The sequence below is a fragment of the Sprattus sprattus genome (genome assembly GCF_963457725.1).
Source record: "Sprattus sprattus genome assembly, chromosome: 19".
NCBI classification, from domain to species: domain Eukaryota; kingdom Metazoa; phylum Chordata; class Actinopteri; order Clupeiformes; family Clupeidae; genus Sprattus; species Sprattus sprattus.
Genome location: NC_137917.1, coordinates 16,790,504 through 16,862,592, shown reverse-complemented (window position 1 = coordinate 16,862,592; position 72,089 = coordinate 16,790,504). Strand labels below are relative to the sequence as shown.

Here is a 72,089-nt window from a genome sequence, read left to right as displayed (position 1 = left end):
AGGCGCAAAAAGGAAGGACGTCTGTTAATGATTTTATAATGACCTGTCTAAACAATTCAGGCTTGTTCTGGGTTCATGTAATTTCACGTCGGTTGTGTTTTATTGGAGTCATAAAACTTGATCAAATCCAGACTGGCATATCCAGGGTCTCTGAAATGTCCATGAACACCAGGAGAGTTCTTGTCTCCCCCTCATGTAACCCCAGGGGTGGCTGTCCAGGTAACGGCTCTCTCTGGGTCAGTCTTGGCCCGGGTCTGGCCCGGGTTTGGGGGTGGTGACTGTTATCCTCACATCACCTTTCACAACCCACAGAAAAAAGGAAGGAAGAAAGAAAGAAAGAAAGAAAGACAGAAAAAAAAGAAAACAAAAACTATTGTGATTTGTTCTTTCTTCTCTGCTGGACCTTTTCTTGTTTGGAATCCAGACCCAGACAAAAGGCTCATTTGTGAGGCCTATGAAGGCCTCCCTGTTGTGTTCCTCGCAGAGCCTGATGCTCTCAGCCGCGTCCAGCTCAACACTGTGTCTCTGTGCCTCTGTCACGACTGCAGCCGTAATCGCCTTTAACCGCCACATCACACGCTCCTGAGAGTGCCTCGTCATGTGTCAAGTGCTCTTTTTACCGTGGCAACACATCACATAACATGGCCGCTCACAGTCAGCTATTCACCTACAGAGGTGTTAACTTACAATGTAATCACTGTGGTGGTATGGGTGTATGTGATGATGTGTGTGTGTGTGTGTGTGTGTGAGAGGGAAATGGAGAGAGAGATGTGTATGTGTGTGTTGTTTTGCGCTGGAATGCAGAGAGTGGAGGCTGGTGATGGCCCAGTTCTCCCTCCGCTGTGATGTCTCCCTTAGGGAGGAGGAGTTTTTGCCTGTAGTGATGTTGTGTGGTTTGGGCTGGAGCATCACCCAGACACACAGCTGCCCTTTGTTCAGTGCAGTCAGTCTCACTCTGTGTCTGTACGTCTCTTTCCCTCTGTGTCTCTTTCTCTCTGTCTGTCTCTTTCCCTCTGTGTCTCTTTCCCTCTGTGTCTCTTTCTCTCTGTCTGTCTCTTTCCCTCTGTGTCTCTTTCCCTCTGTCTGTCTCTTTCCCTCTGTCTGTCTCTTTCCCTCTGTGTCTCTTTCCCTCCTTTTGTGTTTCTTTTTTCTGTCTGTGTCTGTCTTTAGGTCTATCTCTTTCCTTCTTTCTGTGTCTATCTCTTGCATGTTCTCCTATCTATTGGTTTAGTCTTTCCATGTATCTCTCTGTGCGGGCACATGATGGCAGCACTCCGATCCTATCCGATTCTCTCCATGGGGTCTCCATGGGGGGTTAACCGCTCTATCTCAAAGCACATGGAAGTGACAAAACTAGATCAGTTCAAATCAAATGCGGAATGTTTACATCTGCTACCGTTGATTATACAGTAAATACGTTGTGAAATGAAACAAAACCGTTGATTATACAGTAAATACGTTGTGAAATGAAACAAAAACACACCACAGTTAAAGTTGTATTAGTATTGATTGATTCACATCGATATGAATGGATTACATGACTAACAACGGGTGGAAAAGTAATATGAAAATATTTGTTCACTGAATTAGCGCGTTCTGTCCCAAACAGTTGCGTTCCAGTTTCTAAGTTTCACTTTCGCTTTCAGTATTTCAACGTGAATGAGAGGGAGCACAAGAACTGAGCGTCTAGCAGCGTTTATTATATCATATGGGCCATTCTACCGAATTCGTGTAATATGCAGTCCCTCAACAATAAAAACTATTTACAAAACAATTAGGTATTTAGGCATAGATATTTAATTAGAAAATGTTATGGTCTATATAAACCCAATGCATTACATGAGATAGTGATAAGCTAAATATATACAAAATCATCATTTATAGGGTACTTTCTATTGGGAAGTAGCTGTCCCCAACCCTGACATCTAAATTTCAATGCCTTCAAATAACACTTTTCAATTTTTTTAGATTTTTTTCAATGATTTAATTTCAAAGATCTTTATGATTGGGTTGAAACAGAACTTGGAATATTTAGATTTATTGTGGGTTTAATTTTTAAATCAATTTACTATACTCAAAAAATCATGTCCCTAGTTTTCATGTCACTACCGAAACACAAGAGTTTTAGTTCATTGGCTGAGCCTGTGTTTTAGCCACGACTCTGCATTTTTGACCATGCAGTGACACTGCATCTCTGTCCCTCATGGTTGAATAGTAAGTAGCTAAATCCCATAGTTTTTATATAAATGTGTTCCAAAGTCTGAAAATCGATGTGTAACCTTAAGAATTGTCACTACCGAAACGCATGTTTTCTTCAATTAAGTAAACCTTTTGGGGTTTCATGGAAAATCTTATGTTTGTATGTGTGTTCACCTCTTCAAAGATGTGTTTGCAAGCCGTGTGCTTGCTAGAATTCTTTATTTACGCTTAAAGTTAGCTAGAATTGTCACTACCGAAACAGTCACTACCGAAACATATGGTAGTGACCAGATGATTTCGGTAGTGACAAAATGAAATGGTAAGTAGTTCAATCCCATCATTTTTTAATAAATGTGTTGTGTGGACTAAAGGGCAGCCCAGAGCACCTTTTGGATGATTTTGGAAAGAGAAATTAACATCCATCCAACAGTGCAGTCACTACCGAAACAGTGCAGTCACTACCGAAACAGATAAATTGAACTTGAAAATTTGGTAAAAAATTCATTTCTATGGATTTCATTATGAAAACCTTCAAGAAGTATTTGTAAAAATACTCTTCAGAGAAGGGAAGGAAACACAATCTGAACAGGTCAATAATAATACTTTTTCACTATAGTAAATGTGATGTTTCGGTAGTGACAATTTTTGGAAGAGGAAAAACATTCCAACACATTCTGAAAATACAATATAAAACTTGACTGTTCTTTTACTAGATATGTGCACTTTAGATATGGTACAATATATATATGGACAAAGTTTTGGGAATAAACCATAAAAAAATTCAAAATATATCCGACATGACTTTGCATCAATTCGGTAGAATGGCCCATATACATTATATATGATGCATGTATATGTCTGTGGGCACGATCTCAAGCACGTGCAAAAGTTGTTGTTGTCCAATTTGAATCAGATACGAGAGACACATGCGCGCCCAGTCCAATTACCAGCGGAATCGAATCGTGTGTCCAGGGGTTTACATCGGAGTCCAGTCGGACTCAAGTCGGACACAATCAGTGTGGACACATGCGTCCAATTTCCGATTTCAGTCCGATTTAAATTGGATATTGGACACATGTGACTCCCCAGAACTAGATTCATTGTGTCCAGCTTGAGTCCGACTGGACTCCGATGTAAACCCCTGGACACACGATTCGATTCCGCTGGGAATTGGACTGGGCGCGCATGTGTCTCTCGAAACTAGATTGAAATTGGACAACAACAACTTTTGCACGTGCTTGAGATCGTGCCCACAGACATATACATGCATCATATATGTCTATGATATGATAATCGCTGCTAGACGCTCAGTTCTTGTGCTCCCTCTCATTCACGTTGAAATACTGAAAGCGAAACTGAAACTTATAAACTGCAACGCAACTGTTTGGGACAGAATGCGCTAATTCAGTGAACAAATATTTTCATATTACTTTTTCACCAGTTGTTAGTCATGTAATCCTTTCATATCGATGTGAATCAATCAATACTAATACAAATTTAACTGTGGTGTGTTTTTGTTTCATTTCACAACGTATTTACTGTATAATCAACGGTAGCAGATGTAAACATTCCGCATTTGATTTGAACTGACACGGCCAAGAACTAGTTGTGTCACTGCCATGTGCTTAGAGATAGAGCAGTTAACCCCCCATGGAGACCCCATGGAGAGAATTGAATGGGATCGAAGTGCTGCCATCATGTGCCCGCACTGAATGAATCTAGTTCTGGGGAGACACATGTGTCCAATATCCAATTTAAATCGGACTGAAATCGGAAATTGGACACATGTGTCCACACTGAGACTCTCTCTCTCTCTCTCTCTCTCTCTCTCTCCCTCTCTGTGTTGTGTACAGTAGCATAGACTCTTCAGGCTGAAGCATGAGTGCCCTTGCTGTTTGTAGTGATGAAGCCTAACAGTAACTCCAGCACTGTCTGCCAGATGCCCCCTCACCATTGTTATTTAATTTATCTTTTTTTTCTCCTCTTCTCTCTGTTTTCATTTTTCCTCCAGTGCACACAGTGCCACATGTCAACATTTATCTTCTTTTCATCCCTCGCTCCACCTGTTCTGTCTCTCTCATGGCACGCATTATTCCACTCTCTCAAACATTCCCTCTATTCTTAGTCTTTATGGAAACACATCGCTGAACATGTTTATCATTCTTTTCCTCACAGCCTCCTCACTATGTTCCATACAATCTCTCTTCTCTTCTTTTCTTTTCTTTTCTCTTCTTAACTTCCCCCTTCTCTAAGGCAGAGAGAAAAAGAAATAAAGAAAGGAAGGGAGAGAAAGAAACAGAGAGGGAGAGAAAGAGATAAAGATAGATAGATAGATAGACGCACATGTACGTCTAAGGGATATGAATGAGCGTTCGAGTAGATGTTAGGCCAGGAAGCATATAGATTAGATGTACATAATCAGAAACAATTAGTCTACAGCTTGGTACATGGAGTCCAGCAATATTTCTGAAAAAAGCTAGAATATGTCTACTTTTTTCCTCCCTGTCGTTAAGTCATACTGTCCATGGCCTCTCGATTTCCTCCCATTCCCTCTGTCATTCCTACCACTCCATCTCTTTCTCTCTCTCTTCATTTTAAATCAAATCAAACAATGCTTTATTGGCATGAACTCAATGCTGCCAAAGCTACAAGTTTGAAACTGTGTTGAGAGTGTACATAGTATTGATTTGATATGAACATTTTGTAAGGTGTGGCAAAAAAACCGAAAGGACCAATGACAACGTCATCAAAGAACAAACTAACAATAAATAAGCCTAACGCATCTATCTAAGTTAACCTAAGTTAAGTTAGGTAATCATCATGTTAAACGTACACATATACACCCTGTAGATCCACATACCAACACACACACACACACACACACATACTAATACAATGACTCATACGTCCATTTGAGCTATAGTAATTTTTTTCAAAGTGTTGCTTTTTTGTTATGGCAGGTTATCACATATTCTGCGGCTTAGCTTGTGTAACTGATCCTCTCCCAATAGGCATTTTTAATTGAGGTGGTTCAACTCATTGACATGTTTTTTGAACGTTGCCACAAAAGCTCCCCACGTTGAGGAGTATTATACAGTTGAGAAGAATGTACTCCCCTCTCTCTCCCTCTCTCCTGTCTCCCCTCACACACTCAGTGTGTTCAGACAGACTCTGTATGTGCGTTGTGGTTTTGGGTGCGTTCCAGACCGTCTGTCTGTGGTCAGGTTCTTTCCCCTCCTGGGACAGACGAAGTTCTCACCTTGGTCTCCCAGCAACTCCCTCTCCCATTATGACATCATCACAGCCATCACACGTTGTTCCCTTGTGAGCCACCTGTGGGGAGCCACATAGAATGACAGACTCTTTCACTGCTCGGTTTAACTGTACTTTCCATTTAAAATGTCAGGATCATAACCACCAGGCTGATCTTGCCCAGTCTGAATAGTCATGCTACAACAACAATAAACACTCAAACTACGACTCTGGAGAGGTAGGCAATTTCAAATGACCTATAATTTCAGAACATAAATACTCACTTCCTGGAAGGGTCGAAACCTGCACTTTAAGTGCAAGTGTGTCTCTAAGGGTTAATGTGTGTCTCTAAGGGTTAATGTTTATATATCATTCATACATATCAAAGGTTACAGCATCAGTAGAACAACATAATTCAACTGTGAGACAATGTTATAATACATCAGTCATAACGTCACTACCAAGGTCATGGATCTACATCCCAGTGAGGTCAAGTGATAACATGTATGTCTGTACGTAAGTTGGTTTGGGAAATCAGGTCTGCTAAATGAGTAAGATGTAAATATTGTAATATTTCATAATACACAACAACATTTAGCATATTCTTGGAGCTGTGGCACATTAGACCCTGTATGTTTTCAAGAATACCCTTGGGACAGTGAATCTCCCCACTGCGAAAGCTTCTGATGAGGGATGGGACAGTGGTGAGTGCTTCTCCCTCTCGCTGCGGCGGCTAGCTGTTCCAGTGCAGTGCCATGGGGCATGGGGGACCAAACCATGGGTTTTCTAATGCAATATTTAAATGCCATGTTTGTGTGATGCAGCAGTACCCAGCCCCCACTGAGCTGTCCCTCCACATCAGCATCTGGGTGAAGTCATGGTGTGCCCCCGCACACTCACACACACACATGCATACACACACCACTCAGTCACACACACACACACACACACACACAGACACACACACACACACACACACACACACACACACACACACACACACACACACACACACACACACACACACACACACACACACACACACACACACACACTCACACACACACACACACATGGTCAGTTCCACTCATCTGTACACACACTCACTCACTCACACAAATACACAGATAGAGAGAGCTAGATAGCGAGAGCAAGCACACGCATGAAAATGCACGCACACACACACACACACACACACACACACACACACACACACACACACAGATAAACATACGCAAATCACCTTTCGTTTTTCAGGGTCATGCGGTGGTAATAACCATCTTGCTATTTAATTAAATTAAAAGTCATTTAATCCCTTTGACAATTGAGCTTGAAAATTGAATGGGCTAACACTATAATCTCGCTTGCCTAATAGACACCGCCTTATGTCCCATGAGAGCTGGCCAGTGACTGCAATTATCACTCATCAATCCCCGTCCATTAGCTGTGCTTCTATTGTTTAGGAACAACAGACTGATACATCTGCCTCTGCAAATGCACCAGTGTGATTAAGCAGGTGATTCACACCTCCAATCCTTCTGTGTATTTAGTAGAATCTAGGAAACCTGCTAAATGCTCGAATAGAGTTTTGGAAAGTTCACAACTATACTAAACTAAAATAGAATGGGAAGAAGTAACAGCCTATGAAATGTAATAAAATATACTGGATTCCCTTAGCTGTCTGTATAACTGTAAATGAGGGATGTAAAATTCCTACAGTGCAGCTTCTTTTGCGAACAATGGCACTAAAGGGGTTGACTGTAACTTAAACTTACTTTAACAGTTGTCTCCACCATCTTTTACTTTACGGGGCCATCAAAAGAAGTATATGACACATTTAAAATCGCTCTCAAAATACCAGTGCCAGTAAATGACCCCACCTCAACATCACTGCAACCCATATCCAGAAGTTGTAGGGCCATGGGGGTTTGTCTGGTCGAGTCTCACTCTTTAAAGACTAAACACACCCGTAGAAGAGATATGATACGCCTGTAAGTGTTCCTCCTCTCCCATAAACCACACAGGGTTATCACTGGTGCCAGTATAAATCCAGTGTCAACCTCCATGAAACAAACCCCTGAGGGAATTGTAAATATCCTATCGTGACCCCAATTTAGCTTCAGTTCAGAGACTGCCCACCAGGAATAGCAACGGCATCTCTATTTTGTGAGTCTATGTTTAGGGACAGTGAACCTAGATTGGCTGTTTGGAGATAGCCCTGTGGTTGCCGTATGGTGAGTGCAGGTCTGCTTATAGCCTGCGGGCCGGAGCGCGAGCCTCATGTGGGTAAACGTGGTGGCTTAGTGACAGAGGAACCTTGGAGCCCCGTCACCGTGACGCTGCTTGTTCTCATGGGCTGGGCCTCTTAGTGGTTTGAGTCAAAACATCACTGCTCCCCGATCATGATTGGCTGGGACATCCTCTCAGTCCCACTGCTGCATTGTGGGAGGGGCTTGGGCTAAAGGAGCTCACTACAATATCTATTTTGGAAGATTGTGTTTCATTGTGATGTTTTGTTTTGTTTTCCTTTTGCTGTTTTGCCCCAGATTCGAGCTGTGTCTTCACTCGGCAGGGAGAAGAAGAGCTGAAGTCATCTATGATCTCATTACAGCCTTGTCCTTGGCATACACACTACATGCACGGCTTTTAAAACTCTGCACCATCCAAGGTGTGTGTGTGGGTGTGTGTGTGTGTGTGTGTGTGTGTGTGTGTGTGTGTGTGTGAAAGAGCAAGGAGCAAGAATACATGACCCATTTCCTGTGAGCAGTTCCCATGCATTTGTTTATCCTGTTTCTGAGCTTGCTCCCCTTTTATGAGGACACAAGCCCGCCATAAAGCTGTCACCGTTGACACCAGGCCCCTAAATGACAGGTTATGGTACTTAATAATACATATAAGAGGAATTTTTGCCCCGGTGAATTATATATGAAAGCTCTCTGTGTGACTCAGAGCACGGGCATGTTAAGGTACACGCTGGAACAGCTACTCAGCCAGACTACATGTGGCAGGGAGAGTGATTTGTGTGTCAGACAAGGCAAACAGAGAGCGTCTGCATGCTTTAGACGCAACTTAAAACTAACTTTAAGACTGCCTGTGTTGGGGTCTGGGTAATGGGAGTGGAGGTTATCACATTCATAAACATGATGTTGTTGATATGGATATGGTGTCTGGGTGACAGTAACTCAGACAGCGTCATCAATGGATATACCACTATACGTTATTATTCAGAGGGCACATTTGTGGCTGACACAGACATAGACCTACCAGGAAAAGATACAAAACTGAAATACAATGTTTGGATGGTTGTGACAATGAACAAGTTCAGTGTCCAGGTTTGGACAGTCTAGATGCACTGGTTTGTCCTGGTTTACCATCTTTTTCCTGTCTGTTGTAGTTGCTGAGGTGAGACATAATTCACATGATGTGAAAGGACAATTTCCATCTTATTCTTTTAAGTTAGTATATGTATTTAAGTACCTTGCATTCTAAGAAAATAATGCACAAAAATACTAATAAACACTTTCAAAAATTGATCTTATTGGAGATACAACAAAGGACTTTGAGCGGGAGGTATACATGTCTCATGCTCTTCACTGGCCATGAAAAATCATGGGCTGTCAATGGGAGCATGTGTGCCTACTTTTGTAGCGCAAAGAGAGCCCCCTGTGGCCATCATGGGAACTGCACCCCCCCCCCCCCCCCCCCCCAAAAAAAAGAAACGTAATGGGACTCAATGGAGCAAACATTTGCAGTCATATTTCTTGAATACCTCATGAATATAAGTACATGCATCTTATGAAATAGGAGCACACTGCTTTAGTCTGCCAAATTGTTAGGACGATAACGATGATGTATACAGTAACTCCTGGTATGTTCCTACCTCCCTCTTTGAACTTCAAAGCACTGTTGTTTTCCCTTCCCCATTACTCCCAGGGCCAGATGTGGCTGTGCAGAATAGCTGAGAGTGCACACCTTTCATCATTATGAGGCAAAAGTTATGGGTCTCACCACGGGTCTGCTGGGGCCGCAATCAAGAGAATAATTTGGAAACTCCAAGAGGAAGAGGAGTACATAGCTGTCTAAATAATTCTTCATTGTTTATGAAATACTGTGGTATTTTGTAATCTGTACATGTGATGCGTAGGGTTTAGCTATATATTATGTCAATGTGTCAAAGTTAGGTCATGTATTTTTTTTTTAAAGTAATGCCATACACATTCTTGGTGGTACCATGTAATATCCAGATAATACATAAGTAATGCATACATGCTAATAAACACAGTCAATTTATGGGGACCCTGAGAATTTCAAAACACTAATATCTAAGTGAGATTTCTTTTCATAGGTGATCAAGGCAGGAAGCTGTCCAACTCAGCATATTTCCTCCAGTTAAGTTAAATGGCTGGAGAGCACCACCTGCTGGTGCAATAGTCTATGTGCAGCCACACATACACAGTTCACTGTAACGGTTATAGTGTAACCTACCATAATAAGTGAGTCTTGAGATTTGAAGATGAACACACAAACACACATACACACACACACACACACACACACTTTCTCTCTCTCTCCCTCTTTATGGTATTTTCACTATTGTCGACATTCTGAAGATTTTGCATCTGAATGTTACTAGAGAAAAGTATTTTTTACCACCTTATCCAGTGTGCTACAATATACTGCATTTTGTTTGTATGTGACACCCACTGCATTAATTCCTGTAAATCCATTAGAATATGCCCTCCAATGGTTTGTATGCACAATCTCACATGGGCACTGTAGGTTCTCTAAGTGATGTTGATGCAGTCCCATGATTAGGTTGTGGCTCATTCATGTAACTTGGTGACAATAGTAGAGCAGGACCAGAGTACAGAGAACCACCTCTCCTGATTTAGAACATTTGTCTGTATTCCGATGAGTCATTTCAATTCTGTGCTCATTTGAAAGAATTCTAGAAGTCTGGCATACTGAGAGCAGGCATTTGCATAGTGTGGGGGGGAGCAGGAAGAAAAAAGCGCAGTGTGTAGATGCCTCTCTTAAAGGCACACTGACACACAGGCTACAGGGGACAGAACAGCAAAGAGTGACATTTCTGCAGGCGATGGGTGTCACATTCAGTCACACAGAGAAGAGTACTAGGCCTACATCATGCAGAATTCCTGGGGTGTGCCATTCCCCGCTAGCTGAGATTCAGATGTGTGTGTGTGTGTGTGTGTGTGAAGGGGGGAGTGGGGGGTGGTGGGAGTTATTACCCTGAAACCATACTTGAGTACCCCTGATAGTAAGCTTTTCAGGAAAACCCTCTTTCCCTCTGACAAATCATTTTTCAATAGGGTGAGTGCTATTAAATTGGATGCTATGGGAAGAAAATGCAGGCTCCCTTTTGCCTTAGGAAATCATTAGCAACAAAGCAGAGTTTTATTAGCTTCATTGTATGTTGTTGCAGCATGGTGCAGATACAATACTTCACTGTCCTATCCAAATAAAGGCTAAAAATACTTCACTGTCCTTTCCAAATAAAAGTGTATAATAAAGGTTCACAGATGTTGTGGTCAGGATTCCAGTGGGGGCACACAGCTATGACTCCATGAGGCTGGGCCTCTACTTCTCAGCAGACTGTCCTGCAGATCCTAGGTGACATCTTACTTGTTCATTACGTGTTGCTTACTGTACTGCAGATCCTAGGTGACATCACACTACTTGTACTTTACTTGAAGCTTACTGTCCTGCAGATCCTAGGTCACATCACGCTACTTGTACATTACGTGAAGCTAACTGTACTGGAGGACTGTTATTCAGAAAGTGACACCATCAAGTTATATTTTGGAAAGTGGCTACAGCAGGAACACAACATTCATTTTATAAGACTGTTAAGTGTTTGCTGACAACAATGTGGTGTACGTGTAAAGGTGTATCTGAGATTTATTTGCTTGGATGAATATTTAAATTCTTCAGTCCTGATAAAAAAATGCTTCGGTCAAAGTAGAATCTATAACACTGTTTTGCTATTTTTTACTGAATTGCACTCACATAATTATCCTCCAATCGCAAATGCTTATTTCACTAGTTCACCCATTGGAATGCTTGATTTAGAGGGCTAGTAATAAGCATGTTTGGGTTGGTAGCTGGCCGTGGTTCTGGGATGCCTATAGTGGAGATCATGTCCGCCTGCGGTGCGATGTCCGCTTACACCCCAGTGGATAAGGGGATAATGTGAGCTCAGAGCTTCAGTGCAATGGAGGAGAAAAGGGAGGAGCCGGACCACATAATGAAATGGACAGATAAGGCAGGTTTAAATATTCTAGAATGTGGAACTGGGGTGAGTGACTGCTTTGGGTTCCTCCCAAACTTTGGTTAGAAAATGTCATTCATATTTACATCTATTTTTATTCATAGAAAAAGTAAAATAAACCTAAAAACCAAGTAACCAAAGACCGCTGAACTGTTACAGGTTTTCTCTGAATAAATATTTTCAACCTTTACATCAACTCGCGCACCTCATAATAGAATTTCTTTTGAACATTTTGCAAACGCTATTGCTCATTCATACAGTTGTTTGCTCTTTAGTCTTACCCCAGAAATCTTATTAACTATTCATTGTGTAAGTCATGACATACAAATCCGCCTCTCCAGGTTTTGATATCTTGTATTTTCACAATTTCCATAATTGCAATTTCAAAGTCATGACACAATCAAAATGTTTGAGAATTCCTACAGCAAATTCAGTAACTTTTGGCCCCAATGATCACATCAAACCCTTGCAAGATCCTGGATAGATTGGTAAATTAATTTAACCAGTTATCATTATGTGTCAACCGTATGCATTATCAGTTTTGGTCAGTTTCAGCTAAATTACTTGTCATTCAGACTGTGCTTGATGAGAATTGATTCACAGGCAAAAAGTGAGTGTAAAACCTCATAGGTTACTAAGCCATAGTGGCTGGGCCAGGCCAGCATGGCAGAAAATCCAGTAACAGTGTGTCACTGTTTCAGATAACAACAGGTTCAGTCATCTTTTCACCGTTAGCCCTTCATACAACATCTACCCTCCTCAGGATCAACTAACCTCATTGATGAGATTGGGAAGGGTTTTCTAAGAAACAACATGCCAGATTACTGCATGTGGTCATTGTAAACATTCGCCTCACAAACATCATCAGCAAATAACCTGGTTGCCTCAGAAGATGCAGATTACGTACGTTTCATTGATTATATTCTTCATTGCCCGGCACCTATTGACTGAAATTGAGGTGACATTTCTGTGAAGTCTCCTGATTGTATAAGAGTAATTGGTTCACAAGGCATTTATGTGACTCTAAGAAGGTTTCCCATCGTTTCTCAACAGGTTGTTAAAGTTTTCAGCCCTTTTACAAGTAATTTTCTTAATCATTCTACTATGTTCTTCTTTAAGCATCAAATGGTGTATGCAATAGGAATATCATTCAACCGTCTACAACATAGTATTCAGTTAGTTGGCAATGATCTCTTATGATGAGCCCTGTAATCAGTTTGAGTGAAATTGATATTAAAATGCAAATTTGGAAATGAGAAATACACTTACTGTTTCGAACATGATAAGGATGATTTGAGAAATGTACCAAAGCGACTGAGAAAAACTGGAAAAACTGGAACTTATCGACTACATTTACATATAAAAAAAGAAAAAATAGACAACACCAGGGAATGTAATTCTTTGCTTTTTTAGAGGCACTCATGCCACTTAGTATCTTCTGAGACATGGGGGCAAATAACACAGGAGAAGACTCAGAGCAGCACTCTGACAGAGGCTAGACATTAGACACGGTGTGCAATCTTGTGGTGTGCCACTAATGAAAAAGTGCTGCCAGAAAACAGATACTAAATCAAATCTTAGTCGTTCCTCGAATGACAGTATGTTCTCACTGGATGGTTGCCTAAGATTAACAGCTGGCAGAACTGAAGCATTGGCTACTCTCTTTATTGATTTAGCACAGTTTTGCCAGATTGATTGATTGCTTGGTTGATTAAACAGTTTTGCTATTACAATTTTGTTACATTACAAGATTGTGCTCATCCCAAATAAACACACACACACACACACAGACTCAATTACTGTGATCCACAGAGGTGAAAATCATCACTCATTTAAATGTTGAATGTAGGGTACGTATGCTATGACTTTCAATTCTTCTGTGTTTGATTGCTCTAGCACTTCTTATCAGGTGTCTGAATTTCTGAACCATGCAACATATTTGTGAGGTCTAACGGCCACAGCAGACATTACATCTGCAGCTGGTGGTGAGAGTGGCCACCGTCACATCGTCAATTAAAGTATTTTTTGTTTTGCTTGTACCCTTTTCTGGGATGACTCAGATGCTAACCACTCTTTGACTTGTTGAGTTGAGGTGCTAATTTTGTCTAATTAGATTGTTTTCCTTAACACATGGTGGTGACGCGTGCATAAAAAAGCATGGAGGTTTGTTTACTAAGAAAAAGAGAGCGGGCAAAAACAGACACCTCGTTGGAGCCTTACGGCCACAATCTGGGTCAGAGAAGAAGGGTTTTTTGAGCCAAATCTTGCAAAGGTGCATTTTTCAGCTTTGCTTTGTTAAGGGAATAAAGAAAGAAAAATGTCCTCTCATGAGAGTTCTGAAACAGCATTTCTGTCTTATCTGAGAGGGTGAGAGAGAATACATTTATTTAGCTTCTGTCTCAACAACAAACCGTTTCCAGACCTCCCACACAGAGGAGACAGATGAATCAGATTTGGATCTCTTGTCTCCATATGTTTCAGTACTTTCACCACCCTAGATGTAATACATATCCCATGAGATGATGTGTCATACTGTATGTGTGAAACAGAACTTCACACATCTCACATGTGAGATAACAAGGTAATTAAAACATTCAATGCTGTTTTGACAGAACCCATAACTGTGTTCAGTCTGTGCACGCTCTGGGATTGGAACCACATCTCAAGAGGTCGTTGGGTTCATGTGAGTTTAGGGGAACACCGTATCTGAGCACGTAGCAAGTTAGAGGACTTGAGGCAGTTTTGTGCTGAACTTCAGTGAGTGGCATGGTATGGCTCGAGTGCCCTGACCACAGGCAGTCGGAGTCTTTTATTTTACCCAAATCATCTGATGCAATTTGGAGTCACACTGCAACAATTTGAGCACGCAAGAGCACACTGCTGCCATTTAAACCCTTGCCACAACAGAGGTTGGTTTGAAGGGGAGAGGAAGGCTGTCTTTACTAAAAACAGTTTGCAGGAATTCTTAGTTTCCCCCCGCATTGGCTATACATGAAAGTGTCCTGCCCTATGTGTGGTATGGCATGCCTCGGAACGGCAAACTCTGAACGCATGCACTGCAGCATGTAGCCTGTCATTCTAGCATTCCACGCCAGAAATAATTTCAAAATGCCATTTAAATGGCGACTATGGGTACCTCTTTTCTTTTCTTTTTAAAGCCCTTTTCCACTGTATCTCATGAATAATGGAACTACAGAGAGAATCTTAAGGCTTCTTTACTTTAAGATGCAGATCGATGCAGTACCACCTCGCACGGGCCCTCCTCTGTGCCAAGTGAAAATGGATCAACAGAGAAAGGTCTGGATGAGACACACATGGCCCTACCATTCTCCAGCTTTACCAGCTGTTAAGGTCAGGGTGCTTTGGGGCTTTTTTCCTGGCAGTGATTCCCATGTCATTCTGCACTGGTCTTGTTTATGTCCCTGGCCACTGCAAAGGATGAAACACAGATAGGAAGGGAAGGAGAAGGCACTGGCCCACTGAAGTGCTCTGTTTAAAGGGTTCGAAGAAATATTATGAGTGGAGTTTTGCTTCCCTGCAACACCCATACAGTCACAGATGGTAGAAAAGATAGGCTGTTACTAAGCCAGAGAGGAAACAAACACACACACTCACACAAAATAAACACACACCCACACAACATTTTGTTCCTTCCGTTAAACGTTAACAGTAACAATGAAAAGATGTAAGAATACTATCAAATGCCTAATCTTATCTTAATCTGTCAATATAGAATATCTGTCACCAAATACACACAAACAAAGCGATAACAACAACAACAACACACTCTCTCACACACAAGCAGGAGGCATACACACAATGCTACTACACTATTTCACTTCATAACAACAACAACATTGCTCATGATTTCTGATTAATGGTGTTTGAACAACTAATATGAAAACCATCAGAAATCAGGTTAGGGACCTTGTTTGCAGTAAAATTTAAACAACCAGGAACACTGGAAAAGTGATTAGACTACAGTTTAATTTTTTTTGATGATGAAACATCATAACAATACCACCAGTAAACCAGTTAAAGGATTAGTCTACTCTGAAACACCAAACTGCGTGTCTACCACCTGCAGTAAACAGCGTTTCTAACTGCATTGCAGCCAGGCAGTAGGGGATCCGTCGTATTCCAGTATCCTTGAGGAAGATTTGAAGGACGGAGAATGCTCATTCGAGTGAACACGACAGGATGGTGTCCGTGGGTATTTCCTCGTTTAATAACACGGATCTGTTTGAATGTGGTAATAGTCTATTCATCCTCGTATGGTCACCTTAATCAAGACAAACTGCAAACATTATCCCAAGACAAGGGCATCCGTTTCCCGCCTGCACAGTAGATGTCACTGTAGTGAAGCAAACAATTTAACCGCCCAGTCCTCTACCTCCTCCCATTTCCAGCCTCCCCTCCCAATAGGGTGTGTGTTCTGAAGGTTGTTGGATATTTAACCATCATCACGGATCTTGACAATACTTCGCCGGCGGGCAATAAGCTGATAGCATGACATACTTAAAACACCTTAGCCTAAGGACACCGGAGTAGGACCCGCCTGGGAAGTACACAGCAGAGGCTTTCGAGTTCTACGGAAAGCCTAAATCCCCATTCTTGAGTTCAGGGGGACGTTTCATCTTGTGGGACAGCATACATTATCATCTCGTCGAAAGAGCTCTTCACCGGCACCCTGCAAGTCTCCTTATAAATGCTCACCTACCTGCAGCTTCTAACTGGTTTCATCCTTTCCACAAGATCTTTCAAAGTTGAAAGCCCAGTAGCTTCTTATCAATGAGCTGCTACAATGGAAAGAGTCGGCGTAGTGTGCGTCGTATTGCTTGTCAGACTGACTAGCAACTGTGAGTGATGACAGCGCTGAAAAGACAGGATACTAAACCAGTCTGTAGGCTGGCGGGTCCTCAGTCATATTTTAGACTTACCATTTGAATTGCTGAAGATGTTAAACAACATATCCAAATAGCCTACTCTTTGGCCTGAGTCGTTTACACATTTCCTGCTTTGAAAACTAACCAGTCTACCTGGGAAGGGTGTGCTTCTCTCATCTCGATTTCAACAGGCTCGGAAGTAAACGAGGGGACGATGAGGATACTATAGTCTACAAGAGAGGGGAAAACCGCACACCCCATTGGATCGTTATGAGACAATTTTTAGAATTTGACACAAACGTCACACATTTCTCTGATACACAAACTAATTGTTCGCTTTAGGTAGACGAGCGATATTCCTTAGAGAAGTTTTCTCAACATGCCTCGTCGACACCTGGCACGTTCAGCCAGCTGCTGTAAAAGTTTTCTGGGAAGAAGACTGGTTACAGTAACATTGGTGGTGTTCTTGGTTGGTACAGTGTTGCCGCTCGGAGCAGCCAGCTCTCCCGAGATCACCACACGGGATGTGAACGGAGACCATAACCAAGAAACCCCCGAAAACAAGCATAACGAACATGACAGTCACAACACTTCTCAAAAGGCTTTCCCTGTTCTGTCCGTGGATTTTAAACGTATAGGGCAACCCTTTGAGATATCGCTATGGGTATTGCTGGCGTCCTTGATGAAGTTGGGTAAGTAACTTACAATTTGTGCAACAGAATATAGGGACTGGCATAACTTCTAACCGAAACCACTGGTCAGAAATGTTGTAATATGATTGTTACCTTTATTTAAGAGGAAGTAGGCTAGAGTATTTATCAACAAGAAGCACCAGTAGGTAAATGAAGCCGTCCGGGTTTTTGTTACATTTACTTTCCTGCTGGTCATCTTCTGACCAATAAAAGAGGTTAGGAACAGCCTATAGGAAGTTTGAACGATATGGGAATGGGAGTCGCTGAATAAGAGAAAGATTGACTAAAGTAAAGAATAAGCCTTAGACTGAAAGGACTAAAACGCACACACTATCTCTACCCCTGAGGTTTTCACTTGCTCCATTGTTGTGAAATATTTATGTCCTTATAAAGGTTAGTGGCCACATGTTACACAACATTGCACTTTCTGATGTGCCTCACCAGCTATGTGGTTACCTTCATCCTCCTGTCAGAATAGTGCTGATGGGTGAAAATGTGATTACAGACAGGAGTGCTGTCACATAGTAGATGTCCACCAGAATCTGCACCAGATCAAGTATATATATGCCATCTACTCTTCATCGGGGTTGATTGTGTCCTAATTGAGACACCACATGGAGATGTGACACAGACACACAGCCAGTATTATAATCATTATAATATTATAATCAGAGTTCAGATTGTCCAGAGTGAGTGAATTCAATTGATTAATTGATGATTGAACCCAAGTGATGACTCCTTTAAAGACCTCTCTGCTTTGATGACTGATACAGATTAAGTAACCGTTTCTAAAAAGAAAGTGGAACCTTTGCTCTGCCAGGATGTTGAGTAAGATCTCGGGCTGTCTGGCATTTGTGGTTTGATTCACCTATGATTCATCTGTGACTTGACAGTTATTTTTTTCAATTTAATTAGATTTGCATTTGCATTCCATCTGCATTGTGTTTCACACCTATAGGGCCCCACCCATGAAGTAGGTTGACCCAGGGATCTTTTGAGCCGTCACTGTTATGCCCTCTTTTGTACCTTTGTCAGCATGGATGCACACATACACAGATACACAGAACTTAACCATATGGCCTATATGCCTTACATCTCTATCATATTTTCCATTCTCCTCTCTACTCTACTTTCAGTCTCCACTCCCTGTCCAGCTTCGTCATCCAAAATCCTGCAGTGTCCCCTGCTGTCATTTGTTGGCTGCCAGGAAGCCCCTGGAGAGAAAGAAAGAGAGACATGGAAAGAGAGAGAGAGAGAGAGAGAGAGAGAGAGAGAGAGAGAGTGTGGGCATTGCAAGAGAGGGAAAGAAAGAGGAAGATGCATCAGCTGTAACACAGCGTTAAAAGCCTGTAAAAACGTAATCCTCAAGGGCAGTCTCTGGGATTGACCCTGGTGCTTTCTCTTCATACATTATCAGTGCGGTGCCGTTGTCGACTAACTAGGAGCATGCTCTCTCCATTATTATGTTTTGTATTATTTGTATTATTATTATGTTGGGGCATTCATAAAAAAGTATTGTATTATGGAAGTCAATGTAGTCTATTCAAACGGCCTCTCTCCTTATTGACTTCTCTTCAAGTGCTGTGTCAATTCCACTTTGTTATAAATCAAACAAAACTGAAACCAAGTAATCGCTATTTATCCAAGCTCTTAGGCGGCAGATAGAGTTATGTTGTGTAATCGAACTGACTTGTGCACATCCAGAGCATACTACACCATAATACACACATAAAACCCTGAAGATGTGCTTGTACCATCCTGTACTGTCCCGAAGGAATTCCATATGAGTTGGCCCCTTAGTCTGTTATTGTCTCAGTTCTATAAATAGGTTTGAATGGCTTGTAAACCCAGTTACAGAGCGGTCATAAACAGTTGGGTGATTTGTCCTGTGATTATCAGTTTCCACGATACAGTATCTGTTATTGTGAGCTGTAACACACAATTTGTAATATATTAACCCTGATGAAAGATGACTATGAGGCACTAGGGGGAGCATGTGTAGAATATGATTGTGTGGTAAGAGCTAGGCACCTGTTGAGTAAAGACTGAGTTCCGGTGTGTTTGGTTAGCCAGTAGTGTGTGTCAGCCGGTATCCCCAGGATACTCTGTCACGGTGTGTTTGGTTAGCCAGCAGCAGACTCCTGACTCTGCCATGTGTGACCACCTCACGTTTGAAGCACCGTACCCAACTCCCCATCTGTAGTGCAAACATTGCTTGGCTCGAAACAAAAGAGCGAGAGAGATCCTCACTGGTGCTGCCTGTGCAGTTCATCTTATTGTCATCATGTGATGTTAAATGTTAGTCACGTTGAAACCAACAGATGGACCATTCATAGGAATAAAGAATGGTTATTGGTGTAGATCAGTTAATGCCATTACATCAAATATTTCTGTCGTTGATAGCGGGTAGTGTTTATGTGTTTACTATTTAAGAACACACCGTTCCTTTTCTTTTGACAAGCCCTCAGTGTTCTTCAGTCTTTCAAGCACCTGACAGACCGGGAAACCGATGGCATCCCCTCTCTACCATGCAGAGTTATTTTATATATGCAGTCAGGATGCACTTTATAATACAAACCCAATGCTTCCAAGCAACACCTTTCAAAAAACAATGATGCCACTTTCTAACAAGTTCTTCTTAGTAATCTTCTGCTTAGAAACCATACAGGCCTCTTTGGGCAGGTTCTCCTTCCACACTTGTAATTACTGCATCCAAGGTGTTTCGCTGGTGTTTCAAAGAACTGCCACAGTGGCAGCAGCAACACATAAATGTTTCAAATTCGATTCATTATTGATAACAGCTTGTCATGTTGAGCTGCCATGCGGTCCACCAGCGGGGCCAAGGAGCCGTGTTCCCCAGAAGGGTCCCCTAGAAAGGTGGTGCCTCAATCTCTATGCCCAGTGAGGACATCCTACTGAGAAGGGAAAACAAGAACTTATCTAAGCCACCCAAAGCACCAGCATCACATACTGCACAACATTTTCAGGGTTTCAGGGACTCTGGAAACAAATATCTGCAACATAATATCCAAAGGTAGGAAGAAAATGAGTTCAATATTCAGTAAGGGGTACAGCTGAGGTATTCACAATGAATTAGCTTTCAGATTACCTATATGCAACACCGCAGTCCTGAGGTAACTTGATTGCGTTTTTACCTAACAACCTCTGCATATCTGGGTGATGGGAAAGTCAAATACTGTGCCTTAGTGTTCCATTGTATCTGGTAGAGTGAAGTGAAGTGAAAGAAATTGGCCCACCCAAAGCCACCTTGATGGGTTGCTCATGAGCCAGTAGGCATCTCCTGTAATAACCAGGCTTGCAGGAAAGGTTTTGTGCATTGTGTGTGTATGTTTAATCTGCAGATGACTGACTAAGCTTCGGCCTGGTGTTGTGAAAGGTTCATAGGTTTCTCTTATCTACTGCAAACATACTTAGGGCCCTGGCTTGGATGAGGTGTCAAGGAGTTTACCCCATGGAACAATGGCTCCTTTTTTATGTTATCACCATCCCATGCATTGTGCCATAAAGGTTTACTGGAAAAAATTGCCAAGTTTATTCTTTTTATTAGGCTGGTTTAAACCAGATTGACTTGAACTCTTTTACCTTAAGGGGTTTGTGCTGGCGCCTAAACAGGGTTGACTATAGAGATAAGAACCAGCAGTGCTACACAACGGAGGGAATACTGAATTTGACTGCATATGAGTAAAGGAAATGTGAAAAAAGATAACAGAAGTGCAACAAAATGAAAAGAATATAGTAGACTTCAAAAATCATCTATGTTTGTCAATATGTACTGTTTTCGGCTTTAGCAATGAAGTCCCATCATAAAATTGTGTTGCAATCTGAACTATGCTTAGATTTACAATCTCTTTCGCTTAGATTTACAATCTCTGTCGCCTGAGATGACCTCTCATCTGCTAATCTCAATACCAGATTGATTGAGTTCAATTTGCTGTTCTCACTGAAGCCATCAATGACGCCTCTTCTCCACCTAGAGAAGTGGGGCTCTGCCATCAGAGACTGCGTTCATATCTCTGGTATGGTATGCTCATTGTGGTCATTTGGGTGGTATGCAGAAGATCTCAGCAATGAGAGTAATTTCCTTTGCCTGAAACATTACAGATAGCTCCTATGTTGCTTTATTAATGCATTTGATAATAAGCAACTTACCTTTCCTATATGTGTAAGCCCACACAAGAGTGCACCGTAATCAATAGGTCACTCATGGATATATGTGAGTAAGCTCAGAGCTCAACCAAAAGACAGATAGCCTTCAGATAGAGTCTATCGGCATTTGTACCGTCTCAATGGTTCATTAGGTGTGATCTGCTTTGTTTTGTTATAATCTAAAAATATGAAATGTTATATGTAAAATATATATTGAATATAAAATAGTGACATTTATGAAGAGGAACCTCCATCAACACTCTGATATCATTGACACATTCAGACACTTGAAACAAGAAGTGGCCGTGCTGACTCCACAACTAAAGAAGTCTGCGGTTAAACAAAAAAAACAAACACATTTTATTGCAAGAGCTTGACTGGATGTTGATGTCTGCACTGCCAACATCTTCAGGAAGTTTGTATTTTAGTGCCATATTTAAGATTGTCTGTGATTTGTCAGTGTGTGTGATTGGCCACTTTTGACTTGTTTATGGTGCAACGGCAGAAAAACATAGACTAAATCTGTTGACTACGTGCCAAAGCTTTCAGCTATCAACACATCACTGTTACATTCCTGCCTGTTTTTGAAAAATTAAACACAGGAAAAGATGTTTAATTCCTTGTGCTATTGGTTGGGGACTTCCCATTTCAGCCAGTCATCTCACTGTCACATGCAAGCACTCAAAGCCAGCTTCCTAACAACATAACAACTGCCCAACCATAGATATAACAACAATGAAACCCCAACTTCATTAGCCTGTAATTGGCCAGCAAATATAGTGTAGGACCTTGCTCACTGAAGCAGATGATAGTGGTAGCCCAAAATTGCACTGTTTCTGTTTGCTTCCAATAGCATTGATGTATCAATGCAGGAAGTGTTTAACAAGCTTTCACTGAAAAGCTAAAAGACCCTTGTTGGATAAGATTTGTTCCTGTCACACTGGGTCTGACTTCCTGATGAGCTGTAGCAAAGTCAGTGAGGTTTCTCTTGTTGGTATTTTTTTTGATACCCAAGATTGGTGGAGACTCAGTCGGTGAATGATCAATCAGGAAACAGGCTTTGTTCTTGCAATGGTGCGCATCAAGGAAGAGAGGAAGGTTTCCCTCAGCAGATTCACCCGTGTCTCTGATTAGACATTGAAACAGTCCAACTTTAAGTATCCTAAACAAAATAGTGGCTGTCAACCAATAGCCCCGACCCTCCATAAACATGTATCAGTCCTATACTCTGATACGGGAACTGCCACAATGTTGGTTCACAAGGGACGTTGTTAATAAGAGGATCCAATGTTTCAGAGGCCTGTAATTTGGCGTGGGGGTATAAGGAATACAATGACACTTTGATATGACCTGAGTTGAGAGGGGGTGAAAAGACATGGCTTCACAACTCTCTAGGTCTAGGACACTTAACCAGAGACCCTTACATTCTAACCTAAGTCTAATTAAGAGGCAACAAATTGATTATTGATTATTGTAAGTTATTATTGATTCTGATCTTTGATCCTGATTTGCAACTCCTTCACTCCTGAATGATGAATTGTGAACTACTGGTCTTTCTGCTCTCTCGTGGCCTCCAGGGACCACTGGCCATTTGAAGAGGCTGCATCTGAGCGTGTCTGATCACTCACAGGAGACAGGTCTCTGTTGGGTGGACAGAGAGAATAGCCACTTTCATTTCCCTACTTGCCTGCTGATGTGGCTTCCACCCTAATACTCAAACAGTCACATTTATTTTGTGTGATTTTATTTGATTAACGTTTTAATCTCCATCAGCTCAGAATTTTCTTTTGCTTCTCATTTGCTTGCCACCGCTCCTGACATCTGACACCACCCCACTACTGGTCATATGAAAGCCCTTATAGACACCACCCCACTACTGGTCATATGAAAGCCCTTATAGACACCACCCAACTACTGGTCATATGAAAGCCCTTATAGACACCACCCAACTACTGGTCATATGAAAGCCCTTATAGACACCACCCAACTACTGGTCATATGAAAGCCCTTATAGACACCACCCAACTACTGGTCATATGAAAGCCCTTATAGGCACCACCCAACTACTGGTCATATGAAAGCCCTTATAGACACCACCCAACTACTGGTCATATGAAAGCCCTTATAGACACCACCCAACTACTGGTCATATGAAAGCCCTTATAGACACCACCCAACTACTGGTCATATGAAAGCCCTCATAGACACCACCCAACTACTGGTCATATGAAAGCCCTTATAGACACCACCCAACTACTGGTATATGAAAGCCCTTATAGGCACCACCCAACTACTGTTCATACGAAAGCCCTTATAGGCTCCTATCTAAATAAATGGGTAAAGATTCGTAACTCCTCCACATACAATGGTCAAAAAGACATTTAAAGTCAATCACGTGAATTTGCGTTTAATTCTGACTTAATGGCTAAAAGAGACTTTATTCTTCAGGTCTTATTTTGCATGCTCCAAATGTTGTGACGCGGCTATTGCTATGGTAGGGGTGGAAATAAACAGAATGTACAGGTGAAACGTCAGTTATCCCGTTTCCAACAACGTTACTGACTCTTTATAACAATGGCAGGACTTCCATTTTATCAGCGATTTGTGTCCTCCTTTATAATATCTCTGGTAATACTTCTCAACCATGATGATGGCAGTCAGGTGGGGGGTTGGTTTTTCTGTATCGTGTCTGAAGGATTTAACAGCACGGTATGAGGCACAGGCACGCACACCAGGCACACACACAGTCCTAATCAAGATGACCTTGACCGGAAATAAAGCTTAGGAAGGGTCCTGGATTATGCTACCACTACTATTGTCATTTGCATGAGGTGGAGAATTAGAGAGAATGCATTGGTTTATGGTCCCTCTGTTCTTATTGTCATCTGTCATCATATCTGTTATTGTTATGTCTTTATCCTGCTTGTCATGCTTGGCAGTCGGGTAATCTATGAAATTTCCTGGGCTGAATCAGGGCTGTAGTTTCCTCATCCTGCACAATCAGTGCCCTCTTTTAGATGAGTTTCCTGAATGTAAATTTCATTTGAACACACAAGAGACTTGTGTGCAACCAGGCCCCAAATTCATATCATTAGCGGTAGGCTTGCCTGGTTTGCATTTGACAATATTTTGCATTGGCTTTCCATGGAAACCCAGGGTGAAAGAACACCCCCGAGCATGATGTCACAATGGACGGAACGGTCACATTGTAATGGCGTTGATGTGCTGACAGGTGACAACTCTTCCCCCCACAGGATCCTCTGAGGTGTAACAGTGTTTCAGCACGGCCTGCTGGAGGGCCCCTCTTCACATAAACCCCCGACAGAGTTGTGTGTAGGTCCTGCTGCCATTTATCAACCTTGTGATAAGCAGACTCTCAAAGCTTGAGCATGTGTGGAGATATTCCAGATATGTGGTACTACATCTGTCATGTCAAGAGGGTGAAGGTGGGGGACGCGTTGAGACCAAGAGATCCAAGGGTTTGCTAGAGTAAGGTTAGGTTAAAAAGCTGGTATGTTCAATTTTGCATTTTTCACTCAAGGAACAATTTGTAAATGTATTTATATCTTTATTTGTTTATTTTTTTGCTGGTTGTCTGTAATCACTAAAATGGGAGAGCAGCCAGGTTGACAGAGGGATGTTGATCCACCTATGTAGCAAACAGTAGCCTACCGCTGAACTCAGCTTTGTCCTTTCCACAAACAAATTAATAAACATACTTACGTACTTACTTACTTAACAAACATTTTACCCTCGTTGGAATGGGAGCTCAGTCAAGAACAGTCCAGCTGTGGTGGGATGAGCCGGATTAGGGTGCAGAGTGTTCTTGAGCCTTCAACCCAACCCTTATGTGAAACCTTCTGTGGCATAACCCCAATGGCAGTGAGACTTTTCAGTACCTGTATTTGTTCCTCACTTTCTCTGTGATTCTGCCAAGGGAAGACTTGACACAGACCAGTGGAGGTGAATTTGAAAGAGCCCCTTGTCTGGTGGTGATGAGTCATTCTCCTTTTCTCTCTATCTCTTTTCTTTCTCTCTCTCTCTCTCTCTCTCTCTCTCTCTCTCTCTCTCTCTCTCTCTCTCAAAGCAGCCCACTCAGTCTGGCTTTTCTAAAAGTACCGACCCATGGATAATGGGTAATTTAGCATTTTGGTGAGGAATTCACGACCTGGTCTCTGGTGTTTAGCACAGCCACGGCATTCACGACCACTTTCATCTATCCAATTATGACCTGTCTGCTTTCATCTTTGTGAGGTCTCATTCCTGTGAGTGCATTGCTATTAAAATATAGATGAATCAGGGTATGCATGGTGGCTTGTTCACTATTGGTAAACAGTACAGCCACAAATCAAATGGCAACCATAGAGGACATGATCATTATCTGTGGGAGCAAGAAGGAGCCTCCCTCCTCTAGCCATTTTGCAGGAACTTGAAGGCCGTTCCACTGCAGGAACTGGCTCCGTAGGACCTCTATTATGGACGTTTTCAGGGGGGAAAATGAGTACCTACTCCGGCGTGGGTACTTCTGTGCGGCCTTGAATCTGCCCGGTGACGCTTGCAGTGACAGTTAATCCTTATTGGTTAAAGCAACGTGAGTGGAAGAAAACAACAAGCGCCATCTTTAAAACCAGCAAGATTTTCAAAAGGGGTAACGTGAACACAGCAAAAATATTATACCTTACTTAGGGCCGGATTTACTAACAGGACTGCACCCATTTCAGGCGTAAAATAGCGGTCGTAAACATAAAACGGTATTTACTAAGGGGGCGCAGCGCATATTAACGCTTTGTGGGTGTGGACGGGGAGGACACGAAAAGGTGGGTGGAAACATGCGCAAATATTTGGGAGGAGAAAAGATAAGTGCGCCTAATGATGTATTGCGTGGTATTTACTAAACTGCCTGACCAGTGCACATCTCTAATTTGCGGGATAATTCTCCGCCTCATAAAAGCACGTCTTAAGCAGGAAGCGCATTTCCATTGAGTCTGAAAACGTTGATATGCAGAAGTTATAAGAACAAGGCGAAGATATAGACAGAGACAGCGCACAGAAATATTTTTTTCAACTCGTATAACACTTTTTCAGTTAAGCGATCCACAAATCATTAGACGGTACAGATTAACCAGCCACGCAATACTTCAATTACTGAACCAGATCAGAGACGACATCGAACACCAACCGGAGATCACATTCATGTTAAACTCCGGACAACATTGCAAATATTGCCATCGGATCATTTCAAACAGTTATAGCATCAGCAGTTGGTATATCTCAGCCTTCACTCAGCCAAATATTCACACAGGTACTCGACGCATTGCTACGGTGCACTGGTCAATACATTTCCCCACTGCCACAGCTGAAATTAGAGACATCAAACAGGACTTTTTTTGAAATCGCAAACTTTCCGAACGTAATATGAACCATTGATTGCACCCACATCCATATATATTGTAGTGAACCCATGTCCCTTGTAGAAATTATTAATCTCGGCATGTACACATCTATATTGTTATAATAGACAGTTTATGCATTAATGCCACCAATAGCATAATCTTTATAATCGTGTTCTTTTAAACATCTAGTTGTAGGTGATGGCGGGCAAAACAACAATATAGCAGCGCACACATTGAATCAGGTTCAGTGATTGAGCGAACGTGAACCAATATATCTATCTCCACTTCGCTGGAACTTCATTTTCTCTTCCTAAATAAATACCAAGGAAAATGCGCAAAAACACTGTGCGTTAATGTCCGACCGCAGTTTAAGCAGCGGTCGCAATGTTAGTAAATCAGGCCCTATATAGGGCGGAGTAAACACAGTTTGCCCAGCGCAGATCTGGTTTGATAAATACCACGGAAAATGCACAAAAACACAGTGCGTTAATGTGCGAACGCAGATTAAGCAGCGGTCGCATGTTAGTAAATCAGGCCCTTAGTAAACTTGTTGAGGTTACAGTCACTGAATTAATACAAGCAAAACGTTGATGCTGTGGAAACACAAAGGCAAAAAGGGTAGATTAGGGCGATGCTCCTGCAAACATTCCAGAGTTCCTGCTGTGGAGAAGCGCATACTGTCTGATTTTTTAAACTTTGTTCAAATGTGTTATTTCAGGGCTGTTTTTCACAGCTCAGAAAGACCAATCTAGCATCAGATTTCTTTGTGAGCCTAAGCCTAATTCTATGACTAAAACACAACACAACACGCCACAGGTTAGGCAGCAAAGTCAGGGAACTCTAAAGTGGGATTAGCATAAAGTAGATAATGTGTAATGGGCACAGCATTCAGTAATTTCGAAGCACGAATGTACTTTTTTCTATTACTCTGATCAATGATCACAGCACTGATGTCTGTTATATATATGTAATAATCAGAACCGAAAAGTATTGTTTTTAATCACTGTTTTTTTTATATTGTTTATTTTCAGGTTATACTAGGATGTTGCAGTGTGATTTGTCCAGATGAATTTGTTAGATTGTTTATGCTCCTAGATAGTATCTGTTACTGGTAGCAGATTCTATGTGCTGCCTCACTAATGCAGGTTAAGCATATTCTTTCATATACAAACATATACTTCTATCATGTATACTTTCACAGTTAGCTCTGTAATCCTAACATTAGCGTAGCACACCACCAGGGTGCTCATGTTGTTCTAAAAACAGGGACGATGATTCCCTATTGGGTAATAGGGCTAAAGTAAATAAAGCTATATGCGTGACATTTTACTGGTCAGACAAGCTCTGCACTTTGTACTTAAGTCTGCTACTGGTGGCTCTTCAGGGAAGGGTGTTGGTAGACTGTTCATTTTGTGAATGGTGTAATGCCATTGTCAATGCACGAGCTCCAGGCTCTTACAACTGACGGCAGCTATTTTAACAGGCACAGCAGGTTTATGCCATGTTTACTGTGATTCAGTTTCGAGAAAGGTTAATTGATATTTCACCTCAACAGCCAATTAAATGACTCTCCTCTGTTCTCTGTTCTTGAAGCAACATGTTGATTTGCTGGGGTTGTTAATGGCTCGGTCTGAGCCACTGTTTCCCATTTACAGTACCAGGAATATGTGCATTTGTAAGTGTTTTTTTTAATGTTTTTAACTCAAACCCTGAACAGACAGGCATAACAGTGTGGGGCATTCACTGAATTTGACAAAAAGTGTATGGGCTTAGAATCACAGACTGCACCTTTTAGTGGAAGAGATCAGTTTCAGTCAAGCAGAACAAATCAGAATGCAGAAGGGTTTAGATTTTCTGAAGAAGCCTTATGTCGTTAAGAGGTGAGGTGAACATAATTATTACCGGTGTTCCTTCGCAGCAGGGTTGGGTTACTCTAAACAACCCCTATTGGGTGTATTTAGGTCAGAACACGTTTACCGCCCCTCTCAGATCTAACCTGCTATTTTGTGCTGTTGCAGGCCATTCTATAGACTTCTCTAGATTTGCAGTTTGTTCAGTTTGAATGAAAATGTGTATGAAATTAGATTAGCAGATTTTTGACAGGCTGATATATTTGTAGAACAACTGAGGTCAGAGGACAAGTTCCCATTCCTATGAGCTCCACAGTGTTTTCAGTGTTTGTTTAAAGCCTAAAATCCCACAGGATTTTGGTGATTTATAGCTAGCTACTGTCCCCCTGGACCGTATATATCACTTAAGAGAGAAGAGCATGGAGTTTGTTTCTGTGCTGCTCTCACACCTGAGACTGAATAAAACGACCTATGCTGCTCTTTAAGGTAGTGAAAATAAAAAAAGGTGTACGGTGGCAGGACTAGAAGCTAAGACGTAACGTGAGAATGATGTTGGAAATGATCTGTCGTCTGGTTTTTCTTTTCTTCTACTGAGCACTCAACAAGCCTCCTAATAGAGACGAGGATAGAGCCTGGCTCTGGCCTAGCAGTGCTATCAGGGCATGGGCATGGTGCGACACAAGCTTTTCTACCTCTGCTAGCCTCACACTGGGCCCCGTGCCAAGGCCTCTCAACCTCTGAGCCACTCAACCTCCGGGCGGCTCCTTCTTAGATGCTAATGTATGAAAGGAGGATATTCTTCTCAGATCTTGTCTGTGTGCTTTTGTTGTGAGGGGTTGGGGAGGTGGGAGATGGAAAGTGGGTGGAACTATGGGTTCCGTTCCTTGACTAGAGGATTCAGAAGAGTGATTCGCTCTCAAAAGTCTCAGAGTCAAGCAGCAGTGAGTTCCCCGCCGCCACAGGAACGGAACAACGCGCAGCTGTGTGGTTCCTCACAGTGGGACGGTTGTTGCTCTCTCAGAGAGAGTGTTTGTGTAGAATATTGAAAGAGAATGTGAGTCTTTGTGAGTGAGTGTGTGTTTGTAAAGAATGATATGTCTGCATTTACTGGAAATCAGACTAGGCACCACTAGTCTTTTGTCTTAAACTACCCCCCACACACAAAACAACACAGACATTGGTCAAGTCTTGCGACCCCCTTCTTTCCCAACCCACTGAATTGACAGCATACTGTCATGGCTAACCTTAGGTGTTAACTAGGGGTGGGTATTGCCAAAGAAGTCACGATTCGATTCGTATCACGATTCACATGCCACGATGCGATTCTATCACGATGCATCGCGATACTTGAATTATTGCGATGCATTGTGATGCATTGCGAATTTTCAATGAACACTGTTAGAAAAAAATTAAGCCATTACCAGTGGCTGGCTGGCTGTGTATGATCTAACTCAAAGCAACTCAATTCATACATAGCTGTATTTATTGAAACGACTTTTGGAGGTTACTTAACACAAATATTATTATTACTGGATACACTGACAAGAAGTGCTAAGGATTTATAAAACGTTTTTTATAAAAAAAAAAAAAAATCTTGGCGTCAACAATCGATGCAGTAGATCGCGAAAATTAGAATCGCGATGCATCGTCATGACGATTATTTGGCACACCCCTAGTGTTAACCCAGTTAAGATATATAAGAATAAGAAGTATAAGGGTTTATTGTTCACAACAAGAAGTGCAATGCAAAAAACAATGTGTCAGCCATCCAGAACTTAAATGGGCCACAGGCATGTCCAAGTAGCCAATCTCTCAAAAGCTGTGTTGGAAGGGGATAGGGGAGGTGGAAGGGAACACACACACACACACACACACACACACACGCACGCAATTGCAGTGAATTGTAAAACCAACTACACTAAGCTAAACAGTGCATGCACCCCTGTTCTTAATAGCAAAGCAAAAAAGCAAAGTTGATCTCTGTACAATGAAATGGGTTCAAATAAATTGATTTGTATTCAGCTTGTACCATCTCACAATAGCTCTTTATCATAGTTACAATCGTTGTTCTTTAACTTGAATATTTTGATGAGAGGAGATGCTAGCTGGAACGTAACAGTTGAATTCTTGGCCTTATGCTGGATACAGCGACACAGAGATTTTCCTTCAGTCTGTTGAGCCGACATTTCTATTTGTATTCTATGAAAATGTCTTCTTGCATAGGTACCTTGACCCAAAAGGTATAAAAATGTCCATGGCAGCCTTTCAAATTCCGGAGTATTGTTGCGCAATTGAAAGCCAGGGCGATAGTAACTGGGCATGTAACTCCAGTTAAACGAGTACGGGCTCCGCCCTCTAACAGCTCCGCTACTGCTAGTCCCCTTGCTGCACTGCAGCCCAGTGAGGAATTTGTGTATCGAAAGTCTCTGTGCTAATTCCAGGGAACAAAGGGGGAAGATGGGACCTCTGCAGATGGTGTTGGTCGTGCTCCAAAAGCATTGTGGGCATGCCGAGCCTCCAGGCAGATGAATCTTTGCAGGTGGAGGTTCTCAAGAATCTATCCGGGGCATTGTGTCACATGTTATTTTCCGGAATGTCAAAGTTGCGGGCATGAAAAATATATTTTTCTCCAATGCCATTATAATTTCTTCACAAAGCTGAAGTTTTTAAGGGAGTTGATTGTGGGGTGAGTGGCCCTTAGCTAGAGTACTGTATGCCCTGTGTTGGAGGGGTATGCAGTATGCAATGCAAAGGGGATATGCTAATTTTTCACTGGACTGCAGTGCAGCAAGGAGGTTGGCAACTATAACACATCCAGTGTTCTTGCAGTGAAAGAAGTTTGAAGTGTCTGGTCACAGGAAAGCTCATCTTCGAGCCCAGATGGTAGGTCATTGCTAGAAGATGGTTGGTGTAGCCAGTCGTATTTCTCCAGAATTACTCCTTGGGAAAATACTGATGTGAACTGTCAAGGAGACCTTGGACGTGAGTGCGGATTTCATGAAATATACCTTCATGGCATTCTCCTCCCAAAAAATCATGTAGCTGTGGAAATGTTTCAGAATTTCCACACCTGACTTCCACACGGGCTGCCCAGTGCAGCTACTCTGTCAGGAAAGCATCCACATCTCAGAGGGTCAGGGTATCTCTGTTGGGGCTGTAATGACGAGTTCAGTGTGTGTGTGTCAAATATGCCTGCCAGGCAGGCAGGGCTCTACAGTGCGAGTATTTCACTCGCATATGCGCCTAAAAATAGGTACGTGCGAACTTGAAAAATGATTTACTAGCACAGTGTGCGAGTGACAGACAGTTGTCAATACAGCGCCAAAAAGTGAAGCATTCCATTGATTTCACATGGAAACAAGTGACAGTGTTGCGACTGATGTGAACATATCAAGATGACGCGCTGAACTTCCTGCAAATGAGAACGACGATTCGCAACCAATGGGCCAGAGCCATATAAAAAGAGAGTACCGTAAATCCTCAAATAGTGGCCGGGGCTTGTATTTACTTAGGCTGCACAGCGCACCGGCCTTTATTTGGGGCAGGCTTGTATTAAGGGCAGGCCTTTATTTCTTACTTATCTTCTGTTATAGAATTGAATTATTTAAATAATGAGCATAATTGCAGTAGGCTTTGGAATTCATTGCATATGCGTTCAACACTTCCTGGCTGCACATCGCGTTGCGCTTTAGGTCGGGCTATCAACGTAAAAAATAAACATCGGAGTTATGGTCTCCACTGTCAGTCACGGAGGAAAAGATTTCCAAAGCCTTGAATTTAATCGTTTTTCTAGACACTATTATACTTATCCTGGACTGAAAACATTTATTCAACGAGCTGGTTTGATATCCAGCCTAACTTTCTTTCTACCTCCACCTGCTAGTCGTAGCCTATAGCATTCCTCTCGGGTCAATGTCAAACTTCTTTGCTGCTTTTTCTCCCGAATGTTCTTCAGCAATCACCATCTCTTTTAATTTAATATCAAAGTTAGGTAAGTCTACTACTGCTTTATGATCCCTTCTGGAAAAAGTAACCTAGCCAACTAAAACGTTACAGATAAACAACAGTAGGCTATACGATACGTGCATTTAGGCTAAACATTCGCCTAGTAGTCCTACGTGGGGAAATTTCTTTTTTTATTGCAAACAGCCCATGAGATAAGCCAACAATATTATATAATATAAATATTAAACATGAGGAGAACATGTATTCTCATATATTTGAATGATAATTCTGTTAATAAAGTATTGCCTTAAATTATTATTTACATTGATTTAATTGGAATTCAGCTGTAGGCATGAGATCTGTATCTTGGAGACTAATTGCATCCACAATTTAAGTACTGCAAGCTAGACTACTATGTAGTAGACACAACAGGAGGTCCCTTGGCCTGAGAAGTGAAGGAGTTTAATGTGGCTATAATATGGAATTTTAAATGTGCCTAAAACTAGACAAAATTGTAATGAGTTTTCGAAAACTAGACTGAAACTAAGAAGGATAACTATGACTAAATGTGACTAAAAGTAATATGCATTTTTGTCTTAAGACTGAATCTAAAATATATGCCAAAATGAACACGGAGATAGGGGACCCCTTCATCTGCAATTAATTGTTGCTAGCTCTAATCAGATGTACTAACTAGGCTTATAAGGGAAGACTAACTTTGTATGCCAACGAACACCAATAACTAGAACTAATTTGACAGACTATAAACCAATGTGATACCTACAGTCTAACTCTAACTGCATTAAGTCTAACAAGCTATATCTTACAATAAACTTTAAGTTAAGCTGGCTATGTAAGATACTACTAATAACAATTGATAAGAGGTCAACCAAAGCGTTGTATGAACAAATGCAGTAATTTGATCAATTTACCAGCTAAATTGCTTTGGAATAACTGAACATGAATGGGGTTAAACGTTGGAAAATACAATGTTTGGAACTATAGGTCGCAAATGAGTATGACATGCTTTGCTTCCGCGTAAAAAAAACCCTGCTGTGCTCCTAAATTTCTTTGTGTGCTCCTAAATTTTTTCATTTAGGAGCACATGTGCTCCTTGGGAAAAACCTTAGCGTAGAGCCCTGCAGGCAGGCAAGACTTGCCATCCATTTTGGGTCAGTGATGTGGTGTGCGAGAGGGAAAGCGTGTTGGAGAGGAAGATGCACACCTCATCCAACACCTCAAACGGGCATGTAAGGACACTGCCTCTTAAATGCCATCTCACTTCGGCATGGAGAAGAAGAGACATGTTCAGGCCCAATTTATTGACAGAGAGATGAGAAGAGTCTGGTATTCAGTGGGCGTGATTTAATATAATTCACTGGTTTAGTTGCTGTTTGGAGAACATTGTTAAGCTCGGGCTCTAGTGTCTTGAAAGCAAGGGCCTCCCTGTGTAGATAATGCGCTTGGTGAATTTGACGTGTGGGGCGACATGTTGGACTTTTGCTTTCAGTCCTCTGTTTTCCCCTGGCATTGCTCCAGCACTGTCCCTGCATCATGGGTATCTGAGCACCTGTCTTCAGGGAACTTTTCAAGAGGCTACAATTCAAGCGCAAATAGAATGTTCCAGATATCCAGATATCAGCACTTCATTGGAAATCTCAGTTGCACGTAATTCTCAGGAAGCAGGAAACAATATCTACTCTTGATTGGCTGAAGAATGTAGTAGGTGTGGTTTCTTTGTATGGTTGTGAGTTCTTCTGAGCTATATTTGCCTCTTTTATTATTTTAAACAATTAAGGTTTATTGTTGGGTAGCTGTTGTTGAGACAGTAAACTGCCACTCTTTGTTTATTCCAAGTCCAATAAAGGAGAACATGTTGCCCAACACAACAATACGTCCCCTTGGACCAGAGCCGCAGCACTCTTCATTAGGTGACTTTAGTGTAGCCCTGGCACAACGTGCTTTCCTCGCTAACAGGAATGATCAGCATGATCTGTTAATGACCTGCTGCTGATGGCACTCTCTAAATATGGTTGTGTGGTAACAGGTCCTCTGTTTCTCCCTTCTTCCTTCCCCCTCTCTCTCGTTCTTTATGTGTGCTCTCTGTGTTGCTTCTTCTGTCTACATATATTCTTTGCTCACACTCTTTTTTTTTCTTCTTGTCTGACTCTCTCTCTATTCTTCTGTGTCTCTCCCACTTCTTCTTTTTCAACCTCCCCTCTCTCTCTTTCTCTTCCTCTCCGGCTGTTAGGATACTGGTATGCAGCAGCTGCTGTTGTGTGGTTAGCCCTCCGCCTTGGCTAATGGGCTTTGATAGCAGAGGGCCCTGTGGGACTGGGGAAGGGGATGGGCCCGGGACACGCAGATCAAGGGCATATTTAAGACCTGCAGAGTGCGAAAGATGGAGAGGGTCAGAGAGTTAGAGACATAGAGAGAGAGAGAGAGGGAGAAAGAGGGAGAAAGAGGGAGGGAGAGAGACAGTTAGCCGCATGGCTAGGCACCATGCCAGAGTTGCAGTGATGTTACCACTATCAGCCCTGGTTTAAATATAGCTCCCAAATCATTTAGATTTACTTTGCTGTTTTTTTTTTCTTCAATTATTTATGATTTACTGTTTGGTATGCCCTTTAAAAGAAAAAAAAAAAAACCTAACCGAGTGCTTAAGCTGCACCACTAGCTATCGAGTGCCAGTTTTACGTAACACTGCAGTTGTTGACACGGCAACCATTTGATGTAACCTGCCATGTCCTGTGACCACAGTTAGTCTGATTCACTGCAGAGGAGTCAAGGAGTTATTAGATTGGGGGTGGAACATTCTACAATTCTAGAAAGGTCCCCTGACCCACGTCGATGGCCATTAGCAGGGTTTCCACTGCCACACATTCACTCTGCTGTTTTATTTTGGGGGTGCAGCCATTTAGAGAGGCTTTAGAGAGTCTAATTAAGCTCAGAGTCTCTGGGGGAATTCAACTCGAATGTGCATGTGTCATGTGCGAACAGACACGAAAAGAAAACAAAACAACACCTGTGTGGGCAGCCAATTGCTGTGTTCTGCTCGAGGAACTTCAGAAGAATAAAAAATAAATAAATAGAATGTGGACAGGTGTCATTAAGCCCATGGTGACAACTGGATACATTCTTAAGCCTCTCTATAAGTGTCAATACTGTTTTTCCATTCTGTGTGTGTGTGTGTGTGTGGTTAGTGCCTGTTAGTGTTGACCTTTTCTCTTAGTTAACTGGGATTGGTCATATGGAGTCACGTGATGCTTGTCCCTTAGGAAATTAAAATCTTCCTTGCCAAGGCATCTCATTTCATTTCAGGAAACACACAGGTTTCTGTTTGGGAATTGTGTTGTAACAGTTATGATTCAGTGTTTTATGTTTGTGGATATGAGAGACAGGCTAATGTTTATGTGTGTGTGTGTGTGTGTGTGTGTGTGTGTGTGTGGAGGGTGGGGGGGGGGGGTGGGGTACATTGCAGGCATCTGGGGTACATTGGGGTATATTGCAGGCAGAGAAGTTGGTGGGGTGCAGTTTGTTTGCCACCACATGATTTAGATATTTTAGTGTTAAGTTCCTGTTTCTGACGTCTTTTGGTCTGTTTTTTTTTTTCCAGTGTCGTGACATTGGCCTGCCCCTCTCAACCTCTTGTGTCACTTCCTGTAGCTTTTCTAGGGCTGCCACTCCATATTACTATACGCACGTGCATCGCCTCAACAAGGCTAGTCTTAGCACGTTTAGCGGAAAGCGCACGTCTGAAAAAGACCTGTCTGTTTGTTCTTTCACAAAGAATCCATGACAGTTCCTCATGATACATGAGGCAATTGTAACACGTTCGCGAGTTTCTATCGTGGTAGGCGCAATGTAACAGCTTTACATTGACGCATGTATAAGGGGCTACTGTGTCTTACTATATACAAAACTACATATGTTTGTTTACACATTTGAAAGTACAGGATTTGTTCCTTAACACAAGTTATTGATGAATGTAGTTTCTACACTGAACACTTCAATGCTTTGTCTTTGTTGTGCATCATTACAAACCTGTGATCCCTTTTATTCATTGTTTTATGATATGCAGTAATTCTGAGCCATATCTTATTGGCTAAAGGCCCTATTAGTTAACCTAGTGTTTGAGCCAGACCCCAATAAATGGGTACACACACATTCTCACACATGCACATTGCACACACATACATATGTCTGCTAAATACTACTGTTTTACATTTACTTTTATATGTGCATACCAGTGTTGGGGAAGCTGCTTTGAAAGCATACCTTTAAGAAGCTCTTGAAGACCCAACTCTTCAGAGAGAACCTCCTGTCTTAACTGGCACCTCGACTAGTGCTTAACTTGCAACATTCCTGCACTTCTTTTTCTTTTTTTTTTAATATGTCTAAATGAAAGGTAGTATGTATTGTTACACCAGGTTCTATTGCTCTATACGTCGCTTTGGACAAAAGCTACTGCTAAATGACTTGATGTAAATGTAACGTAAATGCATAGCTTTGCACGCTACTAAGTACTTCACACAGAATTACAAGAAAATATAACCAGAAAGTCGCAATCCAGCGAAAAATGCCACTGAAATGAGTTTGTTGCAAGAAGTGCCTACTTGTTCACAGGTCATACATAAACCAACAGGTCAAATCTACCCCACAATTAATGGGAGACTGTAAGGAGTGTCATCTTTTTCTTTTGCATAAGAGTACCATGGTGGTTCTTCCTCAGGCTGAGAGCCAGGACGTTAATCCATGATGACGTTGTCACTGTGTGAGCACTGACCAACTTTTTGCACTTGCACTACACAACAGTCAAGTCTGTGGCGGCTGCCTGACAAATGCATGGCCCTGGAAAGCCTTCACAGGCCTCAGGATGAAAGAAAAAGGGGGCAGGGCTGGCCAAAGGGGGTTCAATTAGAGAGGCAATGGTAAAATAAAAATAAAAAATGAATAAAAAGCATTCCTTTTATGGCCCAACATTGTTTGTAGATTCAACTACACAAAGAGTGGCAAAAAAGTCTTAACCACTATGCAAATATGAATGCAGCTGTACTACCAGCAAACTACTGCAAAATAGGAGTTCAACTACTGGTTTAATAACATGTAGTTCACTACTCCCCAACACTGGTGCATACACATGTACACACAAGCCCACAAACCCAGAGCCCAGTCATTGATGTGGACATGGGAGGAAACCTCCATACACGTCTGTGCCTTTAGCATTGATGCACAGATGATTACTACTGTCATGAGCCACCAGAATGGGACGGTGTCAAAGGAAATGAAATCGATTTCTAGTGTCAGGCCTGCAGGTGGTGCAGACATGGGGGTTTGAAGGATGTTGTAATAAGTTATGTTATTTTCGACTCTTGAGTGGTTCAAGCCAAGTCACAGGACTGCTCATACCTTTCTCTGTACCTGTTCGATGTGCACTATGTCTGTTTGACGTAGCCCAATGCAGGGTTTGACAACAAAATGCATGTAGCTCGTATTTACTTTTTTAAACATACTGTGCGAGTGCTTAGTTTTTTCTTTTTTATTCAAGTGATGCTATGTTGTATTCTTAGGATAATAGATAGAATCAGAAAGTGAGTTAGCTTTGGCGTGTTTCTTTCAGTGGACACCCAAAGGCAGAAAAGCAATATGGCAAGGCCGGTTTCTCTGTGATGACTGTGTGTAATGTTATGGTTCTAATGTAAACCAAAAGTTTGATCCTATTTATTTTCTATGCCAAGTTCATTGTCCTATCCCTATCTTGAGAAGTAACTGTATTTTTTTCCTCTCTCTGTCTCTCTCTCTGTCTTTGTTCCTCCCTCTCCCTCTCCCTCTCTGTCTCTCTATCTCTCTCTCTCTCTTTCTCTTTGTCCCCCCGTCTCCCTCACTCTCTCCTCCCTTGCTCTCAAATGCCCCAGGGTTCCACATGACCCCGCGTGTCTCCTCCATCGTGCCCGAGAGCTGCCTGCTGATCGTGGTGGGGTTGCTGGTAGGAGGGCTCATCCAGTTGGTGGGCCAGAAACCACCTCCGTTGGGGCCCGACCTGTTCTTCCTGTGCCTGCTGCCACCAATCATCCTGGACGCCGGCTACTTCTTGCCCATCCGCCCCTTCACCGAGAACGTGGGCACCATCCTGATCTTCGCTGTGGTGGGCACCCTCTGGAACATCTTCTTCGTGGGTGGCTTGCTGTATGGCATATGCCAGCTGGAGGGCGTGCACCTGGGCCAGGTGGACCTGATAACGTGCCTGCTGTTCGGTTCGATCATCTCGGCCGTGGACCCGGTTGCCGTGTTGGCCGTGTTTGAGGAGATCCACATCAATGAGCTGCTGCACATCCTCGTGTTCGGGGAGTCGCTGCTTAACGACGCTGTCACCGTGGTGAGTGGGAGGGGATTGGATGGGTTGAGGGGCAGGCAGGACTCTGTTAGACATCAACAGGTCTTCAGATGTCCTGGCATAAGAACTTTTGAAGGTTTACCAGGAAGCTTTTAAGAAGCTGTTCCTCCTTGAACCCTTTGTACTGTCAGTCTGAGGAGAACCAATCATTGAATAACTAAGGGTTTTGTTGCTGACTCCTTAGAAATTGGTTCATTGTAGGACCTTTTAAAACCAGTTGCCCCCAAAATCTTTGCTGGCAGGCTGTTTTAAAAGGGCTGAAAGACATCTGAAGTTAAACCCTCCGTGGTTTCTCTATGATTACAAACCAAAGAACCCGTTGGTCTGTATGTGTGTTTGCATGTTAGGAGGTACGCCATGCTAGTTGGCTTGGGTAGAGAGCATTTTGCAGAAGTTCTGGGTTTTTATTTTCGGTCACAAGACATGTAGTCGGATATTTCACCACTAGGTCAAGAAGTCCTCCTACTTTGCGTAAGCGTATGACAGAAGCTCTTGGTTTGATAAAACTTGGCCTCTCAAATGTAGGCGAGTGGAGCTCAAACAGTGGTTCATCACAAACCTTTTCACGAGGGGAAGGCTAAACTGTCTGTCTTCCTATTTTTACCATTCATGACTTTTATCAACACAGACACATTGAGAACTCTATCTCTAGTTCCACACCTCGCCTTCTAGTTCCTGCCTGAGGTGAACTTTGCTGGATTGTTGTTCCTCTCTGTGTGTTCATCGCTGCTTATCACCACCAGAGCAGGGACTGGGAGGCTTTTGGAGCTGGTAGCTCATTGAGAAAAACACATTTCCTTCCAGGCGTTAAGTAATTACCATGCCAGTGTTTGCCAGCGTGTCTCCATGAGAAAGATCTCACTATGGAGACCAACGTAAGGCACATATCATCTGCCAATTGTAGGCTCTATAAAATACCAGGACATGTTTGTCATGCACATTTGTTTTTTATTATACCCATGAGATCTTGTTAATTCCTATTTATGAAAATAAATTCTCAGTCAGTACTACACGTTTACAAAGAATGCTTACAGCTAACAACATTCTGCAGCAGGCTGGAAATAGAAGATGTAACTATCCCAGTGTTTCTGTCGGAGGGTTGTCGAGCATAACTGCTGTTGTGGTTGCTGAATTGCGGAATAATCGCTGTTGTTACCTGAGTGACATGGACGGGCTGTGTGTCTGTTTTGTATGCCGTGTAGACGTGGCACCTTGTCGACATCCATGTCACCTCTGATTTTTCACTTCATCGCTATGGTTCAGTGGACTGTGAAATCCCTCCTGCTGTTTTCATCACATGAAATGTCCAGTTTTTCTCATTAATGTCGCCGTTCTATTCTGTCGACGTCCATCCACTGTGTTTTGAGTGTTTACCTGCTGTGACAACTTGAGCCTTTGGTGAGGCTCTGAATGCTGCCATTGCCAGGGGGTCTAATCTATTTCATAATGGGCTCCTGGCGTTGGGGAGCAGTGGGTTTATCTGACAGACAGGGCCGCTACTCCAGGGGCAAACAGAGGGGATCAATACAATTAGTCTTTTTGTGAGTGTTGTGTGTGTGTGTGTGGGTGTGCCTGCTCCCTCACCCTCTCCTGCAGGATAAACACTCTCACAGGCACCTCCCTCGTGCTTCATCTTCTGAACTCATGGCTCTCCAGAAAGCCCAGTGGTACATTGAATGGCAACAGTTGCTGCCGACGTGATTGAACACAGCTTTCTAACTGTTTTGCCATAGGAAATTCTCTCATGGAGTCACAGCTTTCTAATGAACTGAGTGGCATGACCATTAAGAAGCCATTACTGATACAGTACCCACAGACGCTAACTTTTCTGGGTCTGTAGAAATGCTACTGGGAAGAATTTATATTGGATAATCCATCAATGTGCTCATTGCTCTGAAAGCTATTGGAGTGTATGTTGAGATAATAACTTAAATGACTAATAAAGTCCCTGGTGGGTCCTTAGTGTGGGATGAGGGAAGGAGGTGAAACATCAGTGGTTAATACCAGACTGCATAGAGCCACCGGTGCGGTCAATACCAGATTGCATAGAGGCAGAGGTGTGGTTACTACCAGACTGCATGGAGGCAGCGGTGTGGTTAATACCAGATAGCATAGAGGCCGAGGTGTGGTTAATACCAGACTGCATAGAGGCACCGGTGTGGTTAATACCAGACTGCATAGAGCCACCGGTGTGGTTAATACCAGACTGCATAGAGGCACCGGTGTGGTTAATACCAGACTGCATAGAGCCACCGGTGTGGTTAATACCAGACTGCATAGAGGCACCGGTGTGGTTAATACCAGACTGCATAGAGCCACCGGTGTGGTTAATACCAGACTGCATAGAGGCCGAGGTGTGGTTAATACCAGACTGCATAGAGGCACCTGTGTGGTTAATACCAGACTGCATAGAGGCAGAGGTGTGGTTAATACCAGACTGCATAGAGGCAGAGGTGTGGTTAATACCAGACTGCATAGAGGCACCGGTGTGGTTAATACCAGATAGCATAGAGGCTTCAGTGTAGCTGGAGGAAGAAACAGCTTCATTAACCTTGAGTGAGGACTTTAAAGGGGGGAATGTCTCCCTTTTTGAATGTGAAAACTAATCTCACTCTTTTTTCACCCTTTTTTTCTCTTCTTTTCTGTCATTCCAACTTCTTTTCTCACACTCTGTCGTTACCTCTCTCCCTTTTATCCATTACCTTTTCCCCTGTATCCATCTCTTCTCCCCGCTGTTTTTCCCCTCCCCCCTTTTTTTGCCCCCGTAGGTGCTGTACCATCTCTTTGAGGAGTACGCCGGCGTTGGGCATGTGACACCGCTCGACGTCTTGCTGGGCGTGGTGTGCTTCCTGGTGGTGTCGCTGGGGGGTATTCTGGTGGGAGCCATCTACGGCATCCTAGCAGCGTTCACCTCACGCTTTACCTCGCACACGCGCGTCATCGAGCCCCTCTTCGTCTTCCTCTACAGCTACATGGCCTACCTGTCTGCCGAGGTCTTCCACCTCTCCGGCATCATGGCGTGAGTCTCACCTGGTCCTCCCTCCATCCCTCCCCCAGGGCTGAAGCTGTTGAGCATAGCACCGGCTAAGCCGAGCTCACGGCACAGATTTCAATCCCTGAGAGCTAACATACTAATAGCCAAAACACATGCATTATTAACTATATTTGTTTCAGATATACCTTTTGTGTATTATTATGTTTTGTTGCACTTTGGCCGCGACAATGGCATTTTCGAAAAATGTACTTTTGATGTCGTCGCCACTTGGACAGGGGTTAACTGAGCTTTTTGATGTGGCTCAGCTAACATATCAGTTTCTGCTGCTTCATGTAACTTTAGCATCTCATCTGATCTTTCATTTCTCAAAGTATAGCATGACTTGTTGCACTCCTGAACTCAACAAAGAGAGTTCGATTTAATTTAGTGAAACATTAAATGGCCTATCATCACCATGGGGGTTTTCAGCATTGCCAAACAAACCACATGACAGAGCAGGGGTATCCTTGTGTATAGCCCAGGGGTCCCCAACCTTTTTTGCACCACGGACCGGTTTAACAAGGCAATTTTTTTCACGGACCGGCTTCAAGGTGTAATTTTTCACCACTTGTAAATCATGTCATCCATTCATATTGATGTGAATCAATCAATTGCACCCGTGAGGCAAGCGCGAGTTTGATAGAATGGAGTCTATAAAAGCTAACATTAACGTGAAGTGGCGTTAACTTGCGACCAACATCATTGTATTACGAATGTTAAGTGCATGAAAAATACAACTCACCATAACGCTGAATCAGTGCTTGGTCTCCCTGTGCCGAAGCAGTTTTGAAGGCTTCATTGGCTTATTTGCTAGCTTGTCGCCACATATTATATAGCCTATAGCGGGTTAATGGTACAGTAGTCTGAAAAGTTGATGGTAGATTATGATTATTATTATTATTACTTTTTAATTACATTTTTGCTTATTTATGTTTTGGTGCACTTGTTGCCCTACGTGCTGCACGTGCCCTCCACGTAGCCTACTGTACATATACTGCACATGCTACAACAAGGATGTGGTTCATCTTCCTCTTTCTCTACTTGCTCGTTCTATCTCTGAAACCAGGACTGTTACACTACTGATGAACTGTGAGTCCAACTTCAGAAAAGTCATGTGTGGTTAACTGACCGCGTTTTAGACATTCTGGTGTTAAGATGAGGTTAGGACATTTACAAACGGCATGTCCAATCAGAGGAAGGTATGATCTGAGATAAAAAAATTAAAGTGACACTCAAAACACCCAAAAAAGGAGAGAGTGAGGAACAGAGTGTGAGCAAGATTTTATTTGCAGGAGAGAGAAAAGGTGAGAAAACCATATAGAGAGGATAGAGGAAGGGTGACAGAGGGAGTTGTGTTATCAAGAGACCCTGGTTGTCCTAACGGCTTGTTGACTTCATGAGTATGTCAGTGATGTACAACCAGACCATGAGAAAAAGGCCTGATGAGTTATAGACATCTCCCTCAACACATACGCGCACATGCACACACACACACACACACACACACACACATACTTCACGTCCATTTCTCTGTCTGAGTGTATCCTCAGATGAGACCTCTCTCCCCTGGATATTAAAGACATAAAGCAGGACCGTGATATTAAAAACCCTGGTGAGGGACATTTGTCCTGCTCCTTTTGACAGTCCATGGCCGTGCTGTGCCGGCATCGCCCTCTATCCACAGAGGAGCCATTCCTCTTCTGCTGCAGAGACGAGGCCCGTTTGCATCAGGGGCCAAGGGAAGAAGAGCTGCTGATCGATTGGTTCATTTCTGCCCAGCAATCTTTCATCACCACTTGTTTCCTCTTTTTAACATTAGCACAGAGCGAGTGGGATGTTCAGCGTGAGAACAGGGATGTGTGTGTGTGTGTGTGTGTGTGTGTGTGTGTGTGCATGTGTGGGTGCGTGCGTGCGTGCGTGTGCGTGTGTGTGTGCGTGTGTGATAAAGGTAACAACATGACTATGACATGGTTATGTCAGCCTAATGATGGCAGGCTCAAGTTAAGTCAGGGTAAGGGTCAGGCTCAGGGTCTCGTCTCATGAGAACAAGATGCCTTGTTATCTGTCAGGGCTAGGAATGTGTGAGACTGGTATGATCGAGACCCTAAGCAGGTAGACACCGTGGATAAGAACCAGTTGCTGGCACGGTAACACGGTGGTGACATTTCTGACACCAAACCACCAGCTGTCAGTGTGAGGTCCTGGTGCAGAACTAAGTTGCAGTCTAGTGAGTATTTAGGGAAGCTGTTCAGAATGTCACGGGTCATGTGACTTGGGAGGAAAGGGGCAGCCAGTCATCAGCAGTGCACAATGCTTTTTTTCCCCTCCTGTGACAAATCAGTCACCTATGTGAAGCCAGCCATGTTGAATAGATTCTACCAGTACTGAACTCGCCTTCCTCTCTCTCTTGCTCTCTCTCTCTCTCCCCCTTTCAATTTATCTCTCTTCAGCCGTAAAACATAGAACTAAGCGCAACTGAACCATGAGACAGAAACGCCAGAGTTAAGCGTTCCGTAGCCAGGTATTATCTCTGCTCCTGTGGAGAATGCGGTCTGCTCAAATAATTCAGAGACACGATTCAGCCACCCCCATCCTCATTCTCTGCACACTTAATCACAGGGGGGGTATGGGGTGGGTTTTATCCATAGTATCCATAGTTGAAGTAAGGAATGTCTAGTTCTTTGCTCTATTATCCTTTGGTGCTTGTCTACATGCTGTCAAGCGCTGCCCAGTGTGTGCCAAGTGAACTTTATTAATACAGCAGCATACCTGAACCCATCTGTGTCCTAGACACATACATGCCTACTACACACAGAGGCCTACTACACACATTTGTGTCCTACACACACATCCTACTACATACACAGGCCTCCTACACACACAAGCCTACTACACACATCTGTGTCCTACAACACACACACACAGGCCTACTACACACACTGGCCTGCTACACACATACTGTGTCCTACACACACACACAGGCCTACTACACACATCTGTGTCCTACTACACACACACAGGCCTACTACACACATCTGTGTCCTACTACACACACAGGCCTACTACACACTCGGCCAACTGCACACACAGGCCTACTACACACCCTGGCCAACTACACACACACAGGCCTCCTAAACACATCTGTGTCCTACTACACGCACACATGCCTACTACTACACACAGGCCTCCTACACACATGCCTCCTACACACACAGGCCTACAACACAAACAGGTCTCCTACACACACAGGCCTCCTACACACACAGGCCTTCACACAGGCCTCCTACTCACACATTCCTACTACACATACTGCTGGTCTCTCATCATTCCCTGACTCATAATGAGGGGATGATGAGGAAGAAGAAGTAAAGTATGTTGCTGTATTGCTCTGAAATGGCCTGTCAAAGTCTGAGCCACAGGTACTCTTTTCATAAATACCTGCTGGACTTGATGAATACCAGCACACATGGACGACGTATCCGCATACCATACACATGCTGGTTATCTGTCATGATTCACAACTCCTTAAATATTAGGGGATGAAGATGGTCGATAGGTGACTGTATAACTTAATGTATGTATAGATGGTCCCATTCATGCTCTCAAACTCAGAACTGTGTTTGTCCTTAAGACTCAGAGAGGGTTGTGGTGGATGAGTAATGTAGTGAGCTGGTTATTCCTGCCTTCTCATTAACATCAGTGTGATTTAGTGTGAAGAAGGAACACACTTCTCAATTTTGTCTCATACTTCTCCTTACCACTTCATTTGGAAAGCTGTATCATTTCCATTTAATGAAGCTTTGATTGCTTTGGATGTAATCTAATGGTTTATGTATGCATGTCTATGTGTGTTTGCCGGTGTTGTCCAGATGTAGAACTTATGGCCATATAACCACATAATTCCTGAATGATTCTCATTGGCCTCCTTGCGTCACATGTCTGCTTCTCTGTTTACCCCATAGTCTGATTGCCTGTGGAGTCGTCATGCGTCCCTATGTGGAGGCCAACATATCCCACAAGTCCCACACTACCATCAAGTATTTCCTGAAGATGTGGAGCAGCGTGAGCGAGACGCTCATCTTCATCTTCCTGGGTGTGTCCACGGTCGCCGGGGACCACTCCTGGAACTGGACCTTCGTCACATCCACGGTCATCCTCTGTCTGGTTTCTAGGGTTCTCGGTGAGTGTGTGTGGAGTGTGTTTGTGTGTTTGAAATGTCTGTGGAGTGTGTGTGGGGTCGCGGCCTGCTGTTTTATAGGACATATCCACATCATACTGCTTTCAGTTAAGGCAAAAAGAGTGATGTCAGACATATTTGTAGTTTTTAAAGAAAACTTTTATCAATGGTGCTAACGCACTAAAATTGTGCTGAGCACTTTTCTACACATAAAGCGGTATTTATGAAAAGATACCTGCTGGGAAAACATGCGTACATCTAGCAAGACAATCTAAACAAACAGGTGAGCATGGCACTGAAAAAGATAGGGAAAGGATGGAGCAGCACAGATTCAATATTATATCACAAACAATTCAAATAACAGATTTTTAATTAAATAACAGTTTTAAATAACAGTTTTTTAATTAATGATTCGTTGATTGATAAACATGTCAGTCTGAAATTGGCGTATCAATTTGTGGCCAATTGACTACAAATTCCCAGCTGCTTTTAGTTGCCAGTCTCTAGTGGAAGTGCAACGTTTATGGTATTTATCCATTGTTGTACAGTTGTCTCTTGTAAATGTTTGTTCATAGTGATGTCTGTAGTGCATGTGTGGTGAGAGAAAGTGGATTTTCTTGTTCTTTTAAAGTCTAAAGAGATGCATCAAAAACATTGCAGTACTACAGTAGTACTCTATAGTACTGTATGTCTATGTCACACACACACACACACATACACACACACAGACACACACACAGACACACGTTCGCACACACACACACATACCCACACAAACAAACACGGTCACAAAATGTAGGTCTATTTCAGAAATAGCGTGAATTGGAACCTATTGCGAGTTTGACATATTCAACATGTTAAGCCCCATTCCGTCTTTCATGTACAATGCTGAAGTTAATCTTGCTTATTCATTTGAAACCATAATATTAACCGAAATTCATTTCTCTTCAAGGGGTGGTTGGCCTGACCTTCATCATCAACAAATTCCGTATTGTTAAACTTACCACCAAGGACCAGTTTATTATTGCCTACGGTGGCCTACGAGGGGCAATTGCCTTCTCTCTGTGTTACCTGCTGGACAAAGTTCACTTTCCTATGAGAGACATGTTCCTGACAGCGGTCATCACAGAAATCTTCTTCACAGTTTTTGTGCAGGTAAGTACATCAGTACATTTGAGTCTCTCACTCACACACACACAGACAAACAAATAAGTTATTTATACAGAAACCTGCTGTATTAGTGAAAGATATATTTGCTATCCACAAACTCAGTACACACACGGCTCTAGTTTGTGGTCTTCATTGTTGACACAATGTCAGATATCAGCTTTGTCTGTGGCTAAGACAGGTTATGTATGTTGAAGTGTGTAGAAGTATATTGAATGTGACCGTCATGAAACTGGGTGTGTGGGTTTTTGAATGATACGTTAAGGGAAATGGCACTCACCAGTTGTTTGAGTGTCTTTGTCCGTAAGTGCCCAGAAACGCTGTGTGTCTGCTGCCCTAATTCTGCGTAGTATCTGCTTTGAGTAGAAACTTTTTCTGTTAACACAGGCTGTAGAAAGCTGTGTTCAGGTTTAACACAGGCTGGTTTGCTGTAGTAAGCTGTGTTCAGGGTTGTCACAGGCTAGAGAAAGCTGTGTTTAGGGTTGACACAGGCTGGTTTGCTGTAGTAAGCTGTGTTCAGGGGTGACACTGGCTGGTCTGCTGTAGAAAGCTGTGTTCAGGATTGACACAGGTTGGTCTGCTGTAGAAAGCTGTGTACAAGGTTGAACCCTTCAGCCTGTTGTGGTTAGCAAGGCTATTTTTGAGGACGTGTTCGTGAATTGAGTTAACATGCATGTGGCCTTTGCAGTGGTCACTCATTCCTCCACTGCTCTTCCTGTTGTAGACTTTGTCTGTGAAAAAGTATACCGCAGTTGTTCTCAGTTGCCAGACACACACACACCCACACAAAGCCACACACACACACACACACACACATACAGATACACACAGACACACTCTCTACTCTGTGGCAGAGCTTGTAAATTTGTGTTAGTTGTTGAGTTGGTCCCGTGTGTTTGTTCATCTGATGATGGCCTTGCGTGAGGGCTTTAGCTGGGCCATCAGTGGCCCAAAATAAACCCTTTCAGAGGCAGCAGCGCCAGATGATGTATTCATCTGTGCCAGATTTTCAAGGGCAGACTTCAGTCTGTCATTAAATGATGTTACACAAGGTGCTCAAACTCTCTGATAATGACACGTTTATGTGGCTATGCTTATTCATTTTGTGTGTGTGTGTGTGTGCGTGTGTGTGTGTGTGTGTGTGTGTGGTGGCGTGGCTCGTGTGGCGTGTGTGGCTAATGTCCACATCTGTTATGTGGTTATAGCAGTGATTGTTTGTGTGTGTGTGGCCTCTGTGACCACCGTCCAGCACAATTAACAACAGTGTCTTCCGAGTGTTTACACCTGCATATAACACTGGTTTGTGTGACTTCATGTGGGTGAAGTGCACCTGCCTAAGCCATGAGGGCAAAGGAACTGGAGAGACAGGATTGAGTCCAAGCACAGATCTGGGGAAGGCTGAACAATGGCTGCTGCATTGAAGGTCCTCAAGGACACTGTGGCATCCAGAATTCCTAAATGGAAGTTTGGAACCGGGCCTAGAGCTGGCCTAGAGCTGGACGCCTGTGTGTGTGTCTATCTGTGTATATATATGTATAAATTAGTGTATATATGTATATGTGCATATAACACAGATATATACATACATACACTAATTTATGCATATACACACACACACACACACACACACACACACACACACACACACACACACACACACACACACACACACACACACACACACACACACACACACACACACACACACACACACACACACGCCTATGAATACCCATCAATGCAGGAACTCAACCAGCTCCAGAATGACTATGAGTTGGAAAACCTTACTGTGCCTTTCTCAAGGACAGTTAGGTTGTGTGCCAGCTGACTGCGCACACATAATGAGAATACCATGAGGATCTCCCAAGGCAGGGCAAACCCCCTTCTGTGTGTGTGTGTGTGTGTGTGTGTGTTTGTGTTTGTGTGTGTGTCCTTTACTGTTGACCCTCGCATGGTGTTCCTGACATGGCATTGGCCTGTAACTCATGTAAGATACTTGCAGAAGGTGAAAAATGTGTGTGTGTGTGTGTGTGTGTGTGTGTGTGTGTGTGTGTGTGTGTGTGTGTGTGTGTTGAGGGGGGGGATGTCACTGACCTTTTGTCCTTAACATAATCCACATATGAATTGCACATTCACATGTACTGTATGTCAAAAGGGGAACAGCCAGGGCCCACACATAGATCACAGCTATCTGTGTCAGCTTGGGTAATGTTAGAATTTTATAACAGCCTCTCTTCCAGTGGCTGGTTTGCACTGACCCAGCATATTATGCCCCAGTTGTGTGATGTTTGTACCACATGCGGGCTGATGGGGGACTGTGTTGTCACATGAGGGGGTATGTTGAGCTAACGGTCGTGTGCGTGCGTATGTGTGTGCGTTTGTGTGTGTGTGCGTTTGTGTGTGTGCGTGTGTGCATGCACTTGCCTGTTTAGGCTGTACATTTGTTTGCTGATTTTAGCGACCCAGAACAGGTGGCATTTTGTCACATTTAGAGCACATGAGGGAAACCCTCCTTTTCGTGTCCACTGCGTCACAGCTATCACAACTATCACAGCTAACACAGCAATCACAGCTTACACAGCTGACACAGCTGTTTGACCTTGCAGTGTCTAACCTTATGTTTGTTAGTGGAAGAAGTCCTTTTTCCGTAAGGGACTGACATAAGTTGATGTGTATGGATATAGTCAGCACTGAAATGCCTTTCTCTCTCTCTCGTGTGTGTGTGTGTGTGTGTGTGTGTGTGTGTGTGTGTGTGTGTGTTGTTTTAGGGCATGACCATTCGGCCCCTAGTGGATCTGCTGGCTGTGAAGAAGAAGCAGGAGACCAAGCGCTCAATCAACGAAGAGATCCACACACAGGTGCTCCCTCCTCTCCTCTTCTGTCCTTTCCTCTCCTCTCCTCTCCTGTAGGAGGTGTAGGTTACAAAATACATGACCTGTCCTATGTTGTCTCACAAGTTTCATATACATATCATGCATATCACACATATAATGGCTGAGGAACCACAGAGTAAGGCCAAGCACAAAGAAACTGTATCTGGTCGTGAGTCATCCTTTGCGCATGTATTTAGATGCACTTTACTGCCCTCTGCAGGTGGCCTGGCAGCATTGCACCTGAATTGTCAGCCATAACGCAGTTCAGTTTTTTTACTTGACTCATCGTAGAAGTTGCCTTGCCTTGAGGTAGCGTAGTTTTCCCTGGATACCTGAGCTGATTGGCATTGGTGCTGACCTATGGAGTGCTTGCTGCCACTGATGTCCACAGCAGTCAGAGTTTGCTAGTGGTTCTCATCTCTCTCTCTCTCTCTCTCTCTCTCTCTCTCTCTCTCTCTCTCTCTCTCTCTCTTTCACACACACACTCACTCACTCACTCCCTCACTCATTCTCTCTCTTACACTTAAACATTTAAACACATACACTCACAAACATGCACATATACACATGCATCTCTCTCTGTGTGGGCCTTTGTGTGTGTTTGTGTCTCCTTAAAGAGCAAGCATTGCAGTCGAAGAAAGGGCTGCATTTGACAGCAAGGGATTAGGATCCTCCAATGCTAATTATAAACTTGGAAGACGTATGCACGCACACACACGCACGCACGCACGCACGCACGCACGCGCGCACACACACACACACACACACACACACGCACACGCACACGCACACGCACACGTACACACACACACACACACACACCATTAGTCTCCTTCTGGCCCATCTTCTGTCTCCAGGGGGCTTGCATAAGACCTAATGAGTCACCAGGTGAAGAAGGAAAGCTTCCTAGCATCTCATTCTCTAGCGTACACCAGCGCCAGAAACCAGCCAGCCCAACGTGAGGTCACAGCAGGCTGCTGGCGGATGTATTTGGAATTGTCTGTTTGATGTTAGGCAGAGACGTACTCTAGCTTTTCAGTCCCTATTAAAGGTCATTTGCGTCGTCTTGTAGTAAGGAGCATTGGGTTAGAGGGCCCGTGTCCAGAAACAGAGATGAATTCAATCCATATGAAAGAGACTGATGGTTCTGAGATCTGGAACCGGCCCCACAAACATTCTCCTTTACCCTGAAGGCAAACAGACCAGACAGGACTTAAAAGCAGGCAAAAAGACTTGGCCATGTCCATATATTTTCACGTCAGTAATAACATTGGATATGGAATAGATGTGGATTAAACAGCGGACTAAAAGAATATCAATCAAATCAGTGATCACTAATCAAACATGTGAAATCTATTGTTCACATGTTGTCATAAAACAGTGATGTCGGTCCGCTGGGTAAGAGGTGGGGATTTTCAAGCTCTGTAGCACCGCTGTTGATTGTCTGTCAGCATTTACATCTGAGCAAAAACATTGTTGCCATAGAAACATCAAATCATCTTTCATGATTCTCAAACATGTCTCAAACACACACAAACACACACACACACACACACACACACACACACACACACACCACACACACCACACACACCACACACCACACACCACACACACACACACACACACACACACACACACACACACACACACCACACTCAGATGTACACGTATCGTCTCTTCTGTTCATCACCTGTTCACTATCTCTGTAATTCTCTCTCTGGGTTGTTGTCGTGTCCTGAAAGCTGACCTTTTTGTAACCTGCCTGCTGGTCTTTCATTTCTAGTTCCTGGACCACCTCCTAACTGGCATTGAGGATATCTGTGGGCATTATGGCCACCATCACTGGAAGGACAAGTAAGTTACCATACCTCATTAGGGCGACCATTAGCCTTTTCACATTTAAGGCATTTAAAAAAACAGAAGCTTTCTATGAAGCATTAAGCTGAGTATGTCTCTGTGATCTCTGTGCTGCCGATGGTAATGTAAGAGCATGTCCAGGCGCAGAGGAAATTAACAGACCTCCCTGTCTCTCTCTCTCTCTCTCTCTCTCTCTCTCTCTCTCTCTCTCTCTCTCTCTCTCTCTCTCTCTCTCTCTCTCTCTCTCTCACACACACACACACACACACACACACACACACACACACACACACACACACACACACACACACACACACACACACACACACACACACTTCCTGTGTTTGTCCTTCAGGATCCCTTTCAACGGAACTGACCTTGCTCCACACTGCCATCTGCTGTTTTGCCGTAGTTTCACATTCCTATATATCATATCCTATGAAATGACAACAACACATTCAAATATGCATTCTCTGAGGGTTCTTAATTTAGGCAAAATAGGCAGTTGTCCTATTTTCCAGTTTCCAGGATTTGGTGGAGATGATTACTATTAGAATTACTAAATGGAAACCCCAATTCCTTTCCTCTCTCCCCTCCCCTCCCCTCTTCTCTCATCCCCATTGATGATAATGGTAATCTTTGCTTCACTTGTTTTGTATGAACTTGGTGCTCCTCTTCCATGGCGTGAGTTATGGCTACATGGTAGCCTTGATCTAGATGACCATTCAATAAAAGGGTTGTAAACGTCTCCTCTCCTCTCCTCTCCTCTCCTCTCCTCTCCTCTCCTCTCCTCTCCTCTCCTCTCCTCTCCTCTCCTCTCCTCTCCTCTCCTCTCCTCTCTTCTCCTCTCCTCTCCTCTCCTCTCCTCCCTTCCTTCCCTCTGTCTATCTGTCTCTCTTGTCCCTCAGGATGAACCGCTTCAACAAGAAGTACGTGAAGAAGTGCCTGATTGCGGGCGAGCGCTCCAAGGAGCCACAGCTCATCGCCTTCTACCACAAGATGGAGATGAAGCACGCCATTGAGCTGGTGGAGAGCGGCGGCGGTGGTGGCGGCGGTGGCTATGCCAACGTCAAGATGCCCTGTGCCATGCCTTCCACGGTCTCCATGCAGTGAGTGCCGCTCTTCTCATCCCCTTTGTCTGCTCTTCTTCTCCTCTGCCCCTCTCATAACAATAGCACAGATAGGATTTATTGTTGTATATTTAAATTTATAGTATAGTTACTGTATGTACATGTATCCCCATCAACTCACAAAAATCTTATGAAAATGTAAAATCTAAAAAATGATAATAATAATAATAAAAATAATGATTTCTCTGAAGAACTTTAATGTATTTTAATGTCTGTATTGAGGGCCATTTCCTGTTTATGATTCTTAACCTAAATAAAGACTACAATCAGTATCCCAATATTAACAGAGATGAGGCTGAAGGTCTTTATTAGGGTGATTTTCTTAACATTTTCTATTTCTCCTGTGCAGGAACATCCAGCCCAAGAAGCAGCCAGAGAGGGTCCTGCCCCAGCTGCCCAAAGGCCGTGAGGAGGAGATCCGGAAGATTCTGCGCTCCAACCTCCAGAAGACACGGCAAAGGGTAACCACCCCTGCTAGCTCCCATACTGTAGTCCAGCTGCTGATCTCGGATCAGTGATGAACAAACCTGGTTCACCTGAGTGCTGACTACTGTCGTTTCGCTGAGCAACAATCTGACATTTAGTAGATGCTTTTAGCCACAGTGAAGGCATACATTATCATCTGTGCAACTGCTCCTTGGGTTCAAACATGTGACCTTGGTGTTCTTTGACGTTCCGTTTACCTCGGAAGGAGGCAGCCATCTTGGTTTCTTAAATCGGGTCAGTGAGGTTCATCCGAATTCCTTCATCCGACTTCAGGAGGTGTTTCTGTTGAAATGTTGTAACTGGGAAATTACGACTCCTGAGAACTGGAACGCATCAAATATAAATATTTTACCAGTTTAAATATAGGAGAACAGAGCTGTAGTAAAGCCAAACAAAAGCCAAATCCAGACCAGTAGACCTTTGGTAACATTAGCTTTACCTTCATCAGAGATGTTGATTTTTACCACAAGAAATTGATGTCAGGATTCAAATGAATCTCATTCTTCATATTCCTTTACTGCTTCTGACCAGTGCCATTAAGTTGCACCCAGTCTGTGTTAGTTCATTTCATTTGACCCCTTAATGGAAAAACAATCTGATTTGGTTACCACTTGCCCTAAAGGAGAGTTTTTAAACAACTAATGAGACAAGACAAGATGAAAAGGTTTGAACAGGATTAACTCTTTTATTCTAGCGCCATCAACTCTTTTATTTGTTAATGGAGCTGGACATGTTTGATTTTAAGAGCCTGGTTTGAATGCAATCTGTTTCTCACTATTACTGTCATCATCATCGCTGCTGCTAAGGAAACATTGGCTTCATTCTTCCAACTCTGAAGTCAGCTTTCAGCAAAAGCATTTTATAAAACAATTCTCAGTGTTCTACCTCTACAAACTGTCACAAGATGTTTATTGCATTTGAATATCCTGTTCTGTGCTTCTATGTCTCTCAGCTTCAGTCCTACAACAGACACACGCTGGTGGTCGACCCCTACGAGGATGGCTGGAACGAAATCCTCATTAAGAGGAAGAAGGTGATTGAGCTGGAGAAGAAGGTAGATTATCATGAAGCCCCCCTCATGGTTCTCAGTCCTACTAATGCCATACTACTAACATACTGCCACTTGGGAGAATCTCAAAGACCGTGTGGCCATCTTGCTATTTTTGTATTTCAGAAGGTATTGTGACAAGGACTCAGTCAAGCAGAACGCAAAGGTTTTTGGGTGTGATACTGAAAGATTTGTGTCCCGATGGCATCTAATCAAAATTAGATGATGAACTTAGGGATGTAGCGGGAATCTGGGTTACATTTGATATGCAATAGTGTGCAATGCTGTGTAGATGGTCAAATCTAAGGTCGAATGATTGCATTTGAAATGATCGTTCAAGCAAATCTCTAATAGATACACTCCCCTTGGTGGGCTGTATCAGTGACTGCAGACAAAATATGTCCATTGCTGAAATGTTGACTTTAGCTTTGAAATGTCTTCCTGCATAGATCACCCAGATGAGCAATTACCTCACAGTGCCCGCTCCGCCACCTGATTCTCCCACCATGTCCAGGGCCCGACTATCATCTGGTAAGCCAATCAGAACTCTGCATTTAACAAGGCAACCAATCAAATTTCTCAATTTGTCAAGGCAGTTGAAAACAAACTGCTGTGTAGAGATGAGCCTGGCCTTATGGAAGTCACTGAGAAAGTAATAAATGGTATTTAAGAATTTGTGGTTTAATTTTTACGTGTTTTGCTTTCTTGAAAACGTAATATGTGGTTTGATAATAAGTAGACTGGGAATGCCAGTTTGTATGTATGAACAAGTGTGAGTGCATTTAATTGCGAATGCATATCTAAGCCATTTAACACTGCAAACTTTTACCGCAACCTACTGCATCCTGGCAGATGCCAAGTATTGATCTTAAAGTCTTTAATTATTAATATCTTGAACATATTAGTAGGCTGTAAGGGCAACAGATGTCACATTATCAGATTGGAACACTTAACATTTTGACACATTTTTCTTTGAGGGATTTAGTTTACAACCCAAAAAGATCTGAACAATATTTGGAGCATATTTGATGCTATTGCAAAATTCATTAGTTATAAATTATTCACTATTTAAGATTGTCTAGTGTCTAGTTCAATGAGTTTATTTTTGGGTGTGTGTTTGTGTTTGTGTGTGTTTGTGTATGCGAGTTCATATGTGTGTGTCAGTCTCACACCATGTCTAAGCACACCCCCTCAATCAAATCATATATTTATATATGTGTGTGTGTGATTGATTTGGAAAGAGAGCTTTTCTCCTCACCTTTCTCCTTCTCTCTGTGCAGACCCCCAGGCATGGAGTGTCAAGCACGACTCCGACGGCGTTCCCTCCATCCAGGTGGACCTGGCCTCCCCTCAGTCTCCCCCCGACTCCGTCTGCATCGTGAATGATTTGGCCAAGTCCTCCGCTCTGTCCGCCGGTGGCACCCGTGAGGAAGACGGGGGCCTGACGATGAAGCCGCCGTCCTCCCTCGCCGTCACCGCGCCGAAGAAGGAGGAGAAGGGAGGAGAGCAGCAGGAGGAGGGGAAAGAACAGCAGCGTCTGATACGTTGCCTTAGCGACCCTGGCCCTAGTGCCGACGAGGAGGAGGATGAACCTTTCTTACCCTGAGAATGAGAATTTTTGGGAGACAGGGGGTGGGTGGAGGAGGAATTTTATAAGACCGTTAGGGGCAGATGTACTAACATGTTAGTGCCCGTTTTAGACGTAATGTCGCCATAATTTGCACCTAAAGACATGTACGAACACACCGCACATAGCTTAAACCACATTTTCCCTGCTGCAGGAGCACGAAATGATAAGTTGCCCATTGCATCATGGGAAGGTCGTGGGAAAAGTGGGAGATTCAGGCAAAATTATGGGAGAAGATGTACAGTGAACATCTGATAAGGTATTCCGCCATATGTATGAAATCTGCAGCCGACAGCACATGTCTGTTTTGAGTAAAACACTTTTTTAATGCAGGTGTAGTTGAGATAGCGTGCTTGATGCGTGTAGTTGAGTGTGCATAGGGGAAACGTCCAAAAACAATGGAGGCAGTATTCCCAGCACCAGTTCTACTCATTTGTACCATTTTAAAAGCAACCCTTACTTTTGTTTATGTCTAGCCATCTCTTAACTTAATCCACTTCCCTACATGTAGCTGCCTGCTACACTGTTGCATTTGTTTGTTATAGTCACACAAATAGTCCTAGTATGTTTTTATTTCAGGAGGCGGAGGTGGGGGGGTGGGTAGAGTAGAATTACTACCCTGTATTATCTCTCTATTTGATGACACTATGTTAGCATGCATATCTTTTTTCTGATCGTTAAATTTGTGTTTTCTTTTCTGTTGGGCGCTGGTTCCAAGATCTCTCTCAGTTCCGCTTCCATTCTAATGATGCGGCCACAATTGAAGCATTCCTCTAATTTTAGGCGCTGCAAATTATGATTAGAGTAAGGTGACACACATTGATTACGGGATTAGCCGCAAGTACATTCAAGTACATCTGCCCCTCAGTCTCTAAAACTTGATGACAAGCCAAATCTCAAACTTAAAGAGGAAAGACACCTAAGAACCTAAACCAAGGAAAGAGTGGTGTCCAGGGAGGGGGGGAAGGAAAGATAGCGATTCATTTTTTAGCATTGCCATTTTTCTTGTTTAATTTTCCTTTTTTACATCGAAGGAAAATGGATGCTGCTATTTCGGCAATCTTTTTTGGTGTTGGTTGACAAACCCCAGAATTAAGAGGGGAACAAAACTATGCATTACCAAAGGTTCAGACTGTTTTGGTCTCAGACTAATGTGCTCTATGTTCAGTCTCCGAAGGTCTGCTCCCAATGTTTCACATTTGTGTTTTTTTGCCTTTCTTTCCACACTGAGGACAATGGAGAAGGCAAATCGCTTCACCAAGTGCTTTCTATCAGTTAGGTAAAATTCGTATTGTCTCCCTATTTATTGAGGAGTCCTCTGGAGCAATATGAAAGTGTTCATATAGTTCAACTTTTTTTTGTACCTCATTTACCTCATTGCTGGTGTGTAGCATACAGGCCAGTGGGAAGACTTGAGGTGTTTTGAGGTAAAGATTCATCTCTGTTGCTTCAATGTGACACACACACACTTGTGCATGTACACACACTCACACACACACACACACAGAGGGTTATGGAGACCAGTGGCTTGTGTGATTAGTGTGATGTTTAGTATAGTAGACCTATCAGCTTCATCAGTGTCATCAGTGTCTACGGCATTCTCTGTTCATAGCTGTCTGATCTGCTGAGTGGCAAAGACATGGTTGTGTGCACCATTGGATGTTCCTCTTTAGTTTGCTAACAGATATAAGTAATGTTGCACCAAGAGATTACCATATCCAAATTCAAACTTTGCACGTCATTTCTTATCATACCAAAAATGTTCTGTTTTTGGCTTTGGCTCTTTTGGGAAAGTTTTTTTTCTTTGTGCCTTTATTATTCACAGTTGATATGGGGTTGATTGTTGTTGCTTATTTAATGCTTAATGCTTCATAATCACTGATGACATTGTCGTTGTTGCATCTTTGTGTGTTTGTCTCGTCCAGCTGGCATACTGTTCAACAGTATTTTGTCTGGCCAGTCATTGATGAACATCATCGTCAGCCTCTATTGTTCCTGCTTGAGGTCACGCATGCGGTTCAGCAACCTGCTGTTGCAACAAGTGCAATGATTCAAGCGTGCCACTCACAAACTTTTTTTTTTATTTTTTTTTTTACTTTTGTCATTACTTCCAATCTCTCGTACCCTCTTCAGCTTTTTTAATCGCCTTGCTGTTCTTCATGCTGATTGTTCACTCTCTTTACTTGAGCAGCTCCTGCTTTATATTGAATTGCATTTGGGACCTAGCTACATGGATTACACACCTGTTCATCTGATTGTTTGCACACATGGTAATTGCCACTGTTAGCTTTGAGAGATGTCTGTGTACTGTGCTGAAAACAAACATGTGTATGCGGAAGGCAAAACTCAAGCCATCAATTACTCTCAGCTCCGCTACAAAAAGCATCTTTAGCATTGAGGCATGTTCTCCAGGCAGACCAAACACAATGACTTCATGTATTCATTGTTTTGATTAGATGAATACTTTTGTCCTACTCTCCTGTCATGTACACATCCACAGTCTTAAAGCTTGTCACATTGATGTGGTGATGTCTACAAGCACATCTATGCATTACAGTGATCACTGTTGCAAATGTGTATAAAGAGATTACTGGGATACACTGAGAATGCCCTTTAAAACTGTAATATAAGAGTAAAATATCAGTATGACCAGTGATCCAAGTGCCCACGCTCCTGTACTAAGACTAATCAGACCTTGGCATTTCACTTGACCACAGACATGTTTTACTCCAGCTTGAACCATGGAACCTGAAGCAAAACAAAACAAGCGATTTTGCACACACAAAAATGAAGTTTCTTAAATTATAATGTCTGATTATATATCAAGTTGTACTTGTTCAATCAAAAGTCTTAAGATGCCTAGACATTTTTACATTTAATTTTGCATTACCAAAAAAGAAAGAGAGAGAGAGAGAGAGAGAGAGAGAGATTGCTTTTGTTCCTGTCTCTGTGCCTGCCTCATGTTGATCAGATCCGATGTAACACGAGAAGTACGTGAAGTCTTTGAAGCCATTTTGGACATGGGGACAATGTCACACCACTATATATAAAGACTCCACAATCTTTTCTTATATTCTTCAACCCCAACCCCCCCCGGTCGCATTCTTTCCTCCTCTACCGCCCCCCCAACCCCCCCCCCCCCCCCACCACCTTGTTTCTCATCCCTCCTGTCTCACCTACCTTTGTGTCCCCCCAGGGTCATAATAACAGAGAGAAGGTCAGATTGATTTAAGCTTCCCTGTTCCATCACTGCTTCCAATTAAATTAGACAGTGAAATGTCAAAGCCAGTCGAATAGTACTCAGGGGTACAGCCAAGGTCAGCGTGTGTGTGTGTGTGCAGACGTGTTTATGTGCCTGTGTGTGTGAGTGTGTGTGTGTGTGTGTGTGTGTGTGTGTGTGTGGGTGTGCGTGCGTGTGTGTGTGTGTGCAGTGCATGTTGATGTGATCATAACGATCCTCAGAGGAGCTATTTTGAGTAAGGGTTGAGTTAGGGAGCCAAACTGAGTTATTTTGATGACACAGCACCAGATCTCAGGATGGTTATCATTATTATCATTTTTAAAAACCTTTAGTTTATTACGTGAAAACTTGGTCCTCTCTTCAGTGCAATGTATGGTGGTTGTGAGGAGGAGACTGGAAGAGTAAACAGATTTGATCCAATCTCATTTTGTTCTCCGTGAAGCTTGTGTCCTCTCTCCTCCCTCTAAAGCCTTCACGTCATCCTCAGTAGTGTAAATGAATAGGAAATCTAATTTGGGTTGTCAGACACGTCATGGTGATCAAACTGTTCTATTTTTAGGCTGGCATAATCTATTGGAAATATCAGTGGCCATAGCCTTCTCTGGATTTTTCTGATAGCATTAACTGACAGTCACATTCTATCTTAGATAGGGTAATTCACTTTGCTGGGGAAGTTCTGTTGACCCAAACAACGTTTTGCTGATGTTGACAAATATGATTTATAGCCTAGGATTTAAGTCGTCTCATAGTAACCACATTACCCATGGCCCTCCTTTGTATTCATGGTTGGCAGTTTTTTTCTGATATCGAAATTCAATTCAAATTTAGTTTCTGTTCAGGTCTACCATTGCTTAGCAAGCCAGTTTAACAGTTTCGATTGAATGAAATTATAATCATTTTGTTTTGAATCGCAATCCTGTTGTGAAGTAGTTATCGTAGCCACTGGGTTGGTTTGGACATTCACGTCGAATTTAGTTGCCCACCCTTCATATCCAAATCCCCATTCCAGGTTGTGGCGTGTGATGTTTTCTGATGCTTCCTCTCCTCTCCCCTCCTCTCCTCTCCAATCTAAACCAGCTCACTCTTTTCCACTCTCATGCCTCTTTTAGCAGTAATTACGTCACTTTTAGCGTACGCCACCGTGCGTAAGGACGGCAATGGCGACCATAAAAGTCCTCTTGTCCTTGAAGCTTGACCACATTACTTGATCCTTGTCCATTTTGGGAGTCTGTATCTTTCTACAAAAGAGATACTCTAACAAAAGCCATTTACCAAAAACATTTTTATTTAGGAGCATGTTTTTTTTATGTATACACAAGCTTTATGTCTTTCAGGCCCTAATTTGCTTTTTAAAAAGATTAGATCATGTACTGCACATGTACTGTACAACTCTATTTTGATGTCTATGTACCTCATATTACATCTCTACATGAATGTCAAGAGAAAGAAGGCTTTTCCATGTTCTGTGACACAAAGCAGTTAGCTCTTATGAGAGGCACAGGCCTGAGCCCTGAATGGCCTCGTCTGTTGCCAGCTGGGGGGTGAGGTGCTATGGGGGTGCCGGCGGACTGAAGGTGGTTAAGCTTACCTGTTAAGCCTTTCCACCACCTCTCAGCTTTTTTTCTGCTGTGCTTTGGCTTTCAAGAGCTCTCACAGGTATTTAATCAGAGATATCAGGGACCATTTACCAAATCTGTTTTCTCTCTGATTTGTTGGCTCGATAGCGCAGGATTGGACTCTCAAAAGGGAAAACATTTCAAAGGCCTTTTTAAACCGGCCGTCAGCAGTCTCGTTGGGAGTGTGGAGTGATTCTGATCCCCCCAGTGAAAGCTATCGGCACGGCACCGGGGGTTTCATGTGAGCCCAGATTAGTTCCTCTGTAGATAAAAGTTGCTTGGGGGGGGCTTTCATTTTTGTTTCTGTTTTTGAATCCAATCTCTAATCTGAATGCCAGCTACACTTGTCCCAGACAAACTTTCTTTTTCATGTAGAACCTAAGAGTCTGTATCATTAGCACTCGAATATGCATGAATGTACCCCACGTCGGTAGGCTTTTTAAACTTCTGTCAGAGCTCAAGGTGCTAGCGTGTGCAATGAACATGACAGATAATCAACACTCCTATCACTTTCAACACCTCTGTGAACGAAATGAACATTCACGCATCACCGTTTAAGCTTCCCATGAATGACCACAACTATGAGTGATTGACGGCAATGAACCTCATCATCAGGTTCACCTTTTGAATGCCATTTGAACAGCACACACCACCACCTCCCACACATCCGACCCTGCTCTGGCTCCTGTCCAGCTCAGAACAGGGTCAGCTTCTCAGTGGAAACCCTCTAAAGACTTTCAATCCCTCCCTCTGTCGCTTTGTCTATGTGCCTCTCTCTCCCCCCTGTCACAGTGGAAAGCAATCTACGCACTTTAAATACACAGCCATGAAAAAAAACATGTGATGAAACTGTACCTTTAAGTCATTCACGGCTCATCAAGATGAAGCAATGTAGCAATAATTGGCTTTTATATAGCATAGTGCTAACGTATATAGCATGGCTCGTCTGTTCAACGCAGCTGAAGACTGTGGTGTGGATTTTTCAAATATAGAGGACCAGGTGGATAGTCTGAGGCCCCACTGGGATGGAGGAAGGTGCTGTAGTGTGCTGGCATTTTTTTTCTATCGTCTTTTATCGGCCTTTTTCACCCCTATATCTGTCCACAGGCCATCGTTATGATCACAGAGAAGTGAGGATTTGGTTCAGCATTTGCTTATTTTCATCTTTGTGATTCAATGGCAAATTATTCTTGTGAAGTGCATCATTGTATTCTGCAATAAAGATTCAAAAGATTTTTTTTATTTTATATACAAATGAATATAAATATATCTGAGATGTTATTCAAGTCCCATATAAAAGGGGGTACATCAACCTGTATCAAAGTGAAAATAACACTATGAAGTGTGCACTGTGTTGACTAACTAGCTTCAGCATTCCAATCCTGTATTTTGGAAACTAATGTACAGTCTCAGAGAAATGGAGAACATATAAAATTAAAGATTTAATTTGTAAAAAGTCCGGTGTTTTATTTTGTTGGTTGTTTGTTTTTATTTTTGCCTTGCGCACTTCGACCTACTGTCTGCCCTACAATATTTCAGTAATTATTTCCCATAGAGGGCAGTATTGCATCATAGGTGTCATAAGTCTGCTACAGAAATAAAGTTAAGGGGATGAAGAGGAAAGCTACCTGTGTTTTGGCTTTATGCACAAATATGGGGCAGTGTTTACTATTTCCTGAATATGTCTTCCTTGATTCAACTAGTCAGCCTTTAGCCCAATTTTTGCTGGTTTTCCTTTTGATATTGGTACTTAATATTCATATGGCGGTAGTATTATACTTGGCCTGCCAATTCGAACAGCGGTTTCCAGGCGTGACCAATTGGCGCAGGGAGTGTGGAATATGCAGACGGGATCCAGACGACTGCACATTTGGCTCTCCTGACGTGTTATTTATTCCTATTCCTATTAAATTACCGTGACTCATTTGGCTTGTCAGTTTGCCTACCCGTGAGCAGAGGAGAAACAAAAGTGACGCTGAGGTGAGATGAATGCGGTCAGTCCATTTTGTCACCTTGTGTCTGCGCTCCCTTGATGCTTTTGTGGCGGTGTCCTCTAAACAAACGTAATCCATTTTGATAATTTAGACCAAATTTTAAAGTGGGGTTCTCTGTGTTTATTTCCCCCCTGTGGCCCTTAGAGGTCAGGATTAAAAAAGAATACAAGTTTGGAATGTTTTAGCTGATTAAAATCATCTGAGAAGAGTCAGAGAACACTCACCAGCTAAAATTGAATACCCTCTCCCGCAGCTAAACACCTTTACTTTTGTTGGGAAAAACATCAATTCATCATGTTGTCCTCAGACGAATTTCATTTTTAAGGAGAAGGTCCTTTGAGGAATATCAAGGATTTATGCAAATAGACTTAGAAAGATCCTGTTCTATTCGGGTCTGAGAGTCCCCAGAAGAACTGTTACCAAGGGGATCAAGTTTTAAAAGTTTTCCTCCTGTGGACCCCGGGTGTTAGTTATGCCCCCTTGTGTTCATTTGGCACATCGCTCTAGAATAAGCATCTCATCAGTCATACTTCACTTTCACTGTAGCACGAACATTCAAGAGAACCCCCACCACCCTATCTAGCCCGGGATAAAGGTCCTACACATTTTGTGTTGTTGTTTATCAACTAGTGAGCCACAATCACTACAAGACAACTTGTCTTCCAATGTGTATGGTTACACGTGTGTCTAAAAAGGCAAATTCTGACATGTTGGAAATTGCCAAAGAGACCACTACCCCCTACGTTCACTTTTGTAAGCCATTATTCTATTGTCATGGTAGTTATTGTTATTAGGTTCTGTCTGCAGGGTTCTGTCAATCTCAAATCAATTTGGCAATCTTCCCCAGCCCAACCCAACCCAAACACAGCCCAACCCAACCACGCACACACTCAGCACACATACACTCTCTTCATGACTTTCCTTCTTGCTGAAGTTTCCCATCTCTCCACAGTGCCAGCATATTGACTTTGCTTTCTTTCTTTCTTCCTTCCTTTCATGTTCTTCCAATAATGTCAGACGCTCTGGGCTTTCACTGAGTGCCTGTGTGAGTGTGTTTCTGTGTGTGTGTGTGTGTGTGTTTTTGTGTGTGTGTGTGTGTGAGTGTGTTTCTCTGTGAATGTGTGTGTGTGTGTTTCTGTGTGTGTGTTTCAGAGTCTATGATTATAACTTGTGTTTACTCCTGTGGCTGAATCCACTAGGCGAGAACTCCAAATGGCTGTCGTAACAACCGCTGCCGTAACACCCCCCCCCCCACCCCCCCCAGGCTCCTCCATACAAACCATAAACTGCAGCGCAACACCTCTGCTGCACCAGGTCCCAAGGCAAGAATCTCAATATTATGCAAACATTTCCCCACCATAATTTGGTACCTTCTACAGCATGCCAGAGTGTTCTTGTGCTTCTGTGAGTACGTATGATGTAATGTAGTTCCCATGATTCCGTGTGTCCCATGTCAATGTTACTTCTGTGATTAATGCTTAAATTAGGAATGTGCCTGTGTTAATGTTTGTGCGTAATTCTGTTGCCATTTAGTCTGTGTGTTATGTGTCATGCCATGGTTTTTCTTTGCGTATCCATGTCTTTGTCTACCCTTGGAGTCTGCGTTGTGTCTCTGTATAAGATCCCTGCCATCCTGCCCATTCGGTATCTGTCCTGAGTGCTGTGTGGTTCGTTAATTGCACAACACCAAAGACAAGCCTACGAGTTCCACCATCATTACATTGGTGTCAGAAGTGGGATGGAGCGCCACCCAGAGGAAGGGAAGAGGATGACCACGCCAAGAGGCATTGAGGACCAGATCACCAAGCTGCAGCAGGGAGGGGTGTGGCCAAAATGTCATATACCAAGACCCCTCACGGGGCTAGACTTGGCCGTGACCACACCCTGGGAGCAGTGTGAAGGATCAGCTGACAGCTCAGACCCAGTGCCTCAACACGATACGGAGATAACGCCACAGCCACACCAGGACAGAGCAGGCCAGTGAGCCTGCAGCGGATGTAGGAGAAGGACCAGCACACATGTCCTGACACTGCAACATCACTGTGAGAAGGAGTCAAAGCTCCCTGCATGAATGTCAACAATGATTTGTCATCAAAGTATGTTTTTTTTTTCCATCTTTCCGGATGTATGCACACGTGCCCTTCACTGTTAACACAGCTGGCCCACGACCAATTCATCAAAATGCTTTCCCCAAACTGACCTGCAGATCCATACCCAGCTAGCTAACCCACGCATGCTGCTTCAAGCCCTGGGGTATGCGACAGAGAGAGAGATGGTGGTGAAGATGGCACAGAGCATCTACAAACACATCCACAAGGGTTGGTGCAGTGGAAGACAGCGAGGTGGCTGTCCAGAGGCCGGCATGGCTGGAAGAAATGGCCAAATTGATAAGGCGGTTGGCCCTGCCTCCAGCGGGGTGCTACTGGCATGGGGCTCGGTGCTTGGTCCTGCTTCTCCTGGCCAGGCTGTCGACAGGATGTGGAGGTCTAAACCCCCTACCCGGGGCCCACACCCAACTGCAGCAGGATCAGCTGGGGGCATGTGAGCTTCACTAGAGATGAGTATTTGCTCTGACTGCCATACCAACAAGCCTGGCTCTTTGGTGTTGCATTCAGAGTGCATGTTTGGCACCCTGTAGACCCGGGTTCAAGTCCGGGGGGGGGGGAGAGGTGACCATGCTCTCCCTTCGCTACAGGGCGCCTATGGAGCGTCTGGCTGTGGATGTGCTAAGTCCTTTTCCCACCACTAACCAAGAGAACTGCTACATCCTTGTGGCTATAGATTACTTCACTAAGTGGCCAGAGTTGTATTCAGCACCCGGTCAGCGTGACCTACTTCTGCCCCTGGTCCTATGGGCGCACCGGACAGCAGTCCAGGAGTCAACAAAGTGCTTCCCCACAGCTCTTATGTGCGGACCTGAGCTGAGGACCCTGGTGGACTTAGTGTTCAGTCCTCCTCCGGAACCGAAGGTGAGAGGCGAGTATGGGCTGGATTACTACTGTAACCTACGTGAATAGTTGCGGGAGGAATGAGGCTGAAGGTCAACAGAAGCGGGCGTATTCCATCCACAACCGAAGAGAGGACTGTTTGGAGATAAGGTATGAGTTATGAGATATCAGCGTAAGCAACAACTTCCCCAGCGCTTGAGAGACTTTGTGTTTGCAAGCTTGGGTCACTGGGGACAATTGGCCGTCTTGGCGGGGGCTGTGTAGCGTGTCAGTGTGTTGTGCTACTGTGGCTGTGCGTGATGTAATGGAGTCCCTGTGAGTCTGTGTCAAATCAATGTTACTTCTGTGATTCATTTTTGAGTTTAGAATGTGCCCGTGTTAGTGTTGGTGCGTAATTCTGTTGCCATTTAGTCTGTGTGTCATGTGTCATGGCGTGGTATAGTTTTCTTTGCATATTAGCGTCTTTGTCTGCCTTTGCCCTGTGTGTTGTGCCTGTGTATACAATCCCTGCCACCCTGCCCATTCTGTGTCTGTCCTGAGTGCTGTGTGGGTAATAAATGGCAAGCCTTCAGGTTGCTCCATCATTACAATGCTGTATGTATAAACAGGTCCTGATGCTGATGTTTCTACTGAATGGGAAGCTTACCCTAAGGAAAGCATTTGTTTTTTATCAGAGCAAAGAAATTATTTTATTGAGTTGCAGATCCAGCTGTTGTTATATTCAGTAGGGTGTCAAGGTATTGCTCGATAACTGATATTATTCATGTATGCTGCTTGTAGACAGCCTTCTTGTAGACAGTATTTTTTTCCAGGAAAAGTGAATCAAATCTGCGATTTAAATTCTGACAGGAGGTGTATTAAACAAAGTAGAAGGCATTGCACACGAAACACACTGCTTTTCTGCTAGGCCAGGCACATTGGGGAACATTTCTGCATAAGCAGAAGAGACAAATGGATGTTTTCTATGTTGCTATGTGAAATACCTTTATGATCTCGTTTTCAAATGCGCAAACATTTTTCTGATGCATCTGATAGTCTGCACTTTATTGTGTTTATCTACATTACTGAGTTATTGTCTGTGAAAAAATATCTGCTCAGCCTGCAAACAGTCAGTAAAATGCTCACTCCAATCAAAACCCATCTGCCTTAATGGCATATTCCGTAATACACCCCGTCTATTTATCTAACCCAGCTCATTTATCCCTTTGCACTTGGGATAATAATTCTTGAAAATGCAACAAAACATTAGAACAGACAACATACCTTTTTATGTCCAGGATAGAAAAGCCCCTACAGAAGCCTTCAACTGAAACACGTCCTTGACGGTCGAATCAAATCCAAACAAGCAAACAAATGAGTCCCCAGGGAAGCGCTGAACTCAGACGTCAAGTAAACATGACATTAAAACACTATATTTGGAATAGAGGGAAACCAACACAAAGTGTTTTGTTGATGTTTGTTGTTGTTTTGATGATGACTCTGTGAATACTTTTGTGAGTGGTATTCTTCATACATTTCCACATAGATAGAGGCAGAAAAAGGATCCAACACTGGTTTTCACTGGAGCAATGCAGTGAACTTCCTCTGCAGTCCCACCCTGCTTAGGTTTTCCAATGAAACGTAAAGCTTGGCTGTGCAGTAAAGATTGGAATGTCTGGAAATGTGATGTATTATCATCTCTACTGAAACCTTCCCATGCAGTTAATGCTCTAACAGCTGTATTAGGAGATGTGGAAGCAATAATTATTACTGTGCCTGAGCATTCACTCGAGTGAAACATTAAAATCGTGGCTAGATTGACCTCTGTGGTTCCTCTGGTGCACATGTTCACACATGAACCTCATCACATTCATATTAATCCCAGTGTTAACACCCAATTCAAAGCCAAAGCTGTGTATACTCAAGTGATCAGTATGTCCCTTGATATACAGTGAAATGTCAAAGGAAATTCACACAAGCCTATTTCCCTGGAATGCCCAGAGCAAGTAAAGAGTGGACCTTGTGAATCTGTGTAATGCTTCAGCTCAAAGTGTTGAGGAAACACCACACCTCTGGCCTGGCTTCACGTTAAGTCTTGACTTGGTCTTACCTTGGTTAGCTATTGTATGTGTGATTGTGTGGGATGCAGTGAGCAGTGTATAACATGAAGAGGCCACTTGTTTCCCCTTCTTATCTTTAATATAGGACAAGTCTAAAAAGAAGAAACTTCTGGAAATAATTAAATTTACATTTATATATACATATACATTCATTTAATATACATTACATTGATAAGATGTGGAAGTGTAGAGTCAAACCTAGGACCTCTGGTATGAGAAATGCACACTGACCCGCCAAGTTAAAAGACATGGTTACAAGACTTGTGTAGAACAGTGGCGGTCCGTTCATTTCACGACTGGGCCTTCAGCGATGTACTACCACTGATCTCAAAAAGAAACTTTTTGAGATCAGTGTGTCCTACACGATGTTAAACTGAGAGAATCCGCCTCCTAATACCATCATTATGACGCCATGGCTCTAGAACCATTTTATTTATACAGAAAGGCAGTGAGTACCTTAACATAGTCGAGTACAACAGACTTTATTAATATTTCCGGAGCATTTAAAATCAATACACCCGTATTAACAATACATTAAGAGTAGTAAACTCTCAGTTATATGATCGCTTGGATATTACTGTCACAACTTAAAAATAAAAGGCGATTTTCAGGGATTAGTCTACAAAGTTTTATTAAGTCCACCGAAAGCTTTAACAAGTTTGTCCACTAAACATCGCATTGTCCCACCTGCAAAGCAGTTTCATTAAACTTCCCATCCTCACGATATCCAGTTTTTCTTGAAAGTTCCGTCTTGAAAATGGCGTTGTAATTGTATCAAAAACTGGAATTATCAAGTTGGTGTAAACTAGTTTATATGAGTTGGTTAATGTAATTATATTTAGTCTTACCAATTGAAACAACTAGCATCAGCATGTACGTCGTTTTCGCATTAGCCAGCTAAACTGAGCACTGAAGCACTGCACCGGTCTGCCTCAGTATCCAATCAAAGGACGTTTACGTGTCACGTTCAACGCGAGGAAATAAATCTTCCGGGCCTTCTAGAAGGCCCAGTGTCGCCAACTCGAAATCTGATTGGTTGTCACAACTGTCTGTTTCAGTTCATTCAACTTAAATTAAATGAAACAGCCAGTTGTGATAACCAATCAGATGTACACGGGCCTTCAATGTGAATTCTGAAGGCCTCAGGGAAGATTTCTGTTCTCGGGGAAGATTTCGCGGAGCGTGGCAACACATGATAGCTGAAATATGATTGGATGAAAGCTCTAACATAAATTAACAACGTTGGAAGTTATGAAATGAAGATAATGGACTATAGGGAATAATTGAATACATATTTATGAAAAGAAAATATTAAAATTAAATTTATTTTATTACATTTATTTTCTGATGATGTTTAGGCCAGCAGAGAAGGCCTTGAAGGCCCTGACGGACCACCACTGGTGTAGAAAGGTGGGAGATTTATAGCGTGCAACACTAACCTGCTGTCTATCATTACAGATTCAAGCAGCTTACTGTCTAATACATGTCAGTGATTGATGTAGCTCATCGTGTCTTCATTTGCTGGGCGTTTGACGAGGAAGATGAGGTGTGTGAATCATGACGTGTGTGAGGAGGAAATCAATGCAGCTGATCATCGCCTACACTACAGTAGGAAAACAGCATAGGGCTGAGCTGCCAACTCTCCCGTTTTTCCCGGGTTTCTCCCGTTTTCTGATCCATCTCCCGCCGCCCTCCCGTTTTGTCATTTCTCCCGTATTTGACGAGGTACAAATGTATTTTATTAATAATCAAATCAAAATGTCTGTCAATGTTCTAAAGTTGCCAGATGAAACGCAATCATGAGAGGCAACGCAAGTGTCAGCCAAAAAAATGGCCTTTAATGCAAAGCTGACAACACAGACTCTAGCCAATCAAATCACGCATATGGTCACGTCTCAAAACCGCGAAGCTCCAAAAAAAAATATGGCGGACCAAACTCTGTAGATGGTCGTATATTTGTACCTAAAGTAGTTTGTTTGACTTTTGTTGCTTATATTTTTAGAAAGTTACCGAGAAATAGACACTACAATGTAAAAACCCAATTATTGTAACTGAAAAATACGTCTGAGAGGATCAACATGCTCATCGTGTCTGAGCAACCTATCATTCACTTTGAATCAACCTTGATGGATCAATGCATTCCTACGCATATAGTGTGTACACAATAAATTCACTATACCATTTTCAACTAATTTGTCAATCTGGCAAACATTCTATTGCGCAGTTGATCTTTCTGCGCAGGCTATTGCTTTTAAGTCACTTAATTGAGCAAAGATTTTTATAAGAATTAAGTACATTCAGTATTTTTTAAGTTACCCTAATAAGATGTTAACAAATTTGTTCATACTGAGTAGTGACAAGGCTAGAGTGCTTGTTTCCTCATTTGAGACTTGATATGGATAAGCTGAGAGAGGAACTGACTGATAACTAGGTTGCAAACAGCAAGGAGTTACCTCAGGAACAGAGAGTGGGTAGACTCTGGGGCCTTGTAGGGAAAGGTGAGCGCTTTAGTCAGCTGGCTAGACTGATGAAGGCATTGCTTTGCATTCCACATAGTAATGCCTCCTCAGAGGGGAGTTACATACAACAGGTCATGGCGGTAAGAATGACGTCCGTCAACATATCAGGCATTAGGCTACTTTGCATTCCACATGGCAATGCCTCGAGGAGTTTCACTAAGGTTGAACTTTAAAGTACAGTTTTCCCATAGTTGGTGATGTCCTGCAGGCCTCTCCACACTGACGCAGGGTCGTTAGCTGAAAACCTGTTTTTCAGAGTAGCTTCTCTTTGCCACTCTGATCTCCTTAGTCAGTGTGTATCTGGCCTGGTTGTATAGGATCCTGTCCCCACTCTTGAAGGCCTCCTCTTTGGCTTGACGAAGCTGCTTGAGCTTTGCTGTGAACCATGGTTTAGTGTTATTAAAGATGCGGTACGTTTTGGTAGGTACACACATGCCTTCGCAAAAACTGATATATGACGTCACAGTGTCTGTGAGTTCGTCCAGAGATGTGGATGCAGCCTCAAAAACACCCCAGTCAGTGCAGTCAAAGCAGGCCTGTTATTCCAGTTTTGACCTGTTGGTCCATTTCCTCACAGTTTTAACCACAGGCTTTGCAGATTTTAGTTTCTGCCTGTAGCTTGGGAGGAGATGAACCAGGCAGTGATCAGAAAGTCCCAAAGCTGCACAGGAAACAGAGCGGTATGCAAGTGTTGTAGCAATGGTCCAGTGTGTTTTTGTCCCTGGTGGGACACTTAATGTGCTGCCTGTATTTTGGCAGTTCGCGGCTGAGATTAGCTTGGTTGAAATCTCCAAGGATAATTAAAATAGAGTCCGGGTATTTAAGTACAGCCCATCTAAAAAAACACGTAGGGCAGCCATGTCAGCCACACACATATACAATACTACAAAACAGTAGTTAACTTTTGACTGCTATTCTGTATAGATCCATATAGGTATTCTATGAGATTATATAGGTGGCAAAATCTGAGATTTGTTTCCAATCTCATAGTTTATCCTCAAATCTGTATCATTGACTCTTTGTGCCCCCCCCCTCTTAGTCACACAGACAAATATACACTGACTCAAGCACACACACACACACACACACACACACACACACACACACACAGACACACACACACACACACACACTACTACTGGCCATTGTTTTAAATTAGAATGCATATCCTGAGTGCAAGGCTTACATCAACTGTTTCTGTGA

General features: G+C 42.9%; 1 protein-coding gene across 1 annotated transcript; it reads left to right on the top strand.

The window, feature by feature from the left end:
• Positions 1–17,005: 17,005 nt before the first annotated feature.
• slc9a1a (solute carrier family 9 member A1a) lies at positions 17,006–56,448 on the top strand (the record flags this gene model as incomplete). The annotated part of the gene is made up of 12 exons (XM_080858466.1): positions 17,006–17,318; positions 38,589–39,049; positions 41,836–42,086; positions 46,064–46,281; positions 47,231–47,433; positions 50,214–50,303; positions 52,105–52,175; positions 53,087–53,287; positions 53,658–53,769; positions 54,747–54,848; positions 55,292–55,373; positions 56,123–56,448. 12 exons carry the CDS (start codon positions 17,006–17,008, stop codon positions 56,446–56,448), a joined length of 2,430 nt encoding a protein of 809 aa, XP_080714592.1.
• Between the last annotated feature and the right edge of the window lie 15,641 nt (positions 56,449–72,089).